Genomic DNA, 71,254 nt, shown 5'->3' with positions numbered 1-71,254 from the left:
TAGGACTCACTGGACAGTAACAGGCTGGGATGGCTTGAATAGTTAGCTGTGCAACTCTTCCGTGGTCTCTTGTCTTCGCTGATCTTTACTTCATTGAGAGAGGCACAGCAGAGAACTCCAGGCACTCCAGCTGGTCCTGGTTGTACCTGCTGGCTCCTACTGATTCATCAGAGGCCTAGAGGTTTGTGCTGGATCCTGCTGCCACTGCTGATTCACGTTTGGTGACACTTTTGAACTACACTGACACTATCCTGACACTACTGAACAGGACTGCTGGTATCCTGATGAACTGAGATTGTATTCACCCCTAAAGAACTGCTTCTAAACAGGTTCACATCCCCTTGTGTGGAAAAATCCCCCCCCACCTTCGGATAGTGGGCTAGAAAGCAGGGGTGGGGAGGGGTCAAAGCTTTTGCAAAATCTTATTAAAGTAGGTTTTAAAAAATCTAAGCCTGCCAGGCAGTGGTGGTGCACGCCTTTAATCCCAGCACTTGGGAGGCAGAGGCAGGCAGATTTCTGAGTTCAAGGCCAGCCTGGTCTTCAGAGTGAGTTCCAGGACAGCCAGGGCTACACAGAGAAACCTGTCTCGAAAAACCAAAAAAAAAAAAAAAAAAAAATCTAAGCTTACAAACACACATACACACACACACACACACACACACACACACATATATATTCATGAATATATCCATATATGTGTATATATAATATATAATATATGATATACCCATATATGCATATATAATGCCTATATACACACATCCATATACAGTCACACAGGATTAAATAAATAAATAAATAAATAAATAAATAAATAAATAAATCCTGAATGGGTAGCCATACACTTACAAAGGCATACCCACACACTTAAGAAGGCACACCCATCCTGTATATATTGGTAGGTGCACATATCCCAGAGCTCTTTGGAGGGTATCTCCAGTCCCCCTCAGTACCCACTGTCATTGACAACACCTACCCAGCTCCCTAGGTCCCACCTCTAGGCAGTGGACTCTCCAGCATCATCTTGTGAACCTGATGTTGACTTTGGAGTGTTTCCCACAGCTATCCAAGGACAGGAAGAGATGGCTCCCTAAATCACTAGGACAAGGCACCTTGTTACATCCTCACCCATCCAGGCCAAGTAGCAATTCTAGCTTCTGCCTGTCTCCCCTTCCTGAGTCCCACAAGGTCCCTAAATCCATGCCCCACAGATGAGGTATCCACTGCTCCAACACACACTTTTTCAATATAGTTCATAGGAAAATGGATACCATGGCTCCCTTGAAATAAAGAAGGTCAGAACACATTTCCTAACTACCCAAAGGCAATGTTTGGGGTAATTAATCAACACTTCATCACCACCAAGAAATTGTTTTATATCCAAGACATATAATTAAGGAAACAATAAGCAAGCTTGTTGTATATTTTTGTTCCTAAAGAGTGGTAATTACCCTCCACACCCTGACACATCTAAGGGCTCCCCTCGATACTTAGAAGCCCAGGAGAAGTTGGCTTTGAGGTGTCTCAGCAAAGGTCTAGCAAGGAAGGAAGGTACAGGTAGCAGAGAGTTTTGCCCAGGCCTTGGAATGGGTTCTTCATGGTACAGCTGCATAGTACAGGGGAGGAAAGGCAATAGCTAAACTGCACACACTATTGCTTAATTACTTCAGATCAGCACCTCATTTGCTGAGGGTGCAATCGAGCTGCCGTGGATGTAATTACTTGCCAGGGACACTACTTAACAATGCAGCCACAGCAGAAGAAATTCGGAGCCTATCATGACTCTATTCTGAGGTCATGACTTCACGTCCTAGGACCGTGGACCCTGGCACTTCAGACGCCACTAGTAGCTCCCAGGAAGCAACATGCAGAGCAGGATCTCAGAAAATCCACTCCAAAGTGTTCAGTGGCTAACAGGACACTTATGGGTTGATCCTCCCAGGGGGGGTGAATCTGAGGTTCAAACAGCTCTACCCAGGCTCTCAGATGTCCCAGGCTGGATGCTCCTGCGGGTGCATATTTCAATGCATGAGATCAGCTAGGGCAGAGCTGGAAGGTAGTAGCTAAAACTCCAGGCATTGAAGGGGATTAGAAGCAGAGCCACTGGTATGCAACTTCTCAGGTATGGAAGCAAAGCTCTCCTTCTAAGACCCAGGGGGCCCTGTTCATGTCTGCAGAATGGCATAGTGGCCATGGCAAGATCCCATGTTTCCACAGAGTGAGGCTAAGGCACCACACAAACACAAGTGTGTATACCGCACGCACATGTGCACACACAACATTATGGAAAGAAAATTCTTGCTCAATCCAGAAAGGATCAGCAACCAAATACCCTGTTCCCCATGTGTACAGGCGGCTTTTTCAGTCATACGCTCACAGAACCAAGACCCTATGGAAAGTAAATGCAAGCTCTGAACTATGTCAATCTCTCCTGATAGCCTCCAAAAGTCATTGAGTCACAAGAAACAGATTTAGTTGAGATGTGAAGATTAACCATCAAGGGTTTGGAGCAAAATCATCTGGACATCAGAGTCAGATTGACATGAGTTCAAATCCTAGGTCTGCCACTTCTATTCAAGGGTACCTTGAAACTCTCACTTAGCTCATGGATCTCAGTGTATCCATCCATAAAATGGGTGTATAAGCCAGGGTTCTTTAGAGTAACAAAACTGACGAAATAAATGGATATGAAAGAGAAGTTTGTTAGATTGGTTTGCACATTGTTGTCTGGACAGTCCAACAGTGGCTGTCTTCGTGCTGGAAAGCCATATAACAGGTAACTGCTCAATCTGTGAGACTGTATGCTTCAACAGCCCCAGCCTGGCACTGATGGCGTGTAGAATTCTCAGAGAGCTTCTGTTCTTCTGCCCACCTTGAAAGGCAGAAATATACTCAAGTGTCCACAAAGGATGGCCGCACCAGCAGAGATAGCAGCAGCAGGCAAGTAGGCCAAAACCAAGAGCTTCCCCTCAGACGTTCTCATAGGTAGGCTGCCAGAAGAAAGCGAGTGAGTCTTCCCATTTCAAATAACGTGATCAAAAATATCCCCCACCTGTGTGCTCAGGGGCTTAGCTCAGGGGTGATTCTAGCTAGGTTCTGTCAAGCTGTCAGGGACTATAAACCATCACCATGGGTTTTCTCAGAGAACTTCCCACAAGGAACTACAGCAAAGATTGGGAGAAAGAGCACAACTTGGGCGTCAGCTCATAGCCAGGGCCCCAAGACCAAAGTTCATAGACCAAGTGAGCTACAAGCTCACAACCCTGTTCTGACCAAGTACTACTCCAGTCATTTCTAGCTCTAAGACTTTCAGCCAGAAATTGTTCTGGTCTAGTCTCTTGCCTGCATAATAGGAATCATCTTACTAGATTTACTTCGTGGGTAGAGGGTGAGAAGCACACAGGAGTCAACAACAGGCGAGGCTCTGAAATGGGCTCATGGACCTTGGTCATTCATTTTAAGCCAATTTTGGTTTTCCTTCTATTTTCTTCCTTCCTTCCTTCCTTCCTTCCTTCCTTCCTTCCTTCCTTTCTTCCTTTCTTCCTTCCTTTCTTTCTTTCTTTCCTTCTTTCTCTCTTTTTCTTATCTGTACAGAACTCTTAATTTTGTCTAATGCCATGTATTGATTCTTGAGATTCTTTCCTGTGCTATTGAAGTCCCTAGTCAGAAAACACTTACCTATGCCAATACCTTGGAGTATTTTATGAGTTTTCCTCTAGCCCTTTTGAAATTTTGGGTCTTACATTCAGGGCTTTGCCCCATTTTTTGGCTGTTATTTGTGGAGTGATGGACACAGACCTACTTTCACTCTACATGGGACAGTTTCCCCAACACTGTTGAAGAGACTTTTCCTCAGCATATGTTTTGACACATTGGGAAGATTCTAGGAAAGAGACAAGAGAACCAGATTTACTCAGCCCTTAACAGAACCAGGACCTCCATGACCCTGAAGCTCCATTAGGGGAAATCTCGTGAGGAAGGACTCATTAGTATTCAAGAGGTACTGAGCTATATTTTGAGGGGAGGAAGTAGAGCCTAAAGGGGATGGGAAGCCACACTCTTCTGCATTTAAAACATCTTGTCATCTCCACCATTTCCCTCTGTGTCCTTTCAGAAAGATTAAAAAGAAAGTTGAAGCACATACACTTGTGTGTGATTTTTCCTTTACCAACAATAGCCCATGTATACTGCTTTTTTTTTTTAGCAATTAAGATAGACATATCTTAGGCACTCTTGTTCTGGTTCTTTTCGTGGTCAAGTTGGCACAACCCTGAATCACCTGGGAAGAAAATCTTAATGAGGAATTATCTGAACCAATTTGGCCTGTAGACCTGTATGTAATTGATTGCCTTGATTGGTCATTGATGTAAAAAGGACCTCCCCATTGTGGGTGGCGCCATTACCTAGGCAGGACCCTAAGCAATACGAGGGTGAAGAAAGCTAGAAAGAATGCACACAAGAATCCATGCATTTATTCTCTTCTCTGCGCTGAGCATGTGACATGTCTAGTTGCTTGAGTCCCTGTCTTGACTAGGACCTGAAATTATAAACAAAATAAACCCTCCCACATGTTGCTTTTCATCTAAGTATTTGTCATGCAACAGAAATGTAATTATAATACTTTCCCATTTTAGAACTCCAATTATGGCTTACTCTTTTAACTGATGTATAATATCTATCTTGGCATAAATGCTTTACAAATTTCCTACATTTAAATAGCTTCACGAATGTTAGGTATTGTAGAAGGAAGGAAAGAAACATGGGAGGGATGTTCGGAAAATGAGAAAGGCAAGTTTCTACACTTCTTAGACATCACTGTTTTCCTAGTCCTATGGGTCTTATTGACCCCCAGATATGTTCCATCACCCCATCATTCTACTCAAGATAAAGATACCAATTCAGGCTGTGAATGGGATACCACAGGACCTACAGATTAAAGTGAGGTGGAACAGAACTCATGACATAAAACCCTGGTTTTCCATAGGTACTTGGAGCAGAAGCAGTGGTTGTTTGTAGTTCAGGGGCCAGGGAAGGGGATGTGGTTATGAGATGAGCCTCAGGGTAGATGTTCACAGAGACTCCTGGCCTACCTATTCCCTTCCAGAAGACAGAAATTGAACTCTGTCCTTCTAGGACTGTACACAGAGAGCTGGTGGAACTATAACATCAACCTATGTATACACATCACACATGGGCACATAGGTAAATGCATTTCCACCTGGGGCACCTTCTATTTTCTACATACATAGCTCTTTCAGCTGTGAAAACCAAAGAGTGCTACAGTTGTCCTTAAACTTCAGCATCTGGCCTCTTTTCCCACTCACTCATTCTCGGAGCACCCACACACACCCCACAGTGCTGTTCCTGTGTGATAAGCAGGAATTCACCATCTGAATCAGAGCGGCATCATTTATGTAACAAAGTAGCAGCCAGCCACTTCAAGTGAGCTACAGTATTACACACCACTTCTGGATTTCATGGAAGGGCATAATTGCAATCATTTAGAATGAGGGGGAGGGAAGCAAGGAGTGACTGAGATGAGCCCCTCAGAGACAGACAGACTGTCTCTAATGAAGGGATGTAGTATGAGAAGCTAGCTATGTAGCCCATAAACCTCACTGAGGCTCCCACAAGTATGTTAAGCCATGCCCCATCTCACCCTCTGTCTTCCAAAAATGTTCAAAACACTCACTTCTAATTATTTCTAGGTGGACATGCATGCCCAGGGACTCGGCCCTTACATGATGTGCAGGAATTCTGAAGGTCACAGGTGGTGGTACCAGCTGCAAATTAGAACATCCCTACTGTGAAAGGGGCAAGGGACAGTCCTCACTACGTGTGTACCAGTGAAGATGAGACTTCTCAGAAGAAAACTACATCACAAGTAAGCAAAGCACCTGCTGGGGCCTCCATGTCCAACACAGACAGCCCTTGCAGTTCAGACTGCACACTGTAAGAAACCTAACCAAGGGACAGGGGCAAAGTACTTCACTGAAATCCAGTCACTTAATAGGTTACCAGGCAATCACCCACCCACAAGAAAAGGTACCTGTTCCTAAGCTGCACACAGACATCATACAGGCAACATGAACCCTTTCCTCCAGAACCATCTACATGCCTAGACATGTGGCATGTGTCCCACATCTTCAGTGTTCCATGGAGCATAGATTCTCTACTCTCCCTTGACCTGCACTAAAGATGATGTCATCATCCCAGGATGGGCACCCCACGGGAGTTCCTCAGAAGCACCTAGACCTTTAAGAGTCCTTCCTTGAGCACAGCATTTAAGGAACAAACAAGTCCTCAAGCAACACACTCCATCAGCTCCCTCTTGCTTGGTGTGGCATGAGACTACTTCTGGGTAATCAGGGTTGAGGGCAGAGGATAGACAATGTGGGGCCTGCGGGATGATCAAGAACAGGTCTGCAGTGAGTGAAGGGAAGCTCTGATGAGGGAAGCCCTAGCCCCTACCTCTTAGGACCCTGCAGCTCCAGGAGTCAATTGGGGAGGGGAGCTATCACAGGAGCCATCCCTTCCAAGTATGGCTACTTACCCTGAAAGCACAGGAGAAGCAAGATAAAGGCCCTGGGGACAATGACTTTAATGACTTTCCAGGGGAAGGCAAAACTTCCTCGCCTCCCATGGCACCCCTGTAAGAAAGAGGCTCTCCGGTTTAGTCCAGAGGGAAAGCCCTCAGCTCTCCACCCTGCACAAACAGGAGCCCTGCAGGCAGGCGATGATGCACAGAGGAAGCTGACCCAGGCTGGCTGCCTACTAATACCCCACCATTGAACCGGAGACCACCAATCCAGCAGCTTGCTGACCCCTCCAGCTCCTCTGCTGCCTCTTCCTCTTCCTCTGGTTTGGGAAGGAGGAGGGGCATCCACGTTCTCTAGGGAGTAGAGCCCCGCGAAGTGACCCCGTTTCACAATGAAATTGAGCTGCCATTTTCATCTTCTTCCCAAATGTCAGCAGAGCTAGATCAGATTAGGAAGTAATCTCTTGCCCAAATTCATTTCCGAACAGGAGAGGTGGCTGCGGGCGGGGCGAAGTTTGTTGTTTCTTTCCTTATTCCCACCCGGCTTTCCCTCCCCATACCTGGGTGGGAACAGCGAGTACAAGTTGAAAGGAGTGCCCTTAAGGGACCCTAGCAAGGCCGGGGCGCTGAGGGAAGCCCCTCTCCTCCGTATGGAGCAGCCATAAGGGCCTGCACTCTGCAGCAGCAGCAGCAGCAGCGGTGGCTGGCGGCGTTTGTTCTCAAATAGCTCCCACAGATCAGAGAGGCCCCCCGGGGCGTCCGTCCTGGGCTGCAGAGAAACAGAATAAGGGACCAGAGTGCACAGGGCCCGGGGGACAGTCGCTGGTTGCGACTGTGAGTTACCTTCCACCTTTAGGCTGAGGTCCCATCCCTGGTCCCTGGCCTTGGCATCCCCAGTCATGTAGTCTCCCACCCCAGGGGCCAGGGTGGTAAAGGGGGAGAGGAAAAGCAATTACAACAGAGAGAGAGGGAGAGACAGAGACGGAGAGAGAGACAGAGACGGAGAGAGACAGCAGACAGAGCGACAGAGAGACAAAGACAGACACAGAGACAGAGAGACACATACAGACAGAGAGACACAGGAAGAGAGAGAGAGAGAGAGAGAGAGAGAGAGAGAGAGAGAGAGAGAGAGAGAGAGAGAGAGAGAGCACAAATAAATGGCCAAGGAACTGGTCAGTATCCTGCACGAGGCCTCACTTGATGCACTAGTGACCAGAACACAGCCGTTGGCCTGAATACTTAATTACCCCCAAGTGAAAATTCCCCATCTAATTTGATATTTGGTTCTTTGCAGATGCTATAGCCTTCGTAAATAATATACAAAGTAAGAAACCTAATCCCGCCTGCTAGAATGTTTAATTCATCATTATGCGAGCTAATTGGAAGGTGATTATATGGTAATTGCTCATTAGTGGTGTATATTTATCGCTGTACCTTATGTCAAGGCCATGGGAATTGTGTAGAGTCTGTTCTCTCATTTCAAGGATCAGTTTCAGAAGCAGGAGTGAAGCAAGCAAGATCAAGTTCTTCCTGACGTCAGGGTCCAGTCGGGGCTATGGAGACCCAAGCTATATATAGGACCTGGAGGTAGCTGAGGCCAGGAGCCGCCCAAAGTCCTATATATAGGTTCAGTCGCCACGATCTGGGAGATTGCTGACAACCAGTCCACAGCAAGGCAAAGCTGGTCCTTCTGGCTCAATTTCCAAAAGCGACCCCAATCCCCTGCCTAGGCACTGCTGGGGCCCCTCAGGTGCGTCTTGGTCCTTGGGTGTATTCTGAGAAGCCCCATACTGTCTCTAGGGCTCCTCTGATGAGTATGCAAAGCGACAGTAAAGGTGGAGTTGGGGGAGGGGCGCGGGGGAGGAGATGTCAGGGGGTAGAAAAGCTCAGGTTTGGTTTGGAAATTAAGCGTGGGATGGATCTAGGTGGGTTGACTTGGAGATGGATAAGGAATTTGGGATGACAAAGGTCTCCTTTTCCTCCCCCTCCCTGGGGTGTGGGACCATCCCCACCTTGGTCATCTGTGCCAAAATTTCTCTCCAGTTAGCCTTTCAGTAAAGTAGGATGCGGGCTCCATGACCGGACAGTGTGAGCTGGCACCTAGAAAAGGAGTGCAAAGTCTCTGGGGTGAGTGGCAAGCCAGGGAGAAGGAACTGTAAGCATAAAGAAAGGCAGGATGTGAGCCCTTCCCAGTCCCACCAGCTGCAGCTGGGTTAGAAACTTGGGAGAGGCTGGGCAGCAGGTCTGAGGCCTCTAGGGTGTGAGAGGGCAGCTTGGTCTGCAGGGGAACCAGGAAGGAACAAAAGGGGGCCATGGCCACAGGACTAGGCCCTGACTCTTGGGGACTAGCCTCCAGGAGCGCATTTTTGCACGTGGTTGTGATCTTTGGCGCGCTCTGGCGCCCCCTCAGAGGAGCGCGTTGGCTTTTGCCCTTATAGAGACCTCAGCCCCGGGCACAGGCACCGGTCCCCAGCCTGCAGCAGGCACCCCGACTTGCAGCCTCGGGCCCTCCCAAGCTCCCCTGCTGGGCAACAGGCTCTAATGAACAAAAGGCCAATTAGAGGCTGGGGCGCGGCTGATGAATGGACCTTTCGCTTTCAAGCGTGGCACTGCTTCGGGTTTCCTGGCGCACAGGATCGCGCCTGGAGAAGTTGCCTCCCGGAGCCGGGTCACGGCTGGGGTCAGAGGGTTCTCAAAACTCCAACTTCCCCCTCGCTACGGGGCTGGTTGGGGAAAATAAATCAGGAGGCTAAGGCACAGACTGTTTCCGGGCTCCGCATCCCGGCGTGGTGGCCTAGTACTATAAGGCAATCCTCGACCTCGCCCGCGGCTGCTCCGAGGCAGCACTCAAATAAATCAAGTGCTGATTGCAGAAATAATAGAGTTCGGCCTAGAAAAAGATGCGCAGTTACAAAAACTGTCTGTTGTTTACCGAACTCCAGAAGCTGGTGGTGCACTTCGAGAATAACACCCCAACACAAGCCTCCACTCTTCTCATGCGTAGACCCCAAGATACAAAAATGCAACATTAAATGCTGGACATGGATGTTCATTAAGGGAATTCCCCCCAACCCAAACAGGAAGAAGAGTCCCCACAAATCACAAACACCATACCATCCTCTAAAACGCAAACAAACGATATCCACAGATATCTTATACAACCAGACCTGGTGCACAAATCTAATAAGCTGTATGTTCACACCTTATTAGGCGCTTCATTCTCAGCCCTATGACTGCAAGTTCTTGTCCTGACGCAAAACAATACAGAGCCACGAGGGAAGCTGGACATCTTGCCACAATCTATGCAGGGAACTCTAACTTCCTCAGCTTTTGCGTAAAGTAAACAATCAGCACGGATACAAACAAACTTGAGTCCTAGGTGAGAACGCTCAACTGAGTTTCCATAATCCACAAACACAGCTGTAGGGTGGACCGAGACACATACCTATTACAAACGTACTATCACAGACCTCCAGCCTAACCGACCCATATACTGACTTACAACTGCCCACTTGTGGGCAGCCCAGTCTGGCCCCCATCTTACCACCACAGAACAGGGCACAGAGCCAAGCCTCCGAACCTTCAGAATCCCTCCCCAACCCGCCAGTGTGTCCAGGACTTTGTTTCCTGAGACTCGAGGCCGGACGGGGAGGAGCCCAAGTTTCCCAAACCACGCTCAGGCCGGGGGGGGGGGGGGGGGGGGCTTTCAAGTCGGATCGGCCTGGCTTGCCTCTGTAGCTGCCACAATCCGCCCCTATTACAAAAGTGGCCCGGCAGGTTCCGGGCCTCGGCCAACGTGCCCGCTCCGGCTCGGTTCGGCTGCCAGAAGCAGAGTTCCAGGGAGCTGGAACTCCACACATCCAGAATGTTAGCTAGGAACGGTGACTCCCGGAAATCCAAGGTTTCTGCCAGAACCAGATGGTTTTAGTTGCTTCGGGAAGTTATGTGTTCGAAGGGAGAAATACTCAGCTCAGGTGTATATCGCAGGAGAATGTAGTCCTGGCCCGCTTCCACTTGACCCTATTAGGAAAAAGGAAACTGAAAACCTGGGATGACTGAACATTCTTTGGCACAGGGGGGGACACACTGGTGGGGCGGGGCAAATATGTCAATTTACAGCCTGCAAGTCACAGGCAAGACAAGGGACAACCAGCATGCAGTTAGTTGGCTGTGCTCTGGAAGTAAAGCTCAGCCCTGCCCACTAGGCACATAGAGAGCCCTGCCCAGAGCATCCAGGCCTGGCACCTACGGAACACGAGTGGGAACTCAGCTTCCACTGGCCACAGCCAAGCTCCAGTGCACAGCAAAGGGGACTGGACGCGAAGCACATGCGCCCCCGCTCACCCTGACCCAGCCCTACGCCCAGATAGGCATCGTGGGATGGCATCTCGCAAATATTTATATTCTTCAGCGCCACGGCAGCCCGCGCCCACATTAGACGCTCTAATCCTGCCACTTTAAATAGATGAATTAATAAAGCAAACGAGCGGCTAATAAGCTGACTGTCCTGCCTTTTTGAGGCGGGGGGAAGGACTCGAAAGTGCGCCAAATTTGTTTGCAGTGGATCAAGGCGAGCCGCCTCTGCTTCACTTTCTTTATCTTAATTCCGACTTGAAAAGATATAATTATCTAGTTTGAACAGAGCGGCTATCAAATCCTTCTTTGGGCCGGGAAGGGGGGCGTTGGAGTGGATTGCGGCTCTCTGAGCCGCTCGGTGCAGCCGGAGATAGCGCGTAATGAAGATGTGGAGGCCCGAGATACAAAGGGCATTAACCTCATTAGCATGAAACCTTTTCTTCCTACCATTGTGGGACCCTTTCAGCCGCCTAATCCCCCCTATTTTCAAAGCTTGGTTTGTAATAAAGCTTTTAGGTTTTTTTTTTTTCCCCCTCAAAGCTAATAGTATTCTCTGATGATTTTATTGCTGTCACACTGCATAGGACATTTAGAAAAAAAACTCTTCACCACTCCCCTTTCTCGTACTTAAATTTAAGTTTATGGTTACTGCAGAAAGCTTTTTTCCAAGATGGTACTTTTTTAAATAAAAGGGTCAGTCTCAGTTGTAAGGAGACTATACTCTACTCTATATCCAAACCATTCCAGGTTTGGGAGGGTGGGATGCATGAAGAAAGTAACCTGCTCTTAGCAAAAGGGAGAACAGTCAGTGATGGACCATCCCACTGTGGAAGCAGCCCAAGCCCCACGCATCTTTGTGGAATTCCCGAGTTGCACCTGTCCCTGTGGAAGGCAAGCCCGGATCTTCCTGAAACCTCTCTACTACCGGTACCCACAATACAAACTCCAGAGGAACGGCCTTTGTGAGCTCAAAGTATGAGCAGCCAGGTCTGCCCAGGGACCAAGACCAAGGGGAGAAGGGTGATAAACAGAGATACAGGGGCAAGAAGAAAAAAAAAATAAGAGGGAGAGAAACAGAGAATGAATTCTCCTTTAGAGGAGGGGAGGAAAAACAGAAAGAAAAGATTCCATAGTGCCCTAAAGTCCCCACACGTGCACGGAATGTCTAATCTTAACTTTTCAAGGCAGGATGTTAACAAAGCTTGTATTTTTGCCCCTGCATTGTAACTTGGCCTTATCACAGTGTAAAGGGTGGGGGAGATTGTCCTAAATTATGTCCAGGCAGCCCCCCTGGATCCGTGGATTAAGAGATTAAAGGAGACCACTGGGCAAGGCCTCCTCTTTTCCCTTCATATTCCTGGTATGATAATTGCTTAAACTGATTTGCACTTTCACAAAAGCTCACAGGACGCTTTGTAGCTCGAACAGAACAGACGAGGTTTCTCTATCAATGGAAATAAAACTGATTAATGCAGCCTATCGGGATAGGAAGCAAATGAAGCATGCAAAAAACAACCTCATACCCTCGGCAGGGGGAGGACAGGGAAAGAGCGAAGTTTTCTTTGAGAATGGTTACAACTTTTACTTTAATGTTAAAATTAAGAGTGGAAGATCTCTCAGAATGCTTGCCTTATAAGGCTTCGGGGGCCTTTGGGTTCATCTCCCTCACTTTATGCAGATTAGAGTGAAAGAGAGAGGAAAGGAGAAAAGAAAAGAGAGAAGAGGAGGCTGACTTGTCCTGAAGGGGTTTGAAGTCAGAAATGAAGTTAGAAGCCCCAGACCTCGGGTTCTAAGAATATTCTCCAGGCCAAAACTAGGTTCTAAACTTTACAAAGAAAAGGAAATCAGAAGTAAAGTGAAGGGTTTTTTTTTGTTTTGTTTTGTTTGTTTGTTTGTTTTAGTTTTTTAGCCTGGAGTTGAAACTAAAATCCTTCAGCAAAGTTGCTTGGACAGCTTCTCTCCTCTTCCTCTTCTGAAAGAGTTTGGCTGTCTTAAGCATCTCCCTTCACATCTCTTTAAAATACAAGCCCTCAAAAGCCACCAGTCTGGCTCTTTTGTGGGCGGGGAGTCAGGGTCTCTGGAGCCTAGCTGGAGAAGGCCCACATTCGAATTAAAGAGTTACTTTTGTAAAGATCCACTTCAGTTTCCCAAGACAACTACTCTGAGGGCATATTGATAAATCTTTATTGACAAAATATTGACATTGACATACTTCTTGGAAGTATATAGTGTGTTAGAATTCTAACAAATTAACACAAAACACAAAAATATTTACAATCTGGTATAGAAGACACTAAGGAAGCATTTGTAACCCTCTTTAGTAAGTCTATGGTCTTGGAAGAGAAACTCAGTGCTTGAAAACTCCCATGTCCTTGGCCACGCCACCATCACCCCATTAAATACAGTCCTTCCTTCCACTTTTGCAATAGACAGACTTAAAAGTTCTGAATGGCCATTATGATGAGTGGCTGGATGCAGTCAATCTCTCCAACCACTAAAAGGAAAAGTTGACTTGGTGATTTAAAGTATCAGAATGTTAGGAAAGGAAATATCCAAGAAATAGAATTAATTTGGGTCTTTTATCGTGGGTTGTTTTTACCCCTAGCATGAGTCCTGATTCTTCTCAGGGGCACCCTCCCCCGCCCTCCATCCCAGTCCTGCTCCCTCATTTCTCTGTCAGAGGACCACTATCTCCGAGCCTACTTCGTTTAGCTTTCACAATCACTTTGACAATAGAAGGTATCAAAAAAGTGTTTTTACAGACTGAACATTTCTCAGAAAAAAAATAAAAAATAAAAATACACAGAACCTGTCTTTAAAAGAGGAATAAAATTACAATTCAGTTTTTAGACACCATTCGCCCGACAACTGCTACATGCAATTCAAGTTTTGAAACAGGTGTAGGATGGGGCTAGACATGGAATTTTGTATGTTATTTCTAATTAAAGATGAGGGGGAAACACTGTGAAGTGCAAAATTAAAAGTCCTGTGCCTTTTTTTTTCCAAAAAAAAAAATCATTATCATTTCTAAATGGACTTCGATAAGCGGAATACCCGCCAATCATCTTGTTTCCCTGGTTTGGCATTTGACTGACAGCTCCCCTTGTCAGAATGTGCCTTTGCCTCACAAGGATCATTCATTCTCTCTCTCTCTCTCTCTCATTCCTCTCTCTCCCTCCCAGTCTCTGTCTCTCTCACTCACTCAGCTGCCTCTTTAGACGAGGGTTGCATGTTGATGATCGGGCCTCCGTCCTCTGCTGTCCTGTAAGCGGTGCCCGGCCCGGCGCCGGTTCCCGGTCCAGTGCCCTCGCTGTCCAAAGTCTGCTGCGAGCGTCACTGCTCTGATTCCCTCTCTCCCTTTCTCGGTGGATGTGTGTGCAGTTTGTTTTTGTTTTGTAGGGTTTTTCTTCCCCTCCTCTCCCTGTCTTTCTTGCTCTGTGCTGTCCATTTTTGTAGGATTGGGTTTGGACTTTTAATCGTCTGAGGTCACATCTATTTCCTCCGGACTCGCCTGCTTGGTAGCAATTCTCCACCGGTTAATGTGGTGTGTCCCTTTTTTCTTCTGTTGAGAATCTGAGCCTTCTTCCTCTAGCTTTTGCCTTTTGAATTTCGTTCTCCGGTTCTGAAACCATACTTTTACCTGTGGGGAGAGACAAGTGGGCATCTTTAGATCCTTCTTAGTGCCTTCCTATCATATACCAGAGGCCTGTCACAGCCCAGGGCTGACCCCAGACCCCCAGACATACATCCTTAGGGCTGACCACTTTCTTCTCCTTCCCTCTGAGAGCAAGCCCCCTCTAGAGAAGCCTTGTTCCTGTCTTTCCAAACCCTACCAAGGAGCCTTTCCCCAAGGGCCACAGTGCCCAAAGTATGGCCGTTTCTCCCACACAAATTCCCACTAAGAGCAAAGGCTCTTTGCAAAGCATGAAAAACTTTGTAAAAATAATAAGAAAAAATATATATGGAAAGAGAGAGAGAGAGAGAGAGAGAGAGAGAGAGAGAGAGAGAGAGAGAGATTCCTTGCTTGCCCAGTGAGTACAGGAAAGACTCAGTCTCTGTTGGCCTAACGTGCTTTCTACTTTCTACTAGTCTGGAGTTGCCTAAATATAGTGCCTCTTCTACCAGGCAAGGCCCTGAGTGGAGGATGGAGGGATTGCCTGTCCTCAGGCCTTGGGGGACACTGGCAGGTAAGCAGGACTGGAAAGGGCCCAGAGGAAGTCAAGTGGACATGGACTTTACAAGCCTCACTCAGGGCCTGGACAAATTGAAAGCTCCCGGAAGACCATGCCAGAGAAAGTGAGTAAAAGAAACTGAATGAGAGGGAGAAGGAAAGAGGTCTCTTTCCTCTGCTCCCGTCCAGTCCTCAAACAGGGTAAAATCAGCTTTGGCTCCAGCCTCCAGAGAGATTCTGGTAACCAGGCCTACCCATAGCTTGCAGCTCGAAGTCATCATTGAGGATCAAGCCAATTGCCTTCCATGGGGAAATTGGGCAGCGAGCTCCATTCAGCGGCACTGCCCAAGTCTGCCCAGCAGTGCGGTGCAGATGAAGAAGACAGCAGTGACTGCAGCCCCCACAGCCCACAGCAGCTCAGTCAGAGCCTCCGGGCTCCTGAGATGCCACTCCACTCTCACCTTTAAGACTGCCACGGGGTCTCACTTGTTCTCCCCAATGCTCCTGTCCCCCCAAAGTGCCCCATGAAAAGCAAAGTAGGAACTGGGAACAAGACTGAGTTTAATTTGCTTTGAGTCTACTAATTAAGGGGGAGGACAGTTCATACGCGCACCCCCCCCCCAGCGTTTGCCCAAAGCCAGTGTCAGTGTGCTCCTGGCTTGACACGCACACAAAGACTCCAGGCAGTGTGGGCAGCGAGGCGGACAAAGACAACCGCTGCCTCCTCTATCCAGGAGAAATCAGGTGGGCCTTGCCTTGTGCCCACCCTGTGCAAACGCGAGAGGCCCTATTCGTTCTTTTTTTTTTTCGTGAAGAAGGAACTTTTTAAAAACAAACAAACAAACAAACAAAACCCTCAATGTGAGCTTCTCAGGGGGGAAAAAAAGTTGCTATACTCTGCCTACAAACGTAACTGTTTACTGGGAACTTTGACCCTGCCTCGCGACTGAGAGTACAGTAGCGCCTACTGTAGACCTAAACTCCCTAACCACCTTGGGACTAACCTAAGCCAGGCCCTCCGCCCCTCCAACCCCGCTATGCAGAAAGAATGTGTCCCTCAAGGCTAGCCCTCTCTGCAAACCGTCTAGTTTTCAGGATCGCCCAGCTTGCCTGGCCTCCGGCTTCAGATTCCCAGGCATTCCCTTAAGAGGAGTAATCGGGTGAGCCCTGGAGTCTTTCAGAACTCTTATCTAAACCACTCTCGGCTCTCTCCAGCCTTGAGCCCAATCACCAGAACACCCTGCTGCAATTAACCATATCTCGGACCCCAGCTGAATCTCCGTGATTCTCTCAAAACTTTGGAGTTGCAGGGGCCTGACCAGCGGAGAAAAGCTAGCCTGTCAGTGAATCTCATATTGCCCTAACAAAGCTGAGCACCTGGAGAGTTACTGATCCAGAACTCGGCGCTGGTCGGAGTGCTGGGCGCTGGCTGGAGTGCTGGGTGCTGGCTGCCTGGGTCTGGATGTAGTGTGGCCTGGCCCTGGCTGCTGGGCCACACTCACCTGAGTTTCCGTAAGACTGAGACTGTGAGCCAGCTGCTTCCTTTCCGCTCCCACCACGTAATGGTTCTTCTCAAAAGCGTGCTCTAGCCTTAAAAGCTGGGACGGCGAGAAGGCGGTTCGAATCCGCTTTGGCTTTCTGGCCAGAGCGTTGTGCAAAAGGAAACTCTCGGGACTTGTGTCGTTCCCTGCAGGGGGCAGAGCAGAAGTACCATTAGGGGGCCTCCCAGGCAAGTGTCGCCGGCTTCTCTGGAGCCGGGCTGGGCATAGCTTCCTAGGTCTCTGCCTAGTCCGCAGCGCCAGACCCTCTCTAAGCTTTTGAAAAGGACACCGGCCCAGTCGTCAGACCCAGGCCCCAGGGCTCCAAACCTGGGCGGTAGCTAAAGAGCAATGGTCTCTAAGGTGGCAGTCCTCAGGCTCCTGACCTTTGCCGGTTCCCTAACTGCCTTAGTACCTCAAGCCTAGATACCTCCACTCTGTGTGTCGAGGGCAGATAACAGGACAACAGAACCCGGGCTCGAGGATTGGTGCCCACCATATAATAATAATAACAATAATAAGTTGTAGCAGTAGAAGAAATAGTGGTAGTAATTCCCTACTTTCTAGCCTATTTTAAAATTTAAAATTAAGCGTAAAAATGACGTCGTGTTTTCTCGCGGAAATTTATTCAAGAATTTTTTTGTTTGTTTGGTTTCTAGTTTTGTCTTGCTATCTCTCTGAGAAATTGCAGAGATCGGTTGAGACGTTGCAGCCGGGCCGGGACAGAAATCTCGAGGCAAGTATGCCCAGTGTCTAAGGCCGTTGCTTCCAGAGTACCCGGTTCTAGAGGTCCCTGGTTGCAGAGAGCTAGGAGAGGAGAGTGAAGGGACTGGAGCCTCGCGGGGATCGAGTTGAGGGTACTCGCCGAGATGGTCGGGCGAAGATCCAAGCTGTCCGTGATATGGCCAGGCGACCAAGAATGGGACTGGCAAAGAATGGGGAAGCTGAGCTCTAAACTTTGAAAGCTAGGCTTGGGTATTTTGGCTTCCCGTATTAAAGGAAGTGAATGTATTTACCACCACCACCACCCAAAAACAGCCGGTAGTCTCAGCGGGAGTGAAGGCAAATTCAGTGCTGAGCTAAGGGAAAAGGTGTTTTACTTTGGTTTGGGTTTTTGTTTATTTGTTTGTTTTGTTGGGGTGTTTTAAAATAATATATAAATATATAAAATGGCGAGCTGGCATACACCCGAGTCTAGACTGACAGGAATGCGAAGTGTTATTGAATGGAAAAGCCCGTCGTTATCGATCGCGCCCGGCGGAGGTAGGTCTTTTATGGACTGCAGTCGGCAAACTAATTCGAACCCTTTTCCTAAAGTTTTAACTTTCTTACCAACCCCAACCCAGAAGCATACAAAATTACTAAATCGGGGAAAAAAATGAAGATATCCAAACAGATCTTCCCTTGTCGGGCCTTCTCTCGACTGGATTTTCTCTTTTCTTTTCTTAAATTTCTTTCTTAATTTCTTTCTTTCTTTCTTTCTCTCAGGAAGAACAAAAACAAAAACAAAAATCAGCAACCAAAGACCAAACGGAACCCGACTTCCCGCCACGTCCAGCGGGTGCCCGGGTTAAACAGGTCGCTGAGAGAACTAGTGGAGCTGTGGAGGTTTCTATTCGCTCTCTTCCCGCCCCTCCCTGGGCCTCCAGAGCAGGAGGAAGGAAACAGTTTGCTCTGAGGTTTCCAAGGTCTCCTTGTCTCCTTAAAGGGGTTGAAGACCTAGAAGTTGCGGGTCTGGGCTGGGGGGACATAGAGTGAGTGTAGAGCAGAGTTGAAGTCCAGTGAACCTGGCCATGTGGCCCTGTCCGAGTCCCTGAGTGATAGACCGGCCGGGAACACGGTCCAGGGAAACAGGATTCAAAGACCTCGCGGGCTCAGAGCTTCTTGACAGCGGGCTTCGTCGCCCAGCATCGTGTCCCAGCCAGCCCGACCCCGGCCCGAACCACGGGACACCTCGTTTGCACCCTTTTACAAAGGGTCAAGGAGTGGGCAAGCCAGTAACCCAAACGAGCTTCAGAGACTGGGGACCAAAGCCTCTCGGGCCCCTAGCTGCCCAGTTTCAGAACCAAGAACCCGGGCTGACCTCCGCCCGTCCAGGCCTCGAGGAGCGCCCACCCGGAGCAGGCCGGGCGCAATGAAGGAGGCGACCGGAGCGGCGTGCTTCAGTTCCGCGACGTGGCACGTACCTTGGAAGCGATGACCCAGATATCGGTAGCGGTGGATGAGCCAGGGGTAGAAGGTGGACGGGTCCCGCTGCTGCGAGGCGAAGAGGGGGTGTGGCGAATGCGAGGAGGGCAGGGGGTGGGCGGCCAGGGCGTGCGGCGGCGGCACCGGGTGCACCGGCACGGCGGGGTTGGGCGGGTGCGAGACCGCCTCGGCGAACACCAAGTCCGGGTTGGAGTAGACGCCCCTGCCGGCGGCGGCGGCGGCGGCGGCCGAGTGGAAGCCGTTGAGGAACGGATTTATGGGACTGGAATTGGCGTAGCTGAGTGCCGCGGGACGGATGGGATCCTCGGAGCGCGAGGCAGGCAGGGGACTGTCCTTGGCCACCAGCGACTCGATGGTGAAGCAGCGCTTGGGCGCCGGCTGAAACATGCTGCGCCGAGGAGCGGGCGCGCTGGGCTCCCTGCTCCCGGCGACCGCGGCGCGCTGCCTCCGCCGCCCGCTGCCCGCGGCGAGGACCGAGGAGAATGGGGGACTCGTTTGTTTGGGGTGGGGGTGGGGGTAAGGAAAGGAAGGAAGGAAGAAAGGAAAGGAAAAAGGAAAGGAGGGGGAGGGGGAGGAGAGGCAAAGCCGAAGATCCCGAGAATCTTGCACCAAACGCGCCCAACCTGGAGAGAGGGGGGAAAATCCTTCCAGAAGAATTTGCAGGCGTGGATTGGGGTAATATTTTTTTGAGCGAGGTGGCGTGGGGGGGGGGGAGATTGGAGTTAGAGGCAGGGAGGGGGTTTTCGGGGAGGCAAAAAAAAAGTTTTCTCTCCTTTGCAAAAGGCGGGCAGGGCGCCCTAAGTCCAAGGACAATCCATGGAAGTGTTCGCTTCTTCACTAGTAGTGCAAACGATTTGTTAGTTCATGAGCCTAATTAGTGCGGGGATCACATAAACAGCTTCCTCCGAAGCCTGGTAAATGGCTTGATGATTGGTCGCTATTACTCGCCCTGAGGTGGAAGGGGGGAGACTCTTTAAAGTGCGTCAGAGGGAGGCGAACGCCTGGGAACCCGGAGGCCTGGATCCGGGCCCAGAATGGAACGGAGTCGGCGCTACTGCCCCGGCTGTGCCTCCAGCCGCCCGCCCGGCCGCCGACCTCTTGGTGTCTTCGCCCTGCGCTCCGGGCTAGCTCCCTCGCTCCTGCGGCGCCCGCTGCGGCTTCTCTCCTCCTCCTTCGCCTCCTCCGCTTCCCTCTTCTCCTCCTCTTCCTCGTTCCTCTCCTCCTCCTCTTCCTCCTCCTCCTCTTTCCCCCTCCTCCTCCCCCTCAGCCACCGCCTCCTACTGCACCCACACCACTCCCACCGGGGCACCCGGGTCCCTGCAGAGTCTCGGGGCTGCGCTGCCTTTGCTGCGGACCCCTGGATCCTAAGCCTGCGGCGCTGGAGCTGATGGGACTGAATCACGGACGGACACGCAGATTTCTTCACACCCTAAGCTCCGCTGCGGTTGTCCCCTGGAGGCCCGCGCCCGGGTCACTGAGATGGCTTCGGGCGCCCGGCGAGGGTAAGCGGGCGGGGACTGGTTCCGGGCAAGGGCTAACCCGCTTCACTCCTACCAATCCCCACCCCCAGCAAAACTCCCGAGGTTTCCTAGGCGCTCGAGGGGGGGGGTCCTCCCACCCCTCCAACCAAGCGTAGCTTCGAGGTTCCAGGGTCCACGCGTTTGCAGTCTTTGACCCGGCTGGTTCGTTTTTTTAAGTTCAAACCTGAGGGGCCAGCTGCGCCTGTACCGTGGCAGTGGACTTCCAGCTTGCACCCAAGAGTTTCTGCTTATCCTTTCTGGAGGGTGGTCACTTCTGTCCCCAAAACAGCTCTTTCTGGGAAATGTGGGGTTATTTGGGAAAGGAGTCTTGGGTCCTAGGTCAGAAGCTGAAGTTATGACTGTGTTATCGTTCCATTGTCCTTAGTGGCGTTGACACTGTTCCCATTATTGCTATTATTACTGTACCTATTTTTATTCTGACATCTGTTGTCCCAGGGCTGGGTTGCTCTACAAATCCAGGTTTCGCAACCTGGCACTTAGGATTGTGTCTCCGGTCCTAGGCCCTGTCCGCATTTTCGAGCTTGCCTTCGGTTTTGGGATGATTTTAGGGCCGACTTCTCTCGTCCCCATTGGCTCACGCTGAGGCATAATTATGATCACATCCCCCCAGCCTGCTGGCGCTGCTCTCTGTTTATTGGTGGTTAAAGATCTATTATCTATTCATCAGCCGCCTCCCCCCCCCCACACACACACCCTTTGCCAATTACATTCTTCTAAAGTGAAGTACCAGCAGGTATTTTACAATTAATGATAATTTTTTTCTGGCGTCCTTTAAATCTGTTACTCCCAGGTCGAAGCCATTTATCCTAAGAGGGATAAAATATCTGTGCTTGGTGGCTAGGTTGCCTGAGACCCGGGAGAAGCAGATCTGGAGAAGACAGACGTGAAGTCCTCTAGAGGGACTATGAAAGCCACCTGATTCCACCAAGGGTCTGGGTCTTAGGACGCTCCAGGTAGTCCCGGCAATAATAATAATAAGGAGAGGTCTCCTGTTTGGTTTCTTGGGGTTTTTTTTTTGTTTTGATTTTTTTGTTGTTGTTTTGTTTTTCCTCTACTGCTGTTCAGGTTGTGTGCGTTTCTTGTATAGCGTTCATGTGAGAAGGCAGAAGCTCAAGGGAGCCCCTAGGTAGAATGGGAGTTGAGAAAAGTGTTTCCACCTCAGCTTTGCTCTCCTCGTGGTATAAATCTGCCCTTGCCTTAGACTTCAGATCATTTCACCTTCTATTCTAGATGGCCTTCTTTCTTTGTCCCTTTTTGGGGGCAAGTTCAGAGATTATGGGCATTAGATTCAGCCCTATAAAAAAGGGTATGCATTTGAGGCCACATTCTCCTCATTCCTGAACCAGACCCCAAATATAGCTGAGAAATCTCTCCCTAGTTTCATCTGGGTTGTGGAAATAGAGGCTGTGCCTCTGAAGACTGGAGCCCAAAGAAGGGCGGAAGTCTTGGGCCATGCCTAGTCAAGCAAGATTCAGAGGAGCTAGGGCTTCTAGAAACAAACGCTAGAAACAAACGCTTCCACTTGGTCACACTGCAGATACTCTGGAGGAGGGTGAGAAGGTGAGTCTTGTCTTGAATGGGTCTGCAATGCTGTGACTACAAATTAGGACCACTAAACTCTTCACTCAGAACCAAATACCTCCCCCAGCATTAGCATCATTAGCATTAGTACGCTTGGCTGTGGGTATCACAGCCATTGACTTTGAGCGGCAAGGAATCCAGACCTGTTTGGAAGATTTGATTGAAACTCCCATATGTTGGTGGGACTTACTTGATCCCTCACCTCTCTGTACCAGGGTGTACTGGGGAAATGTCTTGAGGGAATGAGCACCTAGCTTCAGACAAGGGCCTCCAGTCTCTTGCATGAGGCAGGGGCATATCACCAGTTTCATGATCCTCAGCAAGCCACCAGCCTCTTGCAAAGTTCCCTTCTACCATTAGATTGCCGACCCGAGGTGGTCTCTGGGTGCCCTGCAGGTAGCCAGTGCTCAAGAGCAGCAGGAGCATTTGGCAGTCAAGTACATGAACCCAAGGAGGCTCTGCCCCTTCTCGCTCAACCTCCACTGAAGAAGAAAAGCGGGTTTCCGGTGAGTCAGGCTGGGTGCAGAAGCCATAGATGCCAAATAATCTATGCTAATTCATGCTCCCAGCCCAGAGGTGCCCCGGAAGAATCTGGTCTCCTCAGCGTGTAGAGGAATTAACTAGAGAGTAACTTATTAACCACACTGACCAGCAGAGGCGCACCAGGGCTCCGGGCATTCAAGTCCAGCTTGAGACCCAGAGCTCATAGATGGCCTAGCAGAATTCTAGTCCTAGGTTCCTTAAGGACCCAAGAAGCCACTGTTTGGTTAAGTACCTGTACACACAGCTGGGCTGATTCTCTTTGCCCAGTGTGCACTCCAAGTCACTGGGGGATTGGGCACCATGGTTTTTGCAGAGGACTAGAAGACACATGTGAATGTTCTAATAATGCATTTGTCTCTTACTGAAAGACCAGCGTCAACACCTCAGTCTCTCCTGACCTCATTTTGTCATATGTAAAAATGCAGCCCGTACAGTCTAGAAAGCAGACAGGAGCAGTGGCCATTGAGTTTCTGTATGGCCGTATGATCAAACAGTTATTTAGTGGAGTAAAGGTAATTACAGACCCCGTTTTCAAAGCTGTACAGTACGAAGTGTGAATTTTACTATTTGTAGTTATACCTAATAAAACTACCCCACCCCCAGTACATTGGTAGCTTTACTGTGTGACCTTGGGCAAGCTAAGCTATCCTCTTTGATTCTTTTTCCTCTTCCTCCAAATGGGAATAAACAATAATACAATAAATAGCATTTGGGATTGTTGCAAGAGATTGGCAAAGCAAACTGTTCAGACAGTGTCTAGCACATATGGAACCTTAATAAAAGCCAGCTCCTCTCGTGGATGTTGCTGTTATTATGTGCCTCCAGCCAGGGCATCACAGACCGAACAATAATGCTGTAAAAAGGCATCCACAGTAACCTCACCCCTGCCTGCCGTGTTCCTCTGTGCTTCCCGTAGGAGGTGCTGGATTCTTGAATCTCTACAGGTATCAAAGGGTAGTGATCTCTGAGGATCTGTGATAACCATGGGCTTTGAGTATCCTGCAAAGCCTCTGTTTACAGAGAAGCAGTGCCCTCAACTCTGCTTGTGGGGTTGCTAGGCCCCAGAGCTATCTTGGGTGGGTGGATAGCATCAAGCAACTCTAACGGATAGAACTTCCTGGGACAACTAGATGTGTATCACAAATGTCTGAATAAATGTGTTAGAAGTTGTTGAGGTTGGGTGAGCTTAGCTCATTTTTAGTGTTCTGTACATTTTCGTCATTGCTAGGCTGGTGTTTGGACCCTGTAGTGTCCCAGAGTAGTGAACCTCACTGTATACCACCAGTGGCCCTCAGGCTTGTGTCAGATGTCCTGAGAAGGCCCACTCTAGCTCTGGCTGCGAAGTTTCTCCAACTCTGTAATTGTGATCCCAGTCTCCCCGGCCTCTGAAAGCTACAGCGGCTGTGGGAAAACGAAAAAAGAGAATTAAGACCTTAAAAACATTTTTTAAAATTATCACGGTAAATCCCTTTCTGGCGTTGTCCCCAGAGTTCTCTCGCGGAGTAGGCAGGGATGCCCAGGGCCGCGATCCGCGTGTGTGCAGCGGCGCCTAGTGGCGAGGGATTCGAGAAGGCGCGATGCCCTCTGAGCTCCCTGAGAGTGCAAGGGGTTGCAGACCACTGCCACCAATCTCAGTCTGAACCAGAGGAGAACCTCTGAGGAGGTTCATGGGACTTGACCTTGCTTCCCACCTGTCCCCATCGGCTTCAACTCAATTCACCCTCACTGGAATTTCCCCTTCTCTGGGAGCCAGGCTTTCTTCTAAAGGGAGCAAGGAGGAATGGATAGGATACACTCTAACAAGGACGTGGTGACGGGGACTATCTAGGCAAGGGAGATAGCTAGTTACTGCGCAAGGCGAACACAGCTCCATGACTAAGTACCCGGATATCGTTGCTTAATCACTGTGACTTAAAGGAATGGACTTGTAGTGACCCTGACTGAATGGGGTCGGGAAGAACTTGGGTTGCCAGGTTCAGCTCTCCTAGATGTATGCCCCCTTGCGACGGGGAAGAACGGGGGTGGGTCCTTGATTATTGTGCAGGTGAAGAGTATCTCACTAAATGCAAATCCACAAGACTAAGGGGCAGCGTTGGGGCTATGGTGACATGTCCTGCCACCAGACACTCACGGACTTCATCTTTCACGGAGCAACCGAGCTCTTCTCTTGAGGTGAAGCAGTAGAATCCGCATAGAATTGATGGAAGCCTGGATGGTATGAAGAGGGCTTGAGCATTACTGTCAGCCTTACTGCTCAAAGGACAGACTTAGGGGGTGGTACGAACTCTGGAGAGAGCATCTCTCCCGGATCATGGCTTCTGCTGCGCCGAGTGACTTGCAGGAAAGATGCATTGCCTGTGAGTTTCTGGATTTCTGGAAGCCAACGTTTCAGTCCAGAATGCCACACTACTCTGGGAGACACACCAGGGGCATAGGGCTTTAATGCCATCATTGAATCTCGTCAATCCTCAGCACACACAGCTCTGGTGATTCATCATTGAAAGCAAAGAAATAATCAAAGGGGGAGGGATGTCATCGTTTCTTTCTCCATCAGCTGCCTTCAAATAAGAGATTATGGCTAAACAAGGCAGGGAAAACAGATGTTCTCACACACAAGGATGCAGGAGCCAGGGACCATGGACAGGCTTGCCCAGGTGACTTTCCAGAAGGAAATGAAATAGCTCTGTCCCCACCCCCTCCAGTCATCCCAAAGCTGCCCTTCCAAGACACACATAGGTCCAGGATGTGGAGGGGATGGAGGGGGGTTTTCAGGCACTTTCCTGGGCTCTCTAGTAGCTTTGTCCCCAACTGCTTTTGACCAGAACCCCACAGAGGAGAATGGATCTCCACCTGGAAAATAAAGGATTGCTAGATGTAATAGACAACAGAATGCCCTCTAGAATGCTATTCTGAGCAGTCGCCTCTCCTTTCTGGAATTCCATACTTTTCTAGGGTAAAGAACTGGACCTAGAAAGGAAGGGGTAAAGCCATCTGAGGAAAAAGAGAAATGCCAGGCTTTTTCTTTTGGACTCTCCTTGAAAGCTGGGGAGGATGCCAGGAAGACTTGGGAAACACTATTAGCTCCTGTCCTGTGTGGAACTTGGCTTTAAGCAGGTCCTTTCACACCCACGAGTCAGCGAACTTTTCAAAGTGTGGCGAATGGTAAGATGCCCATTTTCCAGGTGAGAAGGCTGAAGGTCAGAGAAGTTGTACACTGTGCCACTTTGCAGTGATTAGATCATGAGGAACCCTGGACAGCCCAAGCTACTTCTCACCCAGCCTCCAGAGATCACACTCCAGCCAACACAAAAGGTCAGCAAAGAGTCCCCACCCTCAGATGGGTCACCCAAACTGACCCAAGCCACAGGGCCTATTCATGCATCTTGCTTCTTGTAATCCTAGCGCTTGATGGTTTGCACCAACTGTCCTGAAAGCCACATTCCCAACCCTGAGCTAGCAAAGCCTGGGAGTTAGGAGTCAAGGATGTGAGTGAGAGCTTTCTCAGAGCTCAGGAGGAAGCCCTTTTATCTGTGTGGCTCCCCCGTGTCTTTCCCGTTAGAGATTCAAAGGGGTCTTGAAACATCCTCTAGTGGGCAAAAGAACATCCGGATGCAACAAGGCAGAAAGGAAAGTGGTTGGGGCTTTCTTAGCTCTTTACTTTTGCCAACTGTGTTGGGATAGCAAATCTGGGAGATTCTATGATGCCCCAAGAGGAATATTCACACCCAGAAAACACTCCCTCCAGTATCTACACCTTACCAACAGCTCTAGACTTTGAAACAGGTAGCCTTATGCTTCGTTCTAGTGCTTATGATTTTAGCTGTGGTGCCCCAGTTGCCCATGCCCCGTGGCAGTGGCATACTCACATCGGTCAGGGGCCCTGGCACACACAAGCTGAACTTACTAGGCCTGGCTTTCCTGTTTGCAACACCCGGTTGTCACAGCGCAGAGAAGCTCGGTGCAGCTCTCCTCCCACTAGGAGCTGGTCTTCACAACCGACCCCTGGAAGTTGGAAGAGAGTTGGCCAGGGCGAGGGTGCTGAGGAGTCTCCCAGGGTGCTGCAGCAGCTGCAACCCGCCAGGGTCTCTCTAGCCCACAGTGAATACACACACCCGCCCCCAGCGCCAAAGAAGGCCCCGACCGCCACAGCCCTCAGCTTAGCTGGGCCGACAGCAGCTCTGCGCCCGGGGCTGCGCAACAAAGGGTGGCATCGCGGCGGCGCGAGCAGGGACCACATTGGTTCAATATTAGCTTTTCATTCCAGTCTATTGTGCCCATCTGAGATAATATTGACTCTGAGGTGAGAGCTACAGACTACGGGGCTTGTCTAACACTCCGCCCGCCACAGGGCGCTGGAAGAGAACCAGCCACCAAGAGTTAAAGTGATTGCAAATAAACGCTCCTCGCTCTCCCTGCCGGGGCGCTGCCGGTCGCTGTCCGCAGCGCGTTGAGCCTCGGTCTCCATAACCAGGCTGCGTACCATGATCTCCCTGCCCTACACCAGCTCAGGCGAGCTGGTGTTCCCATCGAAAACAGAAAAGAGGTTTTGCTTAACGCACCACCCAGCTTTCAACTGATGTCCAGGTTCCAGACCTGGGTGACTCCGGAGAAAAGTAATTCGCAGTCTTTAGTAATTCGCAGGCTTCATCAGATGGTGTTTCCTTCTTTCAAAAGGGGGCCTTTCGGGTAACTTTCCGTGGAAGTATTTTTCTACTTTCCTCTTCCTGGGAAGAGTAAATGCATGCAGCATTATACTGCTATTATGCAGCAATAAACCGCTTAACTCCTGAAAGCGTCCTTAATACAATTTTTGTTTCCTGTGCGTTTTGTTTTGCTTTGAATCTTTTTCAACCCGTCATCAATCTTGAAACTGCCTTCCCAACCATCGCGCTGAAGGGCCTCTCCAGCGTTCAGACCTTGCAAATGAAGATTCATTTCAAAGTTTAAATTGGCTGTAAATGCCTTCGTTGGTAAACAGCAAGTTAAACTGCTTTTCGTGTTTGAAAAAGAACTCTAGCATTACGCTCTAGGGACCAAACGGGCTTACAGTGACCATGTTGAGTGTGCCCTCCCGGGTCATTTATGAAATGTGTGCCCTCCCCTCCCCCCAAGTTAGATTCGGATCCTTGTAAGAAGAACTGCACTAAGGTTTTTCCAACAAGAATCTGATCAGGGGATGGGGGAGGTTGGTTTTTTTATCCACATTGAAGGCAGGGTGGGCTCTGGGGGCTAGGCTAGGTGACAGGTTGGGGTGCAGCATGCACAGAGGGACGTACACCAGGGTAGCTGCCTCTCACGGCTACAAACAAAAAACTTCAACACATCTTGTGTATTTCAGAAGTGGTAATTGTGTTTCACACACCGGATCTACAACTTATTTTGTTTGCATTAGATACTGTTTACTACATAATATGTATTGATTTTCACCAAGTGTTTAATTTATGACATCTTATGTTAATTTATAGTCACATTAATTAATAGTTATTATATAAATTATATGCACTATACATTGTTCTGGTACGTATTTGCATGCTTTATGTATTTGTGTGTGTGTGCAAATATATACCAGAACAATGGTATATATTTAATCTTTAACTCCCTATAATCTCCTTTTAATCTCCCTGTAAGCGTGTATTTGGTGTTTTTATCTAACTTTACGAAGTCTTAATTGAAACCTCTTTGAAACCCGCTATAAGATACCTTTGGATCGAATTATATTTCCAGGAAGCGGATCTGGCAATAAGGAACAACCAGGTCCCTCTGGTCTCCCAAATATTCCTTCCCTGGGGTAGCCTCCTCTACTCGAGGAGACTATAGGAACTGGTTTGTTTCTAAGGATGGCTATTCCACAAAATTATGTCATGAATTAAAAATTACTTAGAAGAGTGAAGTATGTGCTCCGCTGATGCATCTGGGAGAACAGAGGAGGGGCTCACCTCAGATTCTGGGCTCCAGGCAACAAGCCATGGGCTCCAAGCTGTGGGAGAATCTGTGGGGGTTCTGGGTTCCACTGCAGTCCCACAGTCCTCTAGACCCCAATCTGGCAATGTTGTTAATGCTCATTGCAAAATGACTCCAAAGCTTTCCAACTTCAGCCTGCTTTTGTATGGATTGAAGACTAATACCACGGGCTGGACACCAAGTCACCCTACCCCCACCTCCCATCTCCCACTTCAGCAGCACCCTCTTTGCAAGGGCAGGGCCTGAAAAATAAATAAGGATTTAAAAGATCAGAACCAGCAAAAGGATTCAACTGGGTAACGGGAGGGGTAGTTAGGCCCTGCTGATGAGACATTGAGCGTGAGAAAGGTCCCAACATTATAGTATAAACAGACAAAAAAAAAAAAGCAGCAGTTTAGAACCCTAGGTATTGGGAAGGGAAATTGGGGTATAAAAAGTAGATGAAGACCTTCACCAAAGAACCAATGGGTGGAAGGGTCTGTGCTACCAGATTTGTTTTTTCTTAAAAGTACACCCTCTAGAAAATGGTTACCTATTGTAAACATTTTGTAACAGGAAACAATGAAGTTGGCTAAACCCCAGACCAGTTGGCTTCAGCTCCCTTGTCTAGCAAAAACTCAGGAATTAGAGAGGCCCTGAGCCTGCCTTGGAGACTTGGGCAAAGGTTTCTGTAGACATGAAGGAGATCTTAAAGAAGCCTCTATCTATGTATGTGCTAAAATGACCGGAGAAAGGGAGGGCATTGTGACCGCTTGTTGCTAAAAACAAAACAGTCAGCCCCTACTTCCCTGGGCCTGGCTGCTCTTGAGCATCTGAACATGCCTTCCAGATGAGGAGTACTGTAGAGTGCCAACCATGTGGCTGCAGCTCTCCCCCAGATGGCCTCAGGCATATCTGGCCCATTTTCTCAGTCCAGGTGATCCATCTTGTCCATGTCCAGCATGGTGGAAAACTCCACTCTAATTGTGTAAGCATCAAAGCCCCTTGTTCTGAGCCCCTATGACCCTGGTTTACAAGGCATCTGCGCAGGTGTGCTGAAAGATAGGGGAGAGTCAGTTTCATTTCTCCTCCTTGCCAGGGCATCTCAGAGGAGACAATTCATTCCTATCAATGATGGCTCTTATCTCAGCTGCTGTGCTAAACAGAAAACACACACGGAAATGAACTGGAGCAATCGTCAAAGCCCTTGGAGGCTACTCCCATTTTCCACATGGAAAACTGAGGCTCTGGTGTTTGTGCTGGTCTCAGGTCGCAACACAGTTATAAATCAGTGAGTTGGAATTTCTGTCCAGCTCTTTATAACTCCAATAGCTTTTCCCTTTTCTCCTCACCTCTAATTTACATGGATGTTTTGTTAGTGAAAGCAAAAGCCTATAAAGATGGAGTAGAGAAAGACCACCCACCTGATTAAAATTCATGCCCCTCCCCCAAAAGTCAGTGATTCCAAGATACAGAGTAAGAGTCCCAAGTCCTCACCAGAGCACTTATTCTGGGTCCAGAAGAGCCAGTAAGCTGCTAGTCTGTGAATTGAATATGCCACATCTATCACCTTTCCCACTAGCCATCATCCCATTTTAGAGAAGTGAAGACATACAAAGTGAGGTTCTAGGCTTGCCCACTGTCTGTCTACACAGAGACCTGGCATCACCCTGCAGCCTAAGTCAAACCTCTCAGTTAAGGCATATGGGACCTTTTAGCCAATGGAGTTGGGCTTCCCATTCTGCCGAGAAATCACAAAGCTGCTTTTTCTTCTTCGTGTGTTGTGAAGTATTTATGCCTCTGTCTCTGCCCTTCTTCGTGGGCACACCCCTGTGTTTCGGAAACAGAAGAACAGAGGAGCAGAAATTCTCCCTCAGCTGTCGCCAGATAATCTTCAGAGACAAACTGATGTTTGTCGTACAACTGTACACAGTTCTTTGCTGCCATTTGGCTGACACACACCACTAAAACTCAAATGAGCAACCAAGTTTTAAAACATGTATTTTTTTTCCCAAGTAAAGAGCTTGAGATAGGTAGAATCTTTTGGTCAGATTGTTTCATGTTCAAAGTCAAAACCAAGAATGCCAACAGGGAAATAATCAGAGAGCTATCTGACCACGGGCTGGTGTATTCATTGCTCACTGCTCCACAGAACCGTGGCCCTGGAAGCTTTATTTTCTTTGTTATTATAAAACTCGATGTATAGTTTTATATTAAAGAAGACAGAATAAAGGGATCATTAGTGGTCCTTGAAATCCCCCTACCCAGAAGCCATCACCCTACATTTGGGGTTGTTAACTTTTGACATTTTAGAAAAGAAATTAGATTATGTCTACACATTTTGCTATTGTTCTAGGGGATAAGAGGGAAAGGACGTACTGCTCACAGGAAGCTTTGACCCAGGAAAACCTGATGATGCTATGGAACAGGAAGGGAGGTTCCAGAGAGCTGGACATGCTTTCTAACTGATCTCTCCGGGATGGCAATGGAGGCACGCGGTTGCCAAAACTCATCACACTTAAGACTTTATAGTGTTTTAGTGCAGATCTTTATACCTTGGCAAAATAAAACAATCTTACATAAATACTAAAGGAAAGGAACACACTGGAAGATTGCTGTTAACCCATCAGATGCTGAGCTCTGACAAGCTGCCCACCCTTTTCAGTTTCAGAGAGGGTAAGCAGCCAGACCACATTCTTCAAAGGGGGAGTCCCCATCAGTTGCCAGACTCCATCACTTGTAGTGTTTCCCCCCAAAACTCTCCACCCACATTGCACTTCTCTGCAGAGTCCAAGTCAAGCAAAAAAGGAAGACAGAAGGGCTTAGCTTTGGACTCCAGACACTTTCTTTCTAATCAGTACCTGGCATTCACAAATGTTGTCCTTTATAAAAACAAATTATATGAAGTGGTTAATAATCCACATCAGCTCCATTAAATACCTCCTTATAAAATACAGAATTTTAAGTTTAATAGGAGCATGAGTGTACTGAGCAAGTACTAGAAGCTATGAAGAAAATTAAAGCAACATTCCTCCACTGCCCCCACCCAAATGTGTCTGCCTGTGGCCGGCATTGGCTGGCATTTGGAATTCAAGAACAAACAGTCCCATGGCAGCACCATTGAGGAGCACTCTGTCTGATCGAGAGAACCCACCTGGTGCACAGTAAGTCCAGTGCAGTCTCACAGGTGGGAGATATCACCTTCTGTCAGTGCTCTCCAGGAGTGTTACAGTTTTTGTTTCCATCACTGCTGGGGTGTGTTGGTTGTTCTTATTTTCTGCATTGTTTGGAAAGGTAACGTGAGGGGAAGTTGCCACTTCAAAGGGAAAGGGGGAGAAATATAAAAGGAAAAAAAAAGCCACAGGAAGTCTGCCTGAAGAGTGACTTGAGGTGGGTCTGGTTGAGAAGAGGCAAAGGCAAAAACATAAACCTGCCTCTTGGGAAGAAAGAAAAAAAAAAAGCCCGTTCCTCCTGAGAGCCATAAAGGGTGGAGCCGGCAGTGTGGCTGGGGCTCTGTCTTAGTGCAGGGTAGATTAAGAGGCCTTGGGCCCTCAGAAACACAGAAGCATGGGATCACTTAAAAATCATATATTTATACAAATTTTAGGTTGCTTGCACTCCGCCAATGGAGCATGTACCATTTACAAGGACATTTGCAGTTGGCTTGCAATTAACAAATTTAGTCCATCCCAGTGCTGGCGCTGGCTCTCAAGAGCTAGCCGGGGAACAGGAGAGCTTACTGTAACGTAATAGAATCAGTGTCCAAATGAAAATGCTCAGAAGAAAGCTGCGGCTATTACATTTGAATGATACAAAGCAAGCATATGCTTCCTGTGGTGTCCCCAAGAAAGTCCTGGGGGGTGAAGGAAGGCCAGACCATCAGGAGGTTCTCTAAGGAAAACAAGGAAGATATTTCAGAGACTGTAAAACTTGGCAAGTGTGTAGATGACTGACCCTAGGCACGTGGAAAGGACATGTTAGGCAAAGGACAGACGTGATCAATTATTTATTGAGTTATCTAGGCATGAGGCATAGACTATCACATTTATATATCCTGAGCTCCTTCAAAAGCACTTGTGTGTGTGTGTGTGTGTGTGTGTGTGTGTGTATGTGTGTATGTGTGTATGTGTGTATGTGTGTGTGTTCACCCTTCCTTGCTTTTGCATGTGTAAAAATTAGGGCTGGGACCAGGGAGATGGCTTATCCCATAAAAGCCCTTGCTACACAAACCTAACGGCCTGAGTTTGAATCCTTGGAACAGCCAGTAGCTGAATGCAGGGGTAGCTTTCTCTAATCCCAGCCTACCTACCACAACATGGGATGTAGACACAGGAAAAACCACCAGAAGCTCACAAGTCAGATAGCTTGGAATATGCAATGTAGTGGAAAACAGGGGAAGAAACCTGCTTCAAGCAAGGCAAAAGCCAATACCCAAATTTGTCCTCGGATCTCAACTCGGGCGCTGTTACTTATATACACATACAAACACACACACACACACACACACACACACACACACACACACACACACAATCATAGTATAAATACTTACTTTGACCTTTGCCTCCCAAACCCTGACTTTAGGCCACAGTTCATCAGGAAGTCTTGACCTCATGAGGTAGTTCTGAGGACTGAATATGAAGGAAGTCAAAAATGCCCTTGTAAAGTGTAGGCCTTTGACAAAAACTGTAAAAATAATTTGCAACTAGATCTTTCTCCTACGGCCAATTATGTATTCAGCAAATACTTCCTGCATAAAAAAATGTCACATGAGGCACCATTCTGGGCACTGGGGATGTAATAGGAGAAATCTCTTCATGATGCTCTGCAGTAGGGCAGCTGGCTGACTCCATAAAGAACTGGTTCTGAGAGAAGCCAGAAGCTCAAGATGATGTAGTACTGTTTCTAAGATTGAAAAAGAAAAAAACAACTTTTATGTTTATTAGTAGGAGGTTCGCCTTGAGGAAAAGTGCTTCTGACTACAGAAAGCAGAGGTAGCTTTCTGAAGGATCGTGGGGGAAGATATCCATGACTCATCAAGGAAGGCGGGGGGGGGGGGGAATCAAGTTCTAGAACAGCAGTTCTCAACCTGTGGGTCAAGACCCCTTTTGGGGTTGCCTGACCCTTCCTCAGGGGTCACCTAAGACAAGTGGAAAACACAAATGGCTACATTACATCTCACATAACCATAGCAAAATTACGTTATGAAGTGGCAGTGAAAATAATTTTATCAGGGGGCAGGGAGTCACCCCAACATGAGGAACTGTATTAAAGGGCCTCAGCATCAGGAAGGTTGAAACTCACAATGTGATTCTGTTAATGCTGAAACAAACGCCATTTGTCTGTGTGCCTGCATGTCCAGTTGCACACGCAGACCTTGATGGAAACTTGGAGAAACTTTCTGGAGAGGTTTGCGCTAAGCTGGCAACTGAGTAGCTGTTGTAGGACCAGAAAGGGGACCTGGAGAGCCCGCTGTGAACTGGGCGCTTTCCCTGGTGACTCCATGTACTTCCCGATTGTTTAATTGCTGACAACGAGAACACATCTGTGCCCTGCCTATGCAGTTAAGCAAGGAGGTGCAGGCATGTGACCAGTTTAGTTACTGCAGTATGATTATGCTGTCATTCCTCTTTTAATCTCCTTTAATGTCGCTTTAATGTGTCTACACAGTGATATAGACATATAGATGAGACGGTGCCAAGACATAAAAGGAGGAATCAGAACATGGCCTCCTGGCTTGAAAATCTTGCCTCTCTCCACCCCACCTGCAGTTTATAGCGAAACCCTTTTTTTTAAAGAGCATCATGGATTGCTGGATGGGAACCCTTGTTCTCCCAGTTCTGAGATACATGTAATTATTTCTCAGCTAAGTAGCCTCAAGGATCTTTGTGATAGATATGACTTCATTTATAAGAGCATCAAGCCTTTTCCAGAGGTGACTGAGCTGGAAGAGTCAATGTGAAGGTTCTAGGATGAGGGCTGGTTCTCCCTGGGGTTGCCCCTGGCTCTTAACTCATACCAAGTCAGGCGTTCTTAGCTTTGGCCAATGTCTTCAAGTCAGCTCATACAACTTGTGTTAATGCATGGTCTCTTCAACCTTGGGCAAGCTGTTGCTGCTTTTGAGATTCTGAGAGAGAGAGAGAGACAGAGAGAGAGAGAGAGAGAGAGAGAGAGAGAGAATTGGATAGTGAGACCTATAAAGTCATTTCTAGTCCTACACTTCTGATTTCGACTTTGGAAAACTATGGAAGGATGTCACCATGTCACCATCCATACATTCATTCCTGGGCATCTGCCACGGGCTGACAGGAAGGCAGACCTAAAACAGAAGTGTGGATGTGCTCCGCTACACTCCCCTACAGTCTGCTCTGGATCTTGCTACACACTTGTTTCCATTCTCATGGCTATGAAAAAATGTTTGGCAAACGATCCTCAAAGGGAAAGAGATTTATTCCGATTCACAGACCAGAGTGCAGTCCATCATCACAGGGAAGGCACAGGGGCAATAAGGAAGCAGACAGGGATGAACACTGACACTCAGCCAGCCATTACCTTCTCTTCAGTCCTGGACCCCATAGAAGGATGCAAACCAGAGTTAGAGTAGGTCTTCCTACAACAGTTCAGCCATTCACCCTCCCTTGAAGATATGCTCAGAAATTTGCCTCGTAGATCATTCTATACTTCATCAAGTTGAAGATTAATGTTATCTATCACATTTGACCTCTGACACACATACCCGCAGTGTCTCCTCACCTTGCCAGACAGCTTCATGTCCCTAAAGACTACATCACACATATATTGCAAAAGGGAAAAGGGAGACTCATGTGGGAACAGAAATGCTCTCAGGTCAGCATAAGCTCTGAGAGGGCTAGAGATAAGACACCAAGTCTCTCTGGCCAATCCGTCCAACCGCCAAACTGTCATATGAGTACTTTCTGTGTGCAAAGTCCTTAGTAGATTGTGGGGACATAGGTGGGAACCAAAGAAACCTCCAACTTATGAACCAGTATGTGGAGAATAAGTATCTTAGGAGGACAGTACCTTCTGGTGTCCCATCTTTAGACCTGTGCCTTTTGTGGGCCACCAGAGAATTGGCCTGGCCAGGCATATCTCCAAATGTCAAGGAGACCCACAAACAGCACTGAGTGAGGATTCAGAGCTGGAAGTCACTCCAGAGTGTGTCAAGAGACTCCACAGTGGTTTTTGGTCAATCTCAGATAAAAGCAGCTTGCATCTGTGGGCTGAAGGGTGTGTTTATCCAGAAGAAATGCAGTTGTGGCAGGTGTAGAAGCCGTTCCAAATGATTTTTACCTTCAACCATGTGACCAAGCAAAAATCATCCCTCTCCAAATACTCAGTTTCCCTTTCTACAAAATGGGAATAATAGCAATTGCAAGGGTGACTGCATTTCTCTCGGAGGGAAATACCAAAGATAACTAAAGTTATTTTCAGAAAAGTCAAGTATGGGACACGTTGGAACATAAGTGAATGGCGTTTTTATTTGGGAGAGATATGTCTTCCTATTTCCACCTGAGGACCAACAGTGAGGTATGTGAGGAATTCCAGGAACAGTGCTGCTGTCAGGGGCCTGGGCCTCCTTAAGTGGAGTGGATTATACTGTGGCCCCGTGGATGTCTCAGTAGGAAGAATAGATGCTTGGTGGAGCCCAGGAACCTGAGCATCAGGAGACCCAGCTCTGGGTCTTCTCTTCTCTTCTGAGAAGTCACTCTCCTTTTATCATGTGTGTAATGTTTTTATTATAAAAACAATATACAAGGGGCTGGAGATGCAGTGTGGTTGGTAGAGTTCTTGCCTGGCATTCATAAAGCCCCGGATTAGATTCTTAGCATCAGACAAGCTGGTCATAGAGGTGAACGCCTGTAAGCCAGCATTTAGGAGGTAGAGGCAGGAAGATTGGTAGTTCAAGGTCATCCTTGACTTGCATGGTGAGGTTGAAACCAGCCTGGACTACATGAGACCCATTCTCAACAATAGCAACAGCAAAATGTTTATATGATCAGAAAAAAAATATGGCGGAAGAACCAGAAGTCAGACTGAAGTTAACTCTCCCATCCTGCTACTGTTGACAACTATGTATATTCATTAGGCAAACAGACCACACACACACACACACACAGTCGGTAGAAATTGGAGCTATAGTGAACATAAATGTTCTATTCTGGTTTTGTTCGATCACTGCCATGCTTAGCGCTGCTCTCTATCTCCTTTATAGGAAGCTCTCTTCCGTCTTTCCAACCCTTCCTTGGAATTGATGGCCTTTGTTTTGTTTCGATTTTTGTTTTGCTTTGTGTTTTTGTGATACTGGAAATAAACTCTGGGTCTTGGCTCCTGATGGTCTTTTTATTCTAAACATTCAAATTGCAGTTTTAATTTACTGATTGATTGACTGATAGTAGAAACATGAGTTATTACACTTTACCATGTGAGTCCCAGGGATTGAACTCAAGCAGCCAGACTAGGCAGAAAGTACATTGCCCTGTTGAGACATCTTGCCAGCCCATGTGGTCTTTTTCTTAGTTTTAAAGGTGCTTTATATGGGGGTAGGGAGATAGTTCAGTGACTAAGAGTGCTTGATGTTTCCAGAAGATCTCAGCTCAGGTTCCTATACTCACAACTTCATAGGCTGATCACTCCACTTGCAATCCAGCTTCAGGTCTCTGGAGGAACCTCCATACATGTGGCAGGCACACACACACACCACAGTGGCAAAGAGACATAAATGTAAACCAAGAAACATTTTATATGGCCAGGAATGATAGTACACAGCTATAATCCCAGCACTTGGGAGGCAAGTGGATCTCTGTGAGCTTGAGACCAGCCTGGTCTACACAGTAAATTCCAGATCAGCCAGAGCTACACAGTGAGACCCTGTTTCAAAATTAAAATAAAAATGGTTCTTATATAAGGAGACTCTTCTCCTAACATTGTCACAAAGGCTGAATTTCCCCTAGATTGTCTCACAAGCAAAAGTGTTTTCCTGCTGTGGAGTCTGAGGTCTGTCTTTCTTCTACCCTCAGTCTTGGGTTCTGGATATATTTTATCCCTTAGCCCTCCTCTGCACATTTTATATTCTTAACCAATATGTTCACCTTTAATGAACTTGAATTTTTTTTTTCTGTGAAGGTGTCATGAAGCAAAAAATACTTTTTTTCTTCAAACAAGTAAACAGTTATTCCAACACCATGCTGGTACCAGCTAACCTTTTTCTGTTGTAGGAAACAACCTCTGCCTCATTCTAGGTGTTATATTTTATAGTATTGGCCTACTGGATTTTATCCTACGTTACATTTTATGTTGTTTCACTTTGTAACATACTTTTAAAAATCAACTAGAACAATTTCACCTCGTTTTTCTTTTTTTTTTTTAATTTTTTGTCTGTTCTTACGTATCTATTCTCTGAGATAATTTTTAGAATCAATCTGCCAGTTACTTTAATTTTAAACTATACTACGATTGTGTAAATTGTATAAAATAATTTGGGGAAAGGTTGTAGCCTTTACCATGGTCAAGCATCCCAACCAGAAACATTTAGATTTTGATACATTCATTCTTCGGTTCTGACCGGGTCTTGGATATTTGAGGCATGAAAGAGTCATCTTTTCAGTCCTGATGGTGTCTTATGCTTTTGTTTTGTTCTAGTAAGTAGAATGGTTTTCCATTCTATATTTCTAAGTTGTTCATCCTAATATAAGAAAAAAAAAACTAGCTTGTATCCAGGGACCCTGTGTGAATTCTCCAAGTGCTGCTTATGAGTTAATCATCCCTAACTCTCACATGTTTCTCTTAATAGTGCCTTCATTTGTTACTAAAGTGTATCTTGTGTAGGAAATGAAACACGCAGGAGAAAGGAAGTGCAACCTGTAAAATCCCGAAAAATCCCGTGCTTCAGAAACACCCCCTGAAAATCTGGATGACCTCCCTCAAACATGTATTTGATTTCAGTTAAAAAGGGAATTTTAGCCAGGCAGTGACAGAGCATGCCTTTAATCCCAGCACTCAAGAGTCCTAGGCAGGTCTCCAAGTTGAAGCCTAGCCTGGTCTACAGAGTGAGCTCCAGGACAGCCAGGGCTACACAGAGAAACCCTGTCTGGAAAAACCAAGAGGCAAAGACAGAGAAAAAATATATATATAGATATACATATGGGTTAGGGTTAGGTTATACATGTGCAACATACATAGTTTTCAAAGAGCAACATAATACACACAATATTTTGTCACCCACATCTCCCACTTTGCATATTATAAATCTTTCTCTGCTTTATTCTTAATATTATTTTTTCATGAACTCTGTATTAAGCACCTATGTTTATTTAGGCAATTCCCTGATATCCGACATTTAGATTGGTCCATCTTTTAACATTGTCAATAATTACATAGTGAACATTTGTCTCTCTTCATAAATGATTGCTTTACAAGAAGTTTCTAAAAGTGAGATTTCTGGAACGTAAGGCATCCAGCAATCTTGGGCATTTATGACAAATTGACAAATAGCCCTTAAGAACTGGAAGCATTTCTTCTTCCACCTCTACTTTTTTTTTTTGGTTTTTTGAGACAGGGTTTCTCTGTGTAGCCCTAGCTGTCCTGGAACTCACTCTGTAGACCAGGCTGACCTCGAACTCAGAAATCCGCCTGCCTCTGCCTCCCAAGTGCTGGGATTAAAGGCATGCGCCACCACTACCAGCCCACCTCTACTTTTTAATGTGGATTTTTTTTCCCCATTAGATTCTGATTTCTTCCAGTAGCAGGGTTTCTATCTGCCATCAACTATGTTCTTGCCATCCATGGCCTGAAATAAACTCCAGAGCCCTAACTTCTCAACCTCAGGACTGTTTCATGAAGGGATAGATCCTAAGGTTGAGCTAAAATGGTTAACTTAGTCTCAATCTTGGCTTGCAGCAAAAGGTGTCTGAGCCCCCAGGAAAATGTAAATCACTCCAGGATAGCTATGTATAAGTACCAGAAGATCCGTCTGAGCTTTAAGGAAAATAAATAAATAAATAAACAGACAAATAAATAAATAAATAACGCCCCTTCCTTGTCCATTTCATCAGGGAAAGGGGTGTCATATTTCTCTTGTCAGGTGTTCTCTTGGCAACAAGCACGCCTCACTGACTGAGAAATGCTCCCAGTGAGGAAGCGACTACAGACACATCTGCATTGACAAGTTGAGACTTACATCCTTCTATGGTGTTTTTGCTCTTTTGAAAATGTTAATAAAAACTTAATGTGGAAAAAAACACAACTTTTTCCAAATATGTGTACCAGTGGGCCCGAGGCAACTCATACTTTCTTATAAAATAAAGTAGGTCACTCACATCAATCATATTGTCTTAGCACATTTTTTCCAAATTAGGAATTCTCCATCCATCATCCCACAGCCTGGCATCCCGTTTCCAAACATTTCCTTTTAATATGCTCTTTAACATGATAAGCAAATCTAATAGAATACATTAGTGTCACTTGCCAGTGATGGAGTGTTTCCTCCCGCTGCTGTCCTCCATAAGTTTGGGGAAGCTTTTTTATGAGCTCTATCCCTGACAGCCATCAGTTGTTGAAAATATGACAGTAGTCCCCAGGCTAACCAAGGCCACATTTGAGATGGTAGCCTTAGAAAGATTGACAGCAGTTCTATCTCACCACCTCATGTGCCGTTGATATAGAAACTCAAAAGGTGTGTGTGTCTCCAAGTAATGGGTCCAGGCTCTGTACACAAGAGGAGTGTTTACATCTAGCCTGTGGCTTCAGTGATACTCATTTCTCAGGCTTCCTGTTCAAGCCTGCAGAGCATTTCCAAGTTCTCTAGATAGTGCAGAAATAAAAGACTCTTGGCTTTAGGTGTGTGTGTGCGCAGTGCTCTGGAACTTGTTGCCACCTTTTCCAAGTGGCTTTGGACCCTGAGTGAGAGGCAAGCGTTGATTATGACCAAGCTGAGATAAATGGTAATTCAAGTTCTTATATGTGACAACATTTACCTGGCAAAACCAGATCTTTGTTTCCACTCCAATCTCTGGTTCTCCAACTCATGTGTTCAGTGTTAGCAATTGAAATTTTAGAGGAATTTTCTTTGGACTGAGTTTTAGAATAAAACACTCAGGCAAGTTGGGAAGGAAAGATGTGTGCACAGAAAGTCTTGCAATTTCATTGTCTTGGGTTCTCGTCCACTCAACAGGGAAATATCTGAATGAAGCAGGGCAAGGCTGTTTTTGTTTTTTTCTTTCCCTGAGTGTGTAGAATGGTGTGTTCCTGAAGACACCAGATTAGATGCCTACCCTCGGACCTAGGAGGATGTTCCATCAGTAAAGTGCTTGTCTTGTAAGTATGAAGACCTGCACTCATACCCAGAACCCATATAGAGAGCCCAAGTCTGATACCTGGGTCCTGCTAACTAGCCACCCTTGAGTTTACTTCTCAAGGTCCAAAGAGACACCATACCTCAAAATACAAGGTGAGGCCAGAGAAATGGCTCAATGGGTAAGAGTGCTTGCTACCAAGCATTGTGATCCAAATTCATCCTCGGAACCTACATGATGGAAGAGAGAACCCATTCCTTCAAGCAGTCCTTTGTCCTTCACAGTGGCACTTGTCTCTCTCTCTCTCTCTCTCTCTCTCTCTCTCTCTCTCTCTCTCTCTCTCTGTTTCTCTCTCTGTCTCTCTCTCTCTCATGCACACACACAGAGAGAGACAGACACAGACACAGACACAGACACAGAGAGAGAATGCCTGATCCAATAACCATCAAAAGACTTGAGGTTCTGAGTTTGTGTGGCCTTGTCAACAACATCAACAAAAAGGACTGCATGTTGGGAACCCAGAAATGAGACCAGTGTCTGTCCTTAAAGAGTCTGAAAATCCTGAGGACCAATGGCAGGCAGCTGCACAAAGAGGCACAAGTGGGAATCAAAAGAACAAAGCCCACAAGAACCCCAGATGATCTAAGGTGCAAAACTGGTCAGCAGTGTCTCCCTCCATGTCTTTTCAACACACATACCTGCAATGGGAAAACTGTCAGAGCCATGTTGGTGCTTGAAAACCCTGAATCTTCTGTTTTATGCTTGCCCCACCCCCACCCCCACCCCCTTACACTAGGGGAGTGCAGTTGCAATGTGTGTCCCCTGCTGTGGTTCAGAGCACAGTCCGAGGAAATTTCATAGAAATAAGGAGTCCCCTGCTTAAGGGCTTCTCAATGAGAGGTGCAGTTCGCAGAGGTTGTTACTTTTCTGAGGAGTGCAGGACATCAGGTGCTCTGATGGCTTATTTGTTTGTTAAACAAATATTTATTGAGCAACTTGTATCTACTCGACGATGCCCTGGTGTTAGGAGACCAGGCAGACAGATACAATGTTGGGGGCTCCACCTTCCTAGAGTTCACCTTCTAGAGGGAATCAGGTTGATGGATACAATGTTGGAGACTTCACCTTTGAAGAGTTCACTTTCTGGTGGGAAGACATGAAGTGAAGAAGAGGGTGTCAGAGACTTACGGGAAATAAAAGATTCAAGCAGAGCTGCATGACAGCAGTGATGGCTGGCAGAAGGAAGAAGTATGCACCACAGAAGGTGGAGAAGGAAGGGTTCCAGCCAGACCTATAACAGGGGACAGAGCCCCTAGACAAGGGTCTGGCAAGTGTAAATGCAGGGTGATTCGGAAGATGCCCTGGAGATGGAGGGGAAGAACCACAGCAGCTGAGGCTGGAAGTGGCCCAACACAATTTGGGGTTTGGGGGACAATAAAGAGCCACCGTGAGCTATAAGTATTGGGGTCCCCGATGAGAGCCTTTCTTAGCCACCATCTGCTCTGACCTCATCAGCACCAGCCTCTCTGCAAAGTCAAAGCAAGTGTTCTGAGAGCATCAGCTTTTATTTCTATAGCAATCTTTGTACCCAACCACCATAGCGTTTTTAATAACAAACTGGCAGAGAGTCAGACATCTGTACTTGAAAAAAAAAAAAAGCCAGGCCAAGTATTTCTAAATGTTTTATATTTACTTGTAACTTTAGAATAACCACGAGGTTGCTTTCTACATAATCGGAACCATTCTCATTAGGGTCCCACAGACCTCGTCCTCCGTGGGTTTGGGTGGTGGTTTTCATTATGGCGGTGACATTGATCTGACAGGAGTGAATCTCTCCTTGAACATTTGTGGAAAAAATGGGGAAGAAGTTGAGAGGAGCCAAATCAAGCTAGGAAAATGAGAACTCAGGAAAGATAACCATCAGCTTGGCACTGGGGTAGCATCGAAGGGGTCCAGGCTTTGAAGTCCAGCAAAGCTGGGCTGGCAGTACAATGCAGGGAGGCAACCTTGGGGGAGTCACTTGACATCTCTGAGTTTCAGGTCACTTCCTGGCCCTACTTCTTGGAATTGTGTTGAGGTCTAAGAAGGGTATCACCAGTGAAGGGTCTGAACCAATTTTGCTCCATGATGGCAACCTCCAAAATTACTGTCTCCATTAAATTGTATCCTGAAGTTTGTCTGCAAGATCTAATAGGTAAAAGACAAGATTCCCAGTTAACCTGGAATTTTGGATTGTAGCCAACAATTATTTGGCATATCCATGTCCTGTTTGGTACTTAGAATACACTTGGGGTTATAAAAATATGTATGCATACTTATCAAAAATTTAAATTTGACCAGGCACTTTGTCTGGAAACCTTTTTCTAAAAGTTTAATTATCAAAAGAACATCAGTCAGGAGTGGCTTTTGAGAGCTGGCCCAAGCCAGCTGGCTCAAGCACAGGCATGAGCCAAGCCTCTGTGTCAGGAACTTGTTAAAGCACTGACCGCATTCACAGAATGGTCCTGACTTTGAGTAGAGGCACTGGAAAGATGGAGCCAGAAAGCAGCTCAAAGAACTTGTAGTAATCCCATCTGATATGCTTTGGAGACACACCACACGGAAGCAAATGACCCAAGAACCTCAGCCTAATCAGATTGCTCCAGAATAAACCTGGAATCCAGAAAAAGGAGAGGTCTCATATCTATCCTCCTCTGTGGCCAATGGGAAGCCAGGTCAGTGAGTCCAGGCTGTGAATCTTTCCAAACAACACAAACTTCAGGGTTATTTACCACCTTATTTTATGCCTTATCAGAAAAGGAGGTTAAATTCCCAAGTGCATCGCCCACTCTTAATCTTCCTCCTGGCCCATGGATGGATGATGGTGGATCTGGGAGTTGGGCATGGCTTGGCACAAGCCAAGAGAAGCCACTGAGGAAGGAAGGGAAAGTCAGGCCCGGTCCCTGATCACATCCCAGCAAGCTGTAAGAGACTCCTGAGGACTTCCAGAAGACTTGGGCTGAGCTTGCAAAGAAGAATCTTGACATCAAGAAGAGTAGCTAGCCAGTAAATTCCTACTTACTTCATTTTCTAAGACTTCTGAATGTGTTTTGAATTTTCTCTAAATTAAGATAATCATGAAAGGTTAAGATATTTCAACAGAGTGCCACCTGATCCGAGGGCTTGGGTTGTATGCCTAATTAGTTCCCGAGCATACGGCTCAGAATCTCTTATAAAAACAGGGTAATGACTTGAGGTATATTCGGGAATTATATGGGGCAATGTTAAAGGGACATTCACATCCATCTCAAAGCCTTGAACCTGCCCTTGATCTGGGCTGGGAGCTTTAGCTGACATCTGTTTCAAAGAGATACAAGGAAGAAAGAAGGAAAGAAAGAAAGAAAGAAAGAAAGAAAGAAAGAAAGAAAGAAAGAAAGAAAGAGAGAGAGAGAGAGAGAGGGAGGGAGGGAGGGAGGGAGGGAGGGAGGGAGGGAGGGAGGGAGGGAGGGAGGGAGGGAGGGAGGGAGGGAGGGAGGGAGGAAGGAAAAGAAAAAAGGAAGAAAAAGAAACAAAGAAAAAGAAAAGCAGTGCCATTATGATAAAACTCCATCAGGCCTTAAAATACTTTGAATTCAGCACAGCTGCAGGAATGTGTGGCCTGGGAATAGGAGTTGGGGACCGTAAAGAGGAGCTCGTACCAGGATACACAGATGCCCTTAGAATTGCTGAGGAAATAGCCCTCACTGTGTCCAAGGAGGGAGCTATTGGACCACAAATGTCCCACTGCCTTTTGTTCCCAGCACCCCACCATGTATACCTGTGTGGCACTTGATCCCTGTCAGAGACCCTGCTCCTGTGGGATCCCAACCCCCACATCCCACTCAGGGAAGGCACTTTCTGAGGCTCCAGGAGGAGCGCCAAGCTGCATGGACCCTCCACGGTCTCTAGGCTCTACCCTAGCTGCAGAGAGCATACTAACCTCCTTTCCATCCTTAATGTACTGAATACACATTTTTTTTAAAGTAAACATTTGGTCTGCACATGACGGGACCCAGATAAGGCCCCTCCCTAGCTGCCTTCTCCATTTTTGTACGGAAACCCCTCTCCTCTAGGCACTCTAAAGCTATTCTGTTTGTAATATGGGCCATGATATTGAAAATGGATGCCCAGGAACCAGGCATATAGCTCAGTTGATAGATTGTTTAGCATCCACAAAGCCCTGGGTCCTGGATTCTTTCCCCAGCACGCAACACTTGCATAAACCTGCTGTGGTGGTGTGTGTCTGTAATCTCAGAACTCAGGAGGTAGTTACAAGATGATCATGAGTTCAAGGTCATGTTTGGTTACATAGAAATTTTGAGTTTTAGGCTAAACTGGGCTACATAAGATATTGTCACACACACACAGATTAAGAGAGAGAGAGAGAGAGAACCTGGTATCTCCCATCTTTAAAGAGACCTCAGAGGACACTGCCTGTCCCCTCACACCTGTAGTATGAGGCCATTCATCCATCTACTCCTCCCATTCTTTGGCTAAGGGCTCCTCAGCACCTGTTGGCTGGGTTTATGGTACATGGGATACAGAACAGCTCCAGTGAGATTGGGGCTTGAAAGCAGACCCGGGAAGCCGTACCTGAGAGGTGGGATACATCACGACATGTATTTACTAATTCCAGGAGAGCCAATGAGGCAGCTTGTTAGCACTCAGTATGTGCCCAGCTCTGAATGGAATTACTGATATGGACAATGGTACCTCAGGGTGATGAGGCCCTCAAGAAGAATGAAAGATATAAACCAAACACTGAAGAAAGGAAGCCACAGTGTGGCCCAAAACTAACAAGTTGTTGTACAGCTTACAACCATCTACCACTCACCTGCTCATCGGGACCTCAAGCATCCTTGGCAGGTAAGGCAGGTACAGTCTGGTTTTGTTTGTCTTTTATAAATAGGAAAATTTTAAATGCCACAGCAGTACAGCTCACATTTGAACTTGGGCTCAGAATTCCCGAGTTTTCGGGAAGCTAAGACTTCAGACATGGGTCAGATTACAGAGGGTCTTAAAATTGAAGGAAGGGAACAGAGAAAGCCCGGGGCAGAGAGAGACTGTGGACTGGGAATGTCATGGACAGGAAACTGGGGTAAGCAGCGGTTCCTCGGAGATCATCAGAGCTAAACTGGGCTGGGGGCCAGGGGAAGAAGGAAAGATGAATGTAAAAAAGGGGAGGTAGAGACCTGTGGTGCAGAAAGCAGGAAAGAGCTTCCCAGACCCACTGCAGCTGCGCATCTAGACGGATGCTGGCGATCTTCCAAAGCAGCTTCCAAAACAGCCCCAGCTCAGGTCAAACTCACAGAGCAGGGAGCTCTTACACATGTGTTGTCATAGGCCCTCTGACAATCCAATGGCAAAGCTGTTCTTACTGCTGCCATCTTTAAAATGGGCAAACTGAGGCACCAAGAGGTCCACAGGTTTAGCTGTGCCCTCTTTGGCAGGAAACAGCTATAGCTGGAAAGTGAGCAGACTCCTACCCAATCCTGAATTCCTGCCCACTGTCTGCAGTGGCTCCATCATTGCGTGACTCAGAAAGCCACGGAGGAGGTTTTCACTGACCAGCAGAACACACCTACATAGATTTCCTATTGTACAAAACCCTCCTCCGTTCAGTCCAAAGTTACCTTTCTCCTTTGTTCCCTCCCGGGGACCTCAGAGGGCTCCTGCTGCCACAGAGAAGCAGGCAGGAGGTCAGATCTGAGCTGTGATAGAGCCAGGGAGTGAAACCTTGTGAGCTGGGGACCCATCCTGGGGCAACGCAGCAGGAGACCTCCAATCTGGGCCAAGCCAAATGGGATGAAGATCAAAGGCAGTAGGGGGTGTAGGCGGGTGGCTCCAACAAGGAACAGAAGTGGGCAGGGTCTGCTGAGCCTGCTTCCATATCGTTACTTGGCTGTGTGGATGGACAGGCCTCTTTGAAGGTCTAGGATACTCCAACCTGGATTGCATGGCAGTGTCCTGGGCCCACAGGCCTGCCATGATTCTCCCCACCCCAGGGCTGGGAATACAAAGATTGGGAAGGATTCTGTGAGTATGTACCCTCCCTCACCCAGGCCACTGCTGCTTTGTAGCTTCTTGGGATTCAGACCACAGCCACAGTCTCTGGGATTGCTACTCTATGTCCTGGATGGTACGTGGATCCTGCATGGTGCGATATGTGGCCCTGAACATATTACTGCTCTCATTGTAGGTCTTCCAAAATTCTTTAGACATGCTCAGTGAAGATGCTTTATATTCCTACCCAAGTCAATAAAATCGTGGGGCAGGAACACATCCTGAGAAGCAGGATGCAGCCCTAACTAAAGCACTCTCTAGGGAGCTCAAGATTCCATCCAAAGTACACAGACAGCAACATACACTGAGAAATGCAAGATGGGGTGCATTGCTTCAGCCCCCCCTCCTGTGGTCCTAAAGAAAGATGGGCTGATCTATGTTCCTGCAGAGCACTAACCTGGCCAGTCTAAGACAGGAATCCCTATTGCAGGACACATAAATTGCTCCTAGTTGCTAAGTTCTATTATCAATGGAAGAAGTTCCATTGTGTGTTCCATCTTGTGTTCCTATATACTGTCACCAGCAGTGAGTGTGGACTTCTTCTGTCTAGCACATAACTGCCCCAGTACCAGTCTCAAGTCTTGGCAGAGGTTGTATCTAAAGGTATACTAGAAATAAGGGGTCTCCTCTTCCAGAGACTGTGTTCAGTTACATTGCACGCACGTACACACACACACACACACACACACACACACACACACACACACACACACACACACACACACATGTATTTCAAGAGCTGTCTAAAGAATAAGCACTGTTAGTATGCTCTGGTTCTCTATTACAGAAATCCAAGTTGTGTTGCTAGACTGTCATTTGGGCATCCATAGTCATCACAAGAGAGTGAGAGATGCCATCCTGTCCAGCTGGTTTCATTTCAGGGCATCACAAAGGACGAGGGTACCAGGTGGAACAAGTATCCTCGTTTAGAGTGCCCACACTCATCACTATTCCAATATGCATGTCTTAGTTAGGGTTTTGCTGCTATGAACAGACATCATGACCAAGGCAACTCTTATAAAGGATGATATTTAATTGGGACTGGCTTACAGGTTCAGAGGTTCAGTCCAGTATCATCAAGGTGGGAGCATGGCAGCATCCAGGCAGGCATGGTGCAGGAGGAGCTGAGAGTTCTACATCTTCATCTGAGAGCTGCTAGGAGAATATTGGCTTCCAGGCAGCTAGGATGAGGGTCTTAAAGCCCAAACCCACAGTGACACACCTACCCCAACAGGGCCACAACTTCTAATAGTGCCATTCCCTGGGCTGAGCACATACAAACCATCACAACGCATGCCACAATCTTCAGCAATCCTAAAGACCTGGATGGTACTCCTTGGGTAGAAGGCTAACACTGGTTCCTTCTGGAGACCCCTGAAGGATACTGGTGCAAACCTCTCTCCTAGCTTCTGGCAGTTGGTGTTGCTCCTTGGCTTATGACAACACAGGTCTAAGCTCTGCCTTCGTTTTCTCATGGTGTTTTTCTCCCTGTGTCTCTGTTTCCAGATTTCCCTATGCTGAGAAGGGATATCCTAACGATCCCTTACTAACTTGAACATGTCTCCATAAGCACTGTTTCCAAGCCAGGACTCGTCCATCAGCACAGGTGAATCTGGAGTAAGAGAGATGTTGGAGACCCAGTCCCACGTAGAGGATCAATAAGTGTAGGGCACAAATGGCAAGCTGTCTCTCTAGCCAGTGTGCTGCCAGCTTCTTATCCACAATCCTTGGAACAGAAGCAGCAGGTCCAATGTGTAGGAGATATCCTTCAAAATGTCCAGTCTAGCTAGGCAGTGGTGGCACACGCCTTTAGACCCAGCACTTGGGAGGCAGAGGCAGGCAGATTTCTGAGTTCAAGGCCAGCCTGGTCTACAGAGTGAGTTCCAGGATGGCCAGGGCTATACATAGAAACTCTTGCCTTGGAAAACAACTACAACACCACCACCACCACCAACAACAACAACAACAAAATGTCCAGTCTGGTTCACTTGGCTGGTGATAAGTAGTTGTCATAAGCTAAGGTCCTTTGCTTGGAGGCTCTTCAGAGATGCCTCCCACCACCACCATCACCACCTTCTTGTTTCATAGCTGACAAGAAGGAAGTCCTAAAAGATAATCTCCTTAAGTTGTACCATTGATGAGTGACTGACAGAGTCAGATGCAGGGTCAGCCCTTCATTCTGCCCAATGTCCTGCAAACATGGACATAATAATCTCTAAAAGCAACTATGGGAGGTTTACTGGAATCAGGGAAACTTTAGTTCTCCTGCCAGCAGCCACTGAAAACACTTCAGGTTATTTAAAGAGAATAATGGTGTTATTATTTGACATAAATATGTTCACAGCCCCGTGGGAGGTGTGAATAAAGGCGTCTTCGGAGAAGTGCAAATATGTTTTCATCGTCACACAGGACCTAAGCTGATCCAATGGAGGTGAGCTGCGAACGTTACAGCTTCAGGAGTAACCTCCAGCGACTCTTTTCATTTCCAATCAGATCGTCTCCAGGGCCTGTGACACGCCATGCTCTAAATGCTACATAGGCCTTATCTCTTTTCTTCTCCCAACAACCTTTTGATAGAGGAAGTCCTTTCTAATCTACCCAGAGGGAATCTGAGTCTAAGTTCGGTTCACTTATTGTGTGTGTGTGTGTGTGTGTGTGTTTCTCACAAGACTGCCTCTGGGTGGGACAAGCACTCTTCTGTTCCCATGGTGCCATGGTCCCTTATTACTATAGTTGTACTTGCTTCAAAGATAGGGAACCACTTCATAAAATAGCTGCACTGAGATATCCACATATTGTATCAGTTATGCATTTAAAGTTTGTGTAAAAACCTTCAATTGTCAGCTTAACTGGATTTGTATTCTTTAGGAGACATACTTCTGGGTGTGTCTGTGAGGATGTTCCAGAGAGGTTTAACTGGGTATGGAAGGTGTGCTCCGAATATGGGTGGCACCATTCCATAAACTAGTGTCCTAGACTGGATGAAAAGGAAGAAGGAGGAAGCTGCCTGAGCCATCGTTCGTCTCTGTTGTCTGAATATGTGAGCAGTGGCCTCATTCCTCCCCATATATTTTCTGATGTGACAGACTGTGTCCCTCCAAACTGAGAGCCACACAATAGCCTGTATCCCTTCAAACTGTGAGCCATGTAACAGATTGTATCCCTTCAAACTGTGAGCCATGTGACAGATTGTATTCCTTCAAACTGTGAGCCAAGCAAACCAGTCTTCCTTCCTTGTGTTGCCAGGTGTTTTCCCTCAGTAATGAAAAAAAAAATAACACAAGGTGAAAGTCAGTGGTTAACATACATGGATGCATGCAACCTTCACCACAGCCAACCCATGAACGTGCCCATCACCTTAAGGGAAAGTCAGTGCCCCATAATGATCATTTCCCTCTGCTCCCTCCATCAACCCAAAGCAACCACTAATCTTTTTTTTTTCTTTTTATCTTTATGGAATTTCCTATTCTATACATTCCATGTAAACAAAAGCACACATATGACTTTTTGTGTCTGCCCTCTTCCAATCTCATAAACATTGTAGAATGTATCCATACATTACTGGGTAAATAACATTTCACTGTATGGATAAGCCACATTAGGAATGATGTTTCAGAAAACAATTCTCTTGAAATACAGAATGTCTTTACTCAACAAATGATGTGTGATTAACAGAAACCTGTTAAGGAATGTGATTTGAGGCCCATAAATGCTTCATTCCTCGGGTCCCTAGCAGTGCTGGGTTGTTTTTTTGGTTTTTTGTTTTTGTTTGTTTGCTTGTTTTTTGCTTTTATCAAGAAGCTGTGGTGGACTTTAATAAAATTTTGTTAGTAAACTTTTCTACTTTTGTTGATATGAGGTGGAAATCCAGAATATTAACAGGACTGAAGAATCTTTCCAGGACTCCTCAGAAATAGGAACTAAGGAGAGATCTAAGTAAGTAAATGCCTAGCAATGAATCTCCAGAGCTCACACACACTTGTAATTCTAGCCCTGGGAAGGCAGAGGTAGGCCAATCTCTGGGCTCACTCCACAGAAAGTTTCCAAGTTCCAGGCCAATGAGAAGCCATATCTCAAACAACAACAAAAAGTCAGATGGAGCCTGAAGTACTACACCTGCATAAATCTATACACAAAAAAGCAGCAGAAACAGAGAGGAGCAGCTGGGGCAACCAATCCAGGAGCTGAAAGGCAAGTTCTAGACTCTAACTTTTCTCTTAGACTCAACAAACAGACTCACTAAACAGGGAATTGAAAATGTCCTTAAGGGGCTGGAGAGATGGCTTAGTGGTCAAGAGCATTGACTGCTCTTCCAGAGGTCCTGAATTCAAATCCCAGCAACCACATGGTGGCTCACAACCAGCTGTACTGAGATCTGATTCCTTCGTCTGGTGTGTCTGAAGACAGCTACAAAAGGAAGGAAGGAAGGAAGGAAGGAAGGAAGGAAGGAAGGAAGGAAGGAAGGAAGGAAGGAAGGAAGGAAGGAAGGAAGGAAGGAAGGGAAAAGAAAGGAAATACCCTTAATATCAAACTATGATAGCCTACCATCAAAATATGCCATGTTTCAGACCCACCCTCAGTTCCTGGGGCCAGAGCCCTGGATCAAGGTTTGTTTGTTTTACGGAAAGGTTATTTTCAGTTAATCAGGCATTCAATAGAGCTGAAGAACTACTCCCTTCCTGCCCCACTAGACCCATCTTGAGCTGAGAAGCAGCCTAGGGAACCAGAAGAAGGGGATTATAGAGGGAATTCTTGACCTATTTACCCCTCTCCAGAGTGAAACATTCAGTTAGAAGACACTCACATGCTGACTTTGATTCATTAGTTAAGGCTGTCTAGAAGGTTGTGCTAAGTAGATTTTGATCTGGGATCAATTAGCCATGTCTGCACTGTGCAAAGGAGCAGGGTACCCCATCTCCTCACACACGGCCACTCTGGACAGTACTCTCCAAAGGTCTCTTGGGCTTAGACATCCTGCAATCTTATAATTTCTCTTACCTTTGTTCTTTTCCTTGTCTTCTCTGAGAATCTATTTTGAAGCCGTTTCCATCCACCAGTGACAGTGGCCTACAGTGGACTGTATGTACCTAGAGGCATGTAAGAGTGAGTCTGTGACATGTAAATTGGAGACAGCCCAGGCTAGAGGAGGCTAGCTATCCTAGAGATGAGAAGTCACTATGAAAGGCTAGTCAACATAGAACTGAATCTCACAGAATAAAGCAGCTAACATGGGTAAAGCGATCACATCAAGCTATTCACCATGAGACAAACACATGCTATTGCCTTCATCTGCCTAGATAGATCATGAAGGGTTGAGAAAGTAAACTCTGTCTTTAATAAAAACAAAAACAAAGGCTTTCATAAACCAATAAGGCACTTGTTGTGTAAGCACAAGAACCTATGTTGGAGCCTTAAAACTCACATAAAAAATGTCAGGTGTGGTAGCATGTGGTAGCATGAATCCCAGTGCCGAGGAGACAAAGACAAACAGATCCCTGGAGTATGCTGGCCAGCTTGCCTAGTCAAATCGGCGAGTTCAACACTAAGTAAGAGACTCTATTTCAAAAACAAGGAGGCAAGCACCCGAGGAAGGATACCAGAAGTTGATCTCTGGCCTCTACATGTGCACAGATACATACACCAACATGTGAACATACCTGTGCATACACACATTTGCACTAAAAAAAAAAGTGTCAAGAAAGACCTGGGATGTAGCACAGTGGTTGGAAGAATAGGAAAAGCAAAGAGAATTTCAAGCGAAGGCAGACTGGGCAGGTATAGTGCCTCTGTCAGTGACTAAGAGGCTTATCTAGTTTCTCGCTTGAGAGGTCCTTGAGACCCTGTGATGTCCCTGTCCTAGGGGTTTGGGGAGTACCTGGCACTAAGTGATCCTACTTCCTCAAAACAGCCCAGCATCCCAGCGTTCTTCACTCTGAGTACTCGGGGGCACCAGCCTGGGCCTGTGGATTGTTCAGAAACGGGCCCTCCCATCAGCAGGGCAGCGGCTTGCTCTCTTACCACAGAGGCTCTGCACTCACCAGTTCCAATAACACGATTAGTCATTTTTCATTCCTGAGATATCTGCCCATGGGTGGGTGCGTGTGTGCATGTGTGAGGGTGTCTGTGCCTTTCGTGGAAGGGAAAATCCATATTCTCTCTCTTCTGCCCGAATTAATCAAATAAATCTTCGGTAAGAAGCTGCTAAATGAGTCACAGATGGCTCTGCCCTTTTACAGGTTACAGAAAGCACCCGTTACAGTCTTTTTAATTTATCAGAGGAAAAAAGATGCCCTCCTGTGCCCCTTCCCTCTCACAGTAATAATCAGAAACAGCCTATTTTCCGAGGGTCCGAGACTCATTTTCAAAAAAAAAAAATGTGTATCAATAGATGTAACAGTGGGAAGACTATTTTGCCAAGTTCCAGCCTCCAGCACGGCAAAGGTGCCCTGGCTGGGGAGAGCATTTATAAAACCACATTTAATAAAAGAGAGTGTTATATTAAGTGTGTTTGCTAGTGTATTTCAGCATATGGTTTCCATATCAGGCGGAAAGATGGCAAACACATGCCTTTTTACCTTCTTTCGAAGCCTTCTGAGAGGCGTCCTCTCTGATGGGTGGTGGGATGGGGAGTTTTGGTGTTTTGAATTTTGGGGTTTTTGTTTTGTTTTGTTTGCTTTGTGTCTATAGAGCCAGAGCTTTTACCTACCATTTTGTTTTGGATGTGAGCTGTTTTGTTTGGTTGTACAACTCAAGCTCATGTGAAAAAAGCACGGGGGACATACAACAAATGTGTGGAAACTCTCTTTCTACGTATGTAATTAACGAAGGGAGTCGCCTAGCTGGCTTTCTGCAGAGGTCCTTACATCCTTCCTGAAGGAGCTGGCTAGCTTGACACTGGGAATCTACTCAGTTTCATGGAGCTCCTGGCTTTTAAATGTGAGCTTACCAAAAGAGTACAAGCTCTGAGGAAGGCTGCTTAGCTTTGCGTCCTCAAAAGTCTCTGCAGACCAACCACCGTTTTTGCTATTTGTCTGCTCAGAGACCTTGTTTGGCCCTGGATTTTTTTTTCTGAGTTGAATACATATGTGTGGGTGTATTTGGCCTGTGTGCAGGTCAGAGGTCAATGCCAAGTGTCTTCCCCTAGAACTCTCTACCTTATTTTTTTGAGACAGGATCTCTCACTGAAACTAGAATTCATTGCTTGTACTAAACTGGCTGGCCAATGAGCCCCCAGGATCTGCCTGTCTCTTCACCCACCAACACCAGGATTATAAACACATGCTTCATTTTTTTATGTGAGTTCTGGGGATTTGAACTCACATCTTTGTGTCTATAGAGCCAGAGCTTTTACCTACCACGATATCTACAGTACTGGGGATTTTATCAGCTAGGATCCTGTAGTCAGAAGCATTTGGGTACAACCCTGTAAGTATGGGATTCCTGGAAAGGCAACCTCCTTAACCTACCACCATTAAATATTCTAACAAATTCTCAATTCTAGGATGATCAGAGAGGCCAAGAGGCGATATCAGATAGGAAAAGGGGTGGGGTGGGGCACTGTATGCAGGCTGATTTGCCCACCCCCTCCCTACTGACCTGAGCAGATCTGCCTGCGCCAGCTATAAATCTACTGGTACCATTTCTTTTTCGTCACTTTCCTAATCCTGTGCCCTTGGTTTCATGTGCTGTAATTATTAACATCTGCTTTCTGAGCCCAGCTCGCATGGAGTTTGCAAAGGCAGTTCTGAGCCCAGAACAATAGTGACAGCTGTTTCATTTAGCCTAGGGCCAGCACTTCCTGTTCAGGTCTACATCTGCCCTTCTGTGTCCAATTTCGGTTTCGGGGGTTTTGTGTTTTGTTTTCTATTTTTTTTCCCTTCATCTGACCTTACTATATGTTTAAGAAGAATTTCTAGCTTAGCACTGTAGCTAGGATTTCTAGCACATATGCGTATTCTGTTAGCAGCAGAGAGAGAGAGAGAGAGAGAGAGAGAGAGAGAGAGAGAGAGAGAGAGAGAGAGAGAGGAGAGACAGCTGAGAAGACCCAGACTGTCCCCAGCAGCTAAGAAGGTAGAGGGATGGGGGTAGAATGAAGAATTGGCTTGGACCATAGTAGTTACCCTGAAAAGATTCCTAAGCCCTGAAAGTTAGGTACAGGAAAGATGCTCTTAGTCAGTCTGTCCTCTACCACAGGCTCATCATCTCCTTGGCTTCTTTTGATGAGGGACTCACCCAACCATTCCTTCAAGGAATAAGTTCAGGGGTTGCCTCTCACATGCAGCTAGCTTGGCCATGCTTAACCTACAGCATAGTGCCATGTAGAGGGCATCCACCCAGCATGCCTCTCTCCACCTCAGTGTGGAACCTCTCTACACCTTAGCTCTTCTCTGCTCCCTTTTTAAGTTTTATCTTTTAAATTATGTATGTGTGTTGGAGGGGGAGGGCTGTCCATATGAGACCAGGTGCGTGATAAGGACCAAGGACTGTGCCTTCCCTGGAGCTGGGATTACAGGTGGTTGTGAGTCTCCTAACATGGGTGCTGGGAACAGAAATTAGGTCTTCTGCAAGAGCAGTATGTGATCTCAAAACAGAACTGTCTCTCCAGCTCCCCTTCTCTGACCTTCTAAGTGGCCCTGGACCCCATTCTCATGTAGGTAGAGTGAAGCAACTCAGGGAGACCCTGAAGTTCAGTTCTTATGTCTGAGGTCTGAGGCCCACATTTTTATGGTGGCTTCTGCCGACTAGTTGACAGCAGCGCCAAGAACTTGATGAGTGTTTTCATTTGACTTGAACTGGAAGTAGCCGAGAGACCTGATTCAGGCTGTCATAGGGCCCTTTCTAAGCACTGGAATCCAAAATGCAAATTGTAGGCTCTGAGTGAGGCCAGCCAGGGCTCCTCCATCTTCTGCCCAAGAGCCTGCTCTGTGATGGGCATGCCAGGCCACGCCCACCGTACGAGTCCCTGCCCCCGACTCCCCTAACTCCCGACTCCGTTCTCTTTCTCACTCACTCCTTTTCTTCTTAAAGTTAATTGCAACTTTTTTCTCAGCTCCCTGATCTGGATAAGCCACATCTCATTAGAAAAAGATTTAGCCAGAGCCAAAGCAGGCTGGAGAAGGAATCCCTAATCGACAGAGAAAAGATTTGGGTGTAATTGCTCTCTCCCACCATTCTCGCCCCCCTCCCTCTTCCAATCTTTTTCTGCTCATTAATCTGAAAAGAAAGTCCCGCTAATGTCTGTGTTCAAGTATCTGCTGCAGCAGCAAGCAAATCCAGGAGCTTGGGGACGGGGTGAGGGGTGTCGCACAGAGAGTTGTGGCGGTGGGTTAGGGTACATGAGTGAAATGGTTTGAGGGGCTGTTGAAGCATTTGGCTTGGGAAAGTATACGTATATCGTATATCGGTGAAATGCTGCGGTTGTTGGGATGTTAAGAGTGGTTGTTGGTATGGGGGTACGAAGTCCTGATAATTGGGTATCTAAAAGAAGCTCTTTACATTGTGTGTGTGTGTGTTATAATAGTTAGTTCTGTGGGCATGAAGGACTCTGACTATTGGTTGTATATATGAAGGCTTTGCATTATTGGGCAGTGTGTGTGTGTGTGTGTGTGTGTGTGTTATAATGGTTAGTTCTGTGGGCATGAAGGACTCTGACTATTGGTTGTATATATGAAGGTTTTGCATTATTGGGCTCTGTGTGTGTGTGTGTGTGTGTGTGTGTGTGTGTGTGTGTGTGTGTGTGTTGCCCTTTGGTTATTCGTGTGTGTGTTTGAAGTATTCTGATAATTGGATATATAAGTGTGAAGCCCTTTGTTTTATTGGGGTGTGTGTGTGTGTGTGTGTGTGTGTGTTGCCCTTTGGTTATTCGTGTGTGTGTTTGAAGTATTCTGATAATTGGATATATAAGTGTGAAACCCTTTGTTTTATTCGGGTGTGTGTGTGTGTGTGTGTGTGTGTGTGTGACATTTCCTTCATTGGATATTTTGTATCACCTAACTCATGGCCCCTTTTTTGTTTTCCCAATGTTTGAGTATATTCTGGAAGGTGCTTAGATGTTGACACAGGGGAACTGAACTAAGGAGCAATCCATTTCATAGGTAGGAGCCCCGATCTTCTACCACCCAGCAATGAACTAGCACCAGATGTTTTTTATGGTGTCCCTTCAAAATTTGTAATTTTTCCCCAAATGACAAATTATCAGTGGATAGGAGAAAGTTAGATATTCAAATTTTGTTTGTTTTTATTTTTGTTTTTAATAGAAAAGGTAGTGTGCGCTCCAAATGAAGGGGGAAAGGCAGAAATACCTCCTGGTTAAAATGTGACTATAAAGGGGCCGAATCGCTTTCCTCCGCACCTGGAACCAGATTTCTTCCCCGGATCTCCTTCCTGGTGCCTCTTACCTGCAACCTTCTCAATGAGGGTGCTGTGTGTTGGTGCTTGTCACAGATTACCCCAAACTTGTCTTTTTATATAACCACGCCACTCAGAGGTTGTTCTTCCTAAGCACGGATCTACATTCATGCTCGGCTCTGATTTTAACACATAAACTGAGCTAACTGAGAGAAATAACAAAGTACCCCTTTTCTGGGCAAGCAGGATGATGGGGAACCAGTTCTACCCAGTGTAACATAACCAGGGTATCCTGGCATGATACTGAGCCTCACCCTTCAGCCAGTGCTCAGAAAAACCCAAGGAATCACGTTCCCATTCATAGAGGAAGATACTGAGGCAAAGAGAGATACTGGCCAGATCCATATGGTTCACAACAGAGCTAGAACACAAACCCAGGCAGTCTGACAGCAGAACTCTCAACAAAGGAAGGGCCTTCAAGAAGCTAGGGATGAAGAAATGGTGGATGAGTTTCTGAAGCCCCCCCAGGTATACTACAGTGTTCACAAGCCCCAAAGCTGTGCCAGGCCACCTACACAGTAGACATATGTCATATGGTCTCATCCAGACTTATGGGCCCTTCCTTATTGATGACATTTTGCTCCAGCTCTATGGGCTTGACCTTGGCTCACTCCGGGCGTCCCAGGGATGGCTGCTTCCGGGAGAACCCAAGTTCCCACCTCTTGTCCCACCCAGGTAGATGAAGCCAGGTTTGAGACTCTATATGATTCCAAAACATGGCCCATTAATAATTACAGACTGTCTCCCTAATAACTATCAAATGGTAACAATGGCCACAGAGGGCACTTCCACTCCAGCCTTGGAGCTCTCTGGAGCACACTAAGGCAAGCTTCCAAGCTGAAGGGCAAAGCCAGTATCTAGTGTCTCACAGTGGCCAGGATCCTGGCTCTGGGATCCTCTAGGACCAAGCCCACCTCAGGGAGAGCAGGTTTCAGTAACTGTCCCTTCTCAGCTCACTGCTTAATAAAATCATTGCTCCTACAGCAGGACAGAAGACACGGGGGAATATCTACAGAGAACGTGACGTCCCAGAAAGATTACCGAAGGTCGTTGCTGTCCTGCTGGGAGCAAGGAAAAGTGAGAACAAGACTGACCAGCTGGAGAGTTGACACTGGCCACAAAAGGCCATGGAACGATTGAGCTAGAGGTCAACTGTGGCCTGTAAGGGCAGACAGCACTAGATTCTGAAGACAGTGTGATAAACAAAGTCGTAAGTGGCTTGACCATTCACCAGACCTTAGAACGAGAGTCTGAAGATGCCACATGAGATAAAGACCAAGAATGGTCCACACTGAGTACTTTGACCACCTGTTCTAAGTTTCTTGTCGATTCGTTTATTTATCTAGAGACAGGGCCTCGCTCTGTAGCCCGGCGGCATCTTTATGTGAATAGTGTTGTCTGAGCACAGACACTGGCTAACAGCGGAGGAAGGTGAGAGTCCTGGGGCCCACAGAGGGCAGTCTACAAATCAAAACAAACAAGCAAAAAACCTGCAAATGGTTGCCTTTGTGACAGGGTGCAGGGATGAGTTCTCCCAGGTACAGACTAGGAATGAAGCTTTGGTTTCTTTTGTAGAGGATGACCTTGAATTTGACTCCTCCTACCCCTAAGGGCCTGGGTTACAAACACACACCATCATACTCAGACTCTGAAACAGAGGAAGGAAAAAGAAAAGCCTTTGAGTGGACCTGACACTCACCAAGAAGTGAAGTCCTAAGGTCCGTTCTCGCACGCTCTCCTCAAGCAGGCTGCAGGTGTCAGGCTCTCTGTGAGAACTTGGGAAGTTCCCATCCACTCTCTAGCACTCAGGTTCTCCATGTGTCAGAGGCTGAGCTAGACTACACACTCTCTCAATTGTGCGGGATCCATAGTGACTCCTCTCAGTAGATGACTCCTTCTCACGTGACTGTGGGTGAGCTGCACAGATAGCGAGGTCTTTTGGTGAGGGGAAACCTCTCTCACGCCACCTTTAAACAATGGTTCTCTATCTTCCTAATGCATCAACCCTTTAATACAGCTCCTCATGTTATGATGACCCCCCCAATCATAAAATTATCTTTCTGCTGTCATGAATCATAGTGTAAATATTTTTTGGAAATAGAGGTTTAACAAAGAGGCCTCGACCTACAGGTTGAGAACTACTGCATTCAGAGTTAGTCATTCTGGAAATTCATGGGAAAATGCCACTGACATGCCGTGTGTGTGTGTGTGTGTGTGTGTGTGTGTGTGTGTGTGTGTGTGTGTGTCACACAAGAAGCACTCAATAAATGCTGGCTTGGTTCATCATCTAAGCGGTAATTCTGGCCAGCTGACTGGCCAGTTCTGGGTCAACAGATTCGAGTGTTTGAGCAATGCCTACTTTGAAGCCCCACCCCAACTCCCAACCAGACACACTCAAATGCTGAATTTGATCTAAGGTGGCTTCACCTTGAACTTGGTTTTTGAAGGTTTAGTTACTGATGCAACTCAATTCCCTGATTGAATGGGTAACAGAAACACCCGGAAAGAAGGCCGACTGACCCGGGGTGGGTGTCGGCCTGGTTCTTGTAATGTCATCCGCTGGAGTCTAGTCAGAATAAGACTAGAGACTTTACACGTCAGGGTTAGGGACTTAAGTTCTTTCCCTAGATAGTAGCCAGTAGAGGACACTTTCTGTCCTTTGGAGGAGTGACACAGATCCTCTCTGCTGGCCTTCTCCACCCCCTCCTCCTACCGTGGGAGACTGGCTGACCTTGTTTCTATTCAACAGTTTCTCAAATTTTTACACCTGAATTTTGGTAAACAACCTCCTGTGCCATGGATAGGGGCCTTATCGGCTCCCCAGAGGCCTCCTACACCAAACCCTTTTGTTAGGGGGAAAAGCCTGCCTTAGAAGTAAGTGGGGCGGGAGTTCACTCCTCCCAGCATCGTTATCTTGCTGAGAGACTCTTGAGTTCAAAGCGCCGCCGCTCGGCTGTCTCTGGCGTTCCTCGGCTGCCCTCTTCTGGGAAGTCCTGGTATGACGTGATCTCTTGGCTGGCAAGCTAACTCACAAGGGATGAGACTCGCTCGGGTAGTCACTCAAGAAATATTTATTGAAAAGAAATTGCGCATGCGTCATAGTCCTGGGCACTTGGGATTCATCACTGAACAAAACAGAATCCCGATCTGCATGGTGGTTGTGCAAAATGAGCAGCGGGTGAAAAAAAAATCAAACGTAATACATGACGGGGGCGGGGGGGGGGTGGCTGGAAATAGTGGGTGAAAAAACGAAGCAAGTTATAATTTGCTTTTCAGCGACAGCTTCGTGAAGAAGGTGGTTTTCAACCAAAGACTTAAAGAAAGCAAGAAGCTTCGTTTTGGAAGTAAGCGTGTAAAATGACAGGAAGATGGCCAGTGGGCAAAATGCTTGCTGGGCGTCTAGTTAGGCTGTGATGAAACACTGTGACCAAAAGCAAGTTGGGGAGGAAAGGGCTTGTTTGGCTTAGAAATCCTAAATCAGTCTGCCCCACCTGGGGATCCATCCCATATACAGTCACCAAATGCAGACACAGTTGTGGATGCCAAGAAGTGCTTGCTGACAGGAGCCTGATACAGCTGTCTCCTGAGAGACAAATACAAAGGCAGATAGATACTCGCAGTCAACCATTGGACTGAGCACGGAGTCCCCAATGGAGGAGTTAGAGAAAGGACTGAAGGAGCTGAAGGGGTTTGCAACCCCATAGGAAGAACAACAATATTAACCAACCAGGACCCCTCTACCCCCCACCCACGGCTCCTAGGGACTAAACCACCAATCAAAGAGTACCCATGACTCCAGCCGCAATTGTAGCAGAGGATGGTCTTGTCGAGCATCAATGGGAGGAGAGGCCCTTGGTCCTGTGAAGGCTCGATGTCCCAGTGTAGGGGAATGGGTGTGTGTGTGTGCAGGAGTGGGTGGGTGGGTGAGTGGGGGAGCACCCTCATAGAAGCAGGGGAAGGGGAATGGGGTAGGGGGATTCCAGGGGGTGGGAAAGGGCATAACATTTGAAATGTAAATTTAAAAAATCCCCCCAAAGAAAGAAAGAAAGAATGAAGAAAGAAAGAAGAAAGAAAGAAAGAAAGAAAGAAAGAAAGAAAGAAAGAAAGAAAGAAAGAAAGAAAGAAAGAAAGAAAGAAAGAAAGAAAGGAAGGAAGGAAGGAAGGAAGGAAGGAAGGAAGGAAGGAAGGAAGAAAGAAAGAAAGGAAGGAAGGAAGGAAGGAAGAAAGAAAGAGAAAGATAGAAAGATCCTAAATCAGCTCACTGAGGGAAGTCAAGAACTCAGAGAGAACAGGAACCTGGAGTCAGGAACGAGCTGATGAAGAGGCCATGGAGGGGTGCTGCTTAATGGCTTGCTCCCCCTGGCTTGCTCAGCCTGCTTTTTTTTATAGAATCCAGGACCACTGGAGCTACCTTCGATGGTATGTGTTAGCATTCTAAGTTCTGCCCCGCACTTACCTGGTTGTCTCAGTATGTGTCCTCCCTGACCAATCACTAATTAAGAAACTGTCCTACAGCCTCGCCTACAGCCTGATCTATGGAGGCATTCTCTCATTTGAGATTCTCTCCTCTTAAATGACTCTAGCCTGTATCGGGTGGACAAAAGTAACCAGCTCACTGTATAAGTACGGGGACCTGGGTTTGATTCCAGAGAGCTGAGAAATTATGGTTTGTTTGTTTTTTTTAAAGCTAGGCAGGGTGATACATGTTTACAATTACAAGGCAGGGGAGGGAGAGACAGGCTATCTGGGGTTCGATAGCCATGTGGTCTAGCTGAATCAATAAAAGACTCTGACTCAAAAATAAGGAGAACAACAGTTCTTGAAAAATAATACCCAAGGTCAGCCTCTGGCCAAAGCATACACCCCCACACGTGCACACACACCCACACGTGCACACACACCCACATGTGCACACACACCCACATGTGCACACACACACACATGTGCACACACACACACATGTGCACACACACACACACACACACACACACACGGAGGTGTCTCTCCAGAGCACTGTGACTCTGAGTGTGGGGATTAGGCAACCTAGGTCCTGTCTCCAAGACACATGGAGGCAAAGGAGCCTTCAGTTCACTAGTCTATTGCACAATGAGGGAACTGCCACAGATAGACTGGTTTTCTTTAAGGTCTTATGTTTTGATTTTGGGGGAGGAACAGGGTCTCATACTGTAACCTATGCCAGACCTGAAATTTTGGCAGTCCCTCTAGGCCTTGGGTTACAAGTGGCAGAAACCACCATACCTGCTTTTGCTGTTCTTGTTAAGAATAGGTGTGCTCTTTAGTTGGTGGTTCAATCCCTTGGAGCCCTGGATGTGGGGGGGGGTCTGTCCTGTTAACACTGTTGCTCCCTCCATGGGGCTGCAAACCCCCTCAGCTCCTTCAGTCCCTCCTCCAGCTCCTCCATTGGGAACCCCCCCCAATGGTTGGCTGTTAGCAACTACCTCTGTATTTGTCAGGCTCTGGCAGAGCTTCTCAGGAGACATCTGTATCAGGCTTCCATCAGCAAGCACTTCCCAGCATCCACAATAGTATCCAGGTTTGGTGGCTGTATATGGGCTGCATCCTCAGGAGGGGCAGTCTCTGGGTGGCCTTTCCTGGAGGCACCCATGGTTCCAGCCGCATATGTAGCAGAGAATGGCCTTGTCTTGGGGTATCAATGGGAGGAGAAACCCTTGGTCCTGTGAAGGCTTGATGCCCCAGTGTAAGGAGAATACCAGATCGGGGAGGCAGGAGTGGGTGTGGGGGGGGAGGGGGGTGAGCACCCTCCTAAAGGCAGGGGGAGGAAGGATGGAATAGGGAGTTTCTGAAGGGGAGACCTGGAAAGGGGAAAACATTTGAAATGTAATAAAAGAAAATATCCAATTAAACAAACAAACAAACAAAAAGAATAGGTGTGTGCTCCTGACATTGGCCCAACTGGTGCAAGAAGTATATGGAAGACCATGGAAGCAGGCATGGCCATTGGAAAGCTGAAGATGCATGAGAGTAAAACCACCACTAGGAGTTCAATCACTCGTAAAAAGCAGTGGATTTTCTGGTCCTCGGGAGATGGCTCAATCGTAAAGTGTTTGCTGTGCAATTCAGATTTCAGCATCCATGTGAAAAGGCCTGAATGGCTGTGCACATCTGTCACTCTAACATGAAAGGGTGGAGACTGGCCAGCAAGTGTAGCCAACTGGTGGGCTCCTGGTTCCATTGGCAACCTCGTCTCAAAAACCGAGTGGAGGGAAGGGGATAAATACGAACAAATTCCATTGCATGAAATTCTCAAAGAATTAAAGAACACTATAAAAAGTATGGTAGGAAGGGACCAAAAAAGATAGTTATCCACTACACACGTGACCATCTGTAATGAAACTCACTCACAGATGTATGTGTGCGCGCACACACTAAACACACAATTTTCAGTGATTTTTCTGCTATTACATTAAATACTTAAGGGGTGACTTGGGGCTTCAGAGTCAACTTTGAAATTTTGCTGGCAGCTTTGCATCTCCTCAAAAAGGTGAGAAAGTTTGTATCTGTGTACAGGGAACCCTGCCTTGTTCTCCATCACTTGAATTTGCCCTGGTGTTGATGGTTAAGAGGGACTAGTGAGTTGTCATTATGTAATACAATTGTCACAATGCCATGAACTTGAAGACTAAAGAGTCCTACTGTGTTTAGAGGGAATCCAAAAGCAGATGTGGAGGTTTCTAAAGCAGTAGTAAACGAATCCATCCATTTTCCTTTAAGAAGTTAAAGTTACGAACACAAAGTTGCTGCTTATTTTTTTTTAAAGATTTATTTATTATGTATACAGCACTCTGCCTGCATATACGTTTGCAGGCCAGAAGAGGGCGTCAGATCTCATTACAGATGTTTGTGAGCCACCATGTGGTGGCTGGGAATTGAACTCAGGACCTCTGTAAGAGCAGCCAGTGCCCTTAACCTCTGAGCCATCTCTGCAGCACCCTGCTTATTATCTTTTAATGACAAGATAAGTCCATACTGACAGCCTTTGGCTTCGTTTCTGATACTACTCCAGTGTGGGAATTGTACACTAGTCCTCTGGAAGAGTGGTAAGCACTATTTCTCCCTGAGGCATCCGTCCGTCCAGCTCCCCCATGTTCTCTTCTCTTGGTTTGTGTCAGTCTTGCTTGATGTGTATCTTTTCGTTTTGCTAGACGTGTATCTCTTTTTCTTCTCCTTTTAGAAGCATCTTTCTGTTTTGCTGGTTTCCCTGTTCTCAGTTTTATTGCTTTCTGCTCCTGTTTTAGTTTCCTTTATCCTACTTCCCTTTGGAGTGACTCTGTATGTAGTTTTCTGGTTTCCTATGATGAGAACCCTAATCACTGGCTTGAAATGTTCCTCTTTTCTAATATCAGCTTTTTATCATGCTACGAGAACCCCCTTTGGCACAGCTATTGCTGTGCCCCGAGTTTTGTGCAGTTTTTACTTCTTTTAAAATTCCTTCCTCAACCCTATGAATGATTCAGCGGTGCGCTCCATGATGTCCAAGTGTTTGCAAGTTTCCTTGTTATTTCTGCCTGCTGAATTTTACAACCACCTTGGGTATCGTATGCTGATGAGAACAGCCTGTGGTCCGTGTATTCAACTGTGACGTCACAATGCAGAGCTCAACATGTGTGTTCAATAAACAAAAATGAATGAATGGTTAGCATGTTCACTTCAGACTAAATGAAGAGGGAACTGCAGGCTAAAGGGGATGAGGAAGATGGCAGGAAGTTGTAGTCATTGTCCCTAGGAGGGAAGAGACACCTCCCTCTTGCTTTCTTCTTTATAGTGTCCAAATCCTCTGCTGTAAGCAGACACTGAGCTCACAACCTGGTCTCTGAATGCTTTTACTCTCTCCTGGCAGATTGTATCAGAATCTGAATTATTGAAAGAGCCAACAGGGAGGCCACAAAATGACCCTCAAGGAGATCCTAGAGCTAAACTACCCCATCCTCTTGCTCAGGTAAGGACCCTGGTAACCCCTAATCTACTCTTCTAACTGCTGGCCTGGCCACCTCCCCAACAGTGTAACCATTCTAGGTTTCTCCCAGTCACATGATCATGGTCCCCCTTCATGAAGGCTTTTCTTTCTCTTCCCATTCTTTCTCCTTTTCCTCCTGGTCTCTTCTCATTCCTCTCTCTTCACAACCAGGTCACTCAAAACCCACCTACCTCTAATCCACCCAGCAAATAGCAGTAGCCAATTTTATTTAACCAATAGTTTTAAATCAAGGGACAAGGTTTGCACAACAAAAGCTTGTAAGTGTGAGAATTCACTTGTAGGCCTAGCCCTTCTGGTATAGAATTTAGCATTACAATACATGGCAGCAGACCAAACCTCAACACAGGTGCCCATCTCACCTCACCCTTCAGCTCTCACTATGCAAGATCCTGAGAGTTAGAACATCAACAGGATATAAACACAGGATATCTTTTAGGCTTTGCAATACAATACCCACCATGCCACATGTGGCCATTGTGGAGATGCTGGGAGGCAATCAATCCTTCAGAGGGCCTGGACCATTCTCACGGTCAGGGGCAGGTTGACTGTACAGAGGGGGATGGTTAACTAGTTAGTTCTAAAGGTACATTCCATTCCCTTGTTTTCCCCTTCTTTTTGCCATATACTCTCCTCTGTTCCCCCATCTTGTCCCTCCACCTCTCCAGAAGGCAGACTAATGCCAGAGCTCCATTTCTGGATGCCTGACCTCTGGAACTAAGCAAAATCAAAACCTTTCCATCACTATCAGTCTCGGGTAATTCACTATAGCAACAGAAAATGGACCAAGACAGCTGGGTAGTGTGAACAAAAGAAAGCATTCATCATGAGAATGGATTATTCTTCCTCTGTCTTGTTCTTCAGTGCCGTTCTCAGACTAACTGCACCCACCTGCCCACTGAAAATCAAAGCTTCTCCCAAGGCCATCTCTCCTCATATCAGTCTCATTCCAGATTCAGGTCATTTCTCTTCCTTGTCCCTCAGGCCCAGGGCTTGGTCAAAAAAAATCCACAATGAGTTACCAGCTCTGCACACCCACCAACACCTTATGAGTCCTGGTGCCCTGTCTGCGCCTGCGTAAACGGTCTTTATATAGTACAGCCCATAGGGTTCTCATCTGAGGGCCCGGGACTGATGGAACTCTTGGCGAATCCTGGGGATACAAACCAGTCAGGCTATTGGGCCATCATCAAGCTGAGATGCTCCCCTGATGCCCCCTTCTCTGGCATCGTTGACACCAGGATTACAACTGCTGTGTTCAACTTGAACTTGGGGACAGATGCCTAATTTCCACTGCTCAGGGACAATCTATCCTGGTCTTAGAATTTCCACTCAGAGCTCAGAGATGCTCAAAAAAGGAGTTAGCGCCCTTCACCACCTGGTGATCCTCTCTTGGAATCCTGTGGACTATTCTCTGCAGTTCCCCCCCACTGATTGGCTGGTTTTTCCAAGGGAAAAGTAAAGATGCCTTTGACAGAACTGGGCTTGGGAGATTTCCAGGCCAGTCCTCACTTCCCTACCCTGAGCCCTTAGCTCCTTAGCTCCACCTATTCTGGGAAGGTGCTGTAGGAGGACCCTGGAGGCCCAGAAGCAGCTGGAGGTGCAGACAATGGGTTGTATCCTGTGTCTGGGTCCCAAGGAGGTTGGGTTTGGGCATGTCAAGAAACAGAGCTAGCGGAAGCTTAGGTAGTAATTTGGAAGATTTAGGGGTTCTTAGCCTGTCATCAGATTTTACTGTCACTGGTGACATGCCTAAGTTCTCTCCAGAGTAGGAAAGAGAGGAAGAAGGAAGGCCAGGTGTGCCCATGTGCCAGCCTACACAACTGGAGGAGGGAGCAGTTTGACTTAGGAAGGCTGAGGATGCATGCTGGGGCCTGGGCTAGCACTCACAAGGCAGAAGCAGAGGGCTGATAAACTCCCTGCCGTAGAACTTGCCTTAACAACTCTCGTGAAAACAAAAAACATGCTCTTTCGTAAAACAATAAATGAACTTTGTTTCTACTGATTCCCCACATAGCAGAGGGGTGTCTCATCATCACTGTAAGAAAAGCCAGGTTGGTGATGAGGGGCAGAGAAGGACTAAAGAAGAACTTAAGAAGGCAAGAAGAAGAGACAGAACTGAGCTCCCTTTGAGCCTTGCCCCATTGGTCAGCTACTAAGGTACATGTTTTGCGACTCCTAAGAGCTGGACTTTGCCTCAGGGATGACCTAGCCTGAGCATCCTGCTGTGCTTGATGACATACACGCCTACCCCAGGTCTTGTGGAACAGTAAGTGATGATTTCCTAAGCCTGACTGAGACTCCAAATTTTGTAGAGTCTGCCCCTGGTCGAGGTCAATGTTGCAGAACCTTGGGACACTTAGAGAAGAAGCTAGGCATCAGAGGATGCCAGCTCTGTTTGGTGACACTTTTGTACGCCTCCAAATTAACACAAAACCACAGCAGGTATGTTCTGATCCAGCAGCTTGGTGGCAGTGACCCATGCTTTGGCCTTGTAGAGCACCATCCCCATCTCCTACCTCAGCCCCTCCTCCCCTCCCCTCTACCCCACAAGAATAAGCAGGATTCTTGTTCCTCTCTAATGAAGGCAGGGCCACCCACTAGTACAAGTACAGAGGATGGCTCACCTTCCCAAGCTACCATGGTCCTGGACCTGTAGGGCCAGGAATGAATGTCATTCATTAATTTACCTAATCATTCAGTCAGTCCTCACGCAGGGAAGAGTGTGATCAACAAGAACACAGTGTCTGTGAAGAGTTGTTGCTCCACCCACTCAAGAAGTACATCCCATTCTCAGGAGCATTGATAAAAAGCAGTGCAGGTGTTGCTGATAGTGGTAGAAGCTTGGCCCTCCAAGCCTACCATGTAAGCCACTGTGTTAAGCACCTTCAGGGATAACTTCCTTAGTTCTCACAACAGTCGGAGTGGAAAGCGACAAAACCCACTGCAGAGATGAAGCAAATAAAACACGGAGGGCAAGCAACAATTCCAGGGACACCAGGGAGCAAGGGGAGGAGCTAGGCTGGATGAGCAGCAGGCTGTCTTAGTGCATGCTCTGCTCACTTCCTTTCCCTGTAGAAGAGCTCCTCGGACTCTTGAGGCAAGCGCTGAGTGAGTTTGGGATGAAGGCAGTATCTTCGTTAATCTTTAGCTGTGTGACAGAGCATCGGATAACATTTGGCTCACAGGGTGAAGATGCAGTCTATCATGGACAGCAGCAGCTTGAGGCGGCTGGCCGTGTTATACCCATTGTCAGGAAGCAGAGATGGGTGAGTGCTGGTGTCCAGCTCTCTCCCTTTTATTAAATTCAGGATCCCAGAGCTTGAGATGGAGCTGCCCACATTCAAGGTGGGCCTTCCCTGCTGCGTTAAACATGTATGGAAACACTCTCTTAGGCACACGCGGAAGTGTGTGTCCATGCTAATTCTAAGCTCTGTCAAGTTGACAGTAGAAGTTAACTGTAACAGAAGGTTCATTGGATGAAGAGGGTGATGATAACCACAGAAGCATCCCCCATCCTACATAAGATGACCTGACTAGACAGCCCTGAAGCACAGGCTGGTCTAATCTCTCCCTGTGGGTAATTACGGTCAAGGGCAGAGGAAGGCTAAGCTTGACTGAGCTTTAGAAAAGGTAGAATCTCCCATTTCTTGGTACTCCCCGTCTTCTCTCCCCCCACCTCTCTCTCTCTCTCTCTCTCTCTCTCTCTCTCTCTCACACACACACACACACACACACACACATTTCTGACCACCTCGGTCTTTGGGCAAGTCGTTGACCTTGTGAATCAAGTGAGCCTGTCTGACATTCTCTCCTTTGGACCTACTAAGTTCATTCATCTTATATAACTCTAAAACCAACTTTATTTCCCTAAACCTGGACTCCAAAGGAGCAAACTTATTCAGAAGCAAAGTCACAACAGACATGCTCAGGTGAGACAAAGTTGTCTGGAAGCAGTAGGGACCCAAACTCAATAGGATTGGGCCTCTAAAGTGTGACAGGCACTCACACAGGGAAAACGCATCAGGAGGCAGAGATAGGCAATGCCAATAAATGCCAGATGCTGCCAGAGGTTGGAAGTGGGCAAGAGACCCACTCTCCTTCACCAGCAAATTCTGTGAAAGGAAGGAGTCTTACTGACCTTGACCTCATACTTCAAAAAACAAACAAACAAACAAGCAAGCAAACAAACAAAAGCAGAAGCCTGCTGTTTAGATACCTAATCTGTAACACTGTTCCAGAAGTCCTAGCAAATGACACAGCCCTGAGACACAACAAGGGACTGATGCAGCATCCAGGAGGAAAGTTTGGTGCTGGCTTTGCTGGCTGGTGAAATTGGTAGACACCGAGTCCCTGCTACCACCATAGTCAGCAAACATGAGGTCCTGAGTTCAGTCCCCAGAAACTGTACAACAATCCAGGCTTAGTGATCTGCATTTGTAATTCCAGAGTGGGGAGGCAGAGTCAGGCAGATCAGTAGCCAGCCAGCCTAGCTTAGTTGGTAAGCCCCAAGTCCCAGTAAGAGACACTGTCTCCAAAGCAAACAAACTACAGCAAGGTTAATAGCTCCTGGGCTTCTTAGGAATAGCGCCCAAGGTTGACCTCTGGCTTCCAAATGCTCCCACATATGTGTACTTGCACACACACACATGTGCATGCATGAATATGCACATAAGAGTGCACACACACACACACACACACACACACACACACACACACACGAGTGTTGAAAAGGATACAGAAACCAGATACAGAGCCAGGGGCAGAGAGGTAGATAGTCATGGGCTTCTGAGCTGCAGAACTAGGCCATCATCCATCTCTTTGCCAACAAACCCCATGACCAGGCAAAGAAGAAATCGAAGGGGAAACCTTGGCTGCATCCCCACCAGCCTCCCTGGCCCAGGTGAGCTCATTGCCAGCTGGCCAGGCTTCCCACCACATACCTGGCTGGGAGTCAGTAGGAAAACAGTGTATGTTTGTCAGGCCCTGCACTGAAGGGCAGTAGATCAATGCAAAGCTAATAAATTAGGGAGAAATGGGATTCTTTGGTTCACAGTGGTTAGAGCTATGGAATCTAGTATAAGCTTAGGGTCTTGTGGTCCAGGGCAGCTCCAGAATAAACCTATGAGGAGAAAGTGCAATTCTAATCCCCTGAGTTGAAGCTTTCAATTACAACTTGGTCTCATTGCTAAGAGGGTTTGGGCAGGCACAATCAAGCAGACCAGGCACTCCAGACTCAGGGGCCTGTAACCCAATGACCAAGGTCCTCATAACACAAGGGTGGCTTATGAAGGAACACACCAAGTGGAGAAGAGGCAGGCAGAGAGTCTGGGAGTGGAGTGTCCTGTTTTGACCCCTAAAAAGCAACATGCATCCACAGAGCCCCAGAACATACTCCCCATTGCTTAGAACAGCAGCTCCCCACCCCCTCAACAAGTTAGGGTTCTCTCTCCCACTTTATTGCATAGATATTTAAAAAAACATAGCGCTTGAAGTGTTATATTGGTAAGTATACATATATATAATGAGTCTATGGTTTTCCCCTCTTCTGGTCCTACCCTTCTGAGGATTATTGGGTCATTATGTATCATTGGTGTGAGTTTTTTTTTCTGTTTCTTGTTTTGTCTGGGGCGCTTATAAATAGGCATTCACCTATCAGCTTCCCATCCCTCCAGACAAAACTATAGTACATATTATCTTGAAATTTGCTTTTCAAAAATCTAATGATACATCCCAGCTATTGTCCTACTCGACAACACAACAATACATAACACGAGCTTGTATATGGGACACAAGCTGGACTCAGCGGGGAAAGGAGAAGAAAAAAATAATCTTAAAGTCAGGTAGGAAGCAACAGAAGAGCTGAAAGGGTGGTAAAGGGGGAACTGAGGGAGAAAATGTGTTCAAAATACATTGTACGGAATTCTCAAAGAATTAAAAGGACGCCCCCAAGTGTTTGCCGCCAGCCCAGAGGGCAGACACCCTTATCCACATCATCCGCACCTCCGAAAGATTGATGGGGAAG

At 47.0% G+C, this 71,254-nt stretch overlaps 1 protein-coding gene and 1 non-coding gene across 3 annotated transcripts, besides 1 other annotated feature; one reads left to right on the top strand and one right to left on the bottom strand.

Moving 5' to 3' along the window:
• Positions 1–13,056: 13,056 nt before the first annotated feature.
• Emx2 (empty spiracles homeobox 2) lies at positions 13,057–19,724 on the bottom strand. 2 transcript variants are annotated; one of them, NM_010132.2, is made up of 3 exons: positions 18,790–19,724; positions 16,568–16,752; positions 13,057–14,534 (listed from the first exon to the last, which is right to left on the bottom strand). In NM_010132.2, exons 1-3 carry the CDS (start codon positions 19,196–19,198, stop codon positions 14,367–14,369), a joined length of 762 nt encoding a protein of 253 aa, NP_034262.2. In that variant the 5' UTR covers positions 19,199–19,724; the 3' UTR covers positions 13,057–14,366. The 2 variants fall into 2 exon arrangements, with proteins under 2 accessions (NP_034262.2, XP_006526720.1); XM_006526657.4 differs by lacking the exon at positions 16,568–16,752 and having other exon boundaries at positions 14,431–14,534; positions 18,790–19,658.
• A 54-nt stretch (positions 19,725–19,778) lies between these two features.
• Positions 19,779–53,310, top strand: Emx2os (Emx2 opposite strand/antisense transcript (non-protein coding)). The gene is made up of 4 exons (NR_002863.2): positions 19,779–20,313; positions 45,382–45,611; positions 48,315–48,414; positions 49,153–53,310.
• Positions 52,844–55,200: an enhancer, noted in NCBI's record as "VISTA enhancer mm448". NCBI's record gives its function as "enhancer in: limb[5/5] | nose[5/5] | facial mesenchyme[5/5]" and the evidence as "EXISTENCE:transgenic organism evidence [ECO:0001131][PMID:17130149]".

Source organism: Mus musculus, chromosome 19, assembly GCF_000001635.26.
Source record: "Mus musculus strain C57BL/6J chromosome 19, GRCm38.p6 C57BL/6J".
Taxonomy (NCBI): domain Eukaryota; kingdom Metazoa; phylum Chordata; class Mammalia; order Rodentia; family Muridae; genus Mus; species Mus musculus.
Note: the sequence above shows the minus strand (reverse complement) of the source record. Positions and strands in the feature narration are given on the sequence as shown.

Excerpts from the sequence above, each read along its gene's own strand:
- Emx2 (NM_010132.2), bottom strand. The coding sequence starts at position 19,198 with ATGTTTCAGCCGGCGCCCAAGCGCTGCTTCACCATCGAGTCGCTGGTG. Across the intron at positions 16,753-18,789 it reads TCTGGGTCATCGCTTCCAAG|GGAACGACACAAGTCCCGAG; the intron begins GTACGTGCCACG and ends TGCCCCCTGCAG. Across the intron at positions 14,535-16,567 it reads TCAGTCTTACGGAAACTCAG|GTAAAAGTATGGTTTCAGAA; the intron begins GTGAGTGTGGCC and ends CTCTCCCCACAG.